The following is a 70,976-nucleotide window of genomic DNA, read 5'->3' on the forward strand; positions in this document are numbered from 1 at the left end:
GGGAGCCTCTCCCTGCCCTTCGACCCCGAGAAAGTCTTTCCAGTTGGTGCTTTCAGGCTCTAATTCCCCTCGCTGGGGCCCTAGCCTGAGCGGTCTGTCTCACTGTTCACTCCTTCGCTTGCTTTATCTGCATGCGAATGTGTGACCGCAGTCAGCCAGCCGCCCTGCGCCCTCACTGGGTCCACCCGTTGCCACCCCACGCCTGGGATCCACCAACTGTCTCCGCCTCCGCTCCTGGGTTGGTCAGACTGAACAATCTTTCCTGAGCGACCCCCGCTTTGATGCTGGCTCCGCCCCTCTTACCCGTCTGGCTGAATGGTTCGTTGTTGTCGGACTTCCATATAGTTCAATTTTCTGTGTTTTAGCTGTGTTTTTGTTTACTAAAACTTTGTTGTCTTGAAACTTGGTTGTGGGAGAAGGCACACTGTTTCCACCTATGCCTCCATCTTGGCGGAAGTCAGAACCTAAGGTTTGTAACAAAATAATACTGCTCCTTCTTTCAGTAAATACCATGCACTTTAAGGGAAAAAAATCTTTTATTTGTTTGTGATTAAAAAGTAAAGTGCTCATGGTAAAAAAATATGTGTATATGTATATATAAAATATATATTATATAAATCAAATCAATTGTACTCATACTACCCAGAGATAACAGTTAACATTTTGATAATAATCCTTCGAGGCTTTTCTGTATGCATCTCCACATTTAAGTAAAGTTACAAAAACGGGGCCATAGTTCTCTATTTTATAATCTAAATGTCACAAACAATTTATCAAAAATCTTTTCAAATTAACGTGTATTTATCACCCACTGTTTGCATAGTACCACACTGTGGATGTACTGTTACTTATTACGTAAAATGGTCTTTCTTGTATTGATGATTGCTTTGGGTGTTTTGAAGTTATGATTACTATCATGAATAATACTCTGCTTACACTTGAAAGTGCTTTGGGTTGTTGGGTCAAAGACTATATTATTGTTAACATAAGGTTAAACAGAGATTTTCTCCATCTCAAAAAACAACTAAATTTTAGAAGGTTGATGCTTTTTCAAGTCTTTTTTAAACTGCATAAAGCTTTCAAAAAGGCTCTAACCAGTTATTTAAAAAGTCAAAACTATCACTATTTAAATTATTAAACGTTTAAGAGAAAACAGATTTTTTTATGTCTTTTATGCAAATTTCTTAAATATGCTTAAAGAGAAAAAAGTAACAGTTTAGTACAAACAGTTACGAGCTGACTTCAGAGCCACACTGATTGAATCTGAATTCCAGTTTTAGCTGTGACCTTGGGTAATTTAAGGTGTCACTCGGTTTCCTCATTGCAAAATAGGGAAGCAACATATGTACCTACCTATCTCATAGGTTATCGTGTAGCTTTGTTATTTTTTTTCTTAGCTTTTAAAGATTTTATTTATTTATTTTGGGAGAGGGGAAGGGAGAAAGACAGGGAGAGAAACATCAATGTGTGGTTGCCTCTTGAATGCCCCCTACTGGGGACCTGGCCTGCAACCCAGGCATGTGCCCTGACTGGGAATGGAACCGGGACCCTTTGGTTCGCAGGATTCGGTCGGGCGATCAATCCACTGGAGCCACACCAGCCAGGGACCATGTAGCTTTAATATCCCAGTATGTTGTTTGATTGTGTAACACTTCCCTTTCTATAAGGGGTGTAAGACATACATTTATGTGTTAAATGAAATTGAATGAAAACATTCGTTCTTTTTTCTTTCTGTTGGGATATATTTTTTCTTCAATATCCTAGGGTACCAACCTTAATATAAAACCTACTGGCTGATAATTCAAGCCACATAAATTATGACTTGTCCCATTGTTCCCACGAAGGCAAGCTACATGTCTTAAATAGGTCAAATACTGTTACAATGAAAATTTCTATAATACCATCACCATACCAATGTTCCCTTTATTTTCAAGTAATATCTAATAACATCCTGGTAGTATACAATAGTTGAGAAGTTTTGGCACTAATTTTAAGATGATAAAAATTTATAGTATTTTTCATAGCAAAGTATAATAAAGATTTTATAAATATTCAAAAAGATGTTACTGAAATGATTTTTGAAAATGTTAAGAAAACTGCCATAAAGAAACCAGAATTTAGATGTTTAAATGTGAATTAAAAAGCTAATCTAAAATTTTTCAAGTATTTTTTAAAATTTTAATTGTTGTTCAAGTACAGTTTTCTGCCTTTCCCCCCCACCCCGGCCCACCCTCCTAATCTAAATTCTTATAGCAAGAGTCAGACCTGTTTCCTCTGGTTTCATTAAATGCTGTAATGAACTGAATTATGAAACGAGACGTTCATTTTCCTTTGTGTATTCATGAGATTTTAAAATCACTGACTTTGGTTATACCTTTGATTTATAAGATCAAATCAGTAGTTATAGCAACCTCTCCAAAAGCTCCGAGTTAAAAAAGTAAAACAAGTTTTAAGTAAGAAGACTTCTTTCTTACAGGGAGTCCTACGGTTTTCTATTCTTCATAGAGATATATACACCTCTCCCCAATATTATGCTCTCCCCCCATAAGTTTGCATTATGAGGTCTAAATGTAAGTGAATTTAAATTCCTGGTATCTTAAATATATTCTTGGTAACAGATTATCACAACTCTCTGGGGAAAAAGTCAAGCAACCAGTGCACTGAAAGAGTGATGCTTTGTTCATATTTTGGCCACAGGTTTGCTTTAAGAAACAGCGTGCCATTAGAATGAAAGACTTTATGTCTCCAGGTTGCTGGGGTTCAGAGCTAAGGTGGTGGTCTGAACAAGCATGGGGGACTGGAATTTCCTTGGAGGCATTTTGGAGGAAGTTCAAATCCACTCCACCCTGATCGGAAAGATCTGGCTCACCACCCTGTTGGTATTTCGTATGCTTGTTCTGGGTGTAGCAGCTGAAAATGTCTGGAATGATGCGCAGTCTGGCTTCATCTGTAATACAGAACAACTGGCTGCAGAAGTATATGCTATGACCAGGCTTTTTCTATCTCCCTCATTAGATTCTGCAGGTGATTTTTTTGTGTCGTCACTATCCCTGGTCTACATGGGCCATGCTTTGTACCCACTGAGAGTTCTGGAGAAAGAGAGGCAGATGGAGAAAGTTCAACTGAGAGTAGAACTGGAGGGGGTACAGTTTGAAATGTCTGGGGATCAGAGGAGATAGAAGCCAAGAACTTTGTCAACTGGAGCAAAGGAAACTTAATAAAGCTTCACTCAGAGGAACCTTGCTTTGCACATACATGATACACATTTTTGCTTGGTCTGTAGTTGCAGTTGGGTTCATGATTGGGCAATATCTTTTATATAGATTTCATTTGGCGCCTCTATTTAAATGCCATGGCTATCCATGGCCAAATATAATTGATTGTTTTATCTCAAGGCCAACAGAAAAGATAATATTCCTATTATTTATGCAATTCATAGCCACCATTTCACTTTTCTTAAATGCCTTAGAAATTTTCCACCTAGGCTTTAAAAAGATTAAAAGGGGGCTTTGGGGACAATATAAATTGAAGGATGAGCATAACGAATTCTATTCAAACAGTTCAAAACAAAATCTTGCCAAATATCAGAGCACATCTGCAAACTCACTGAAGCAGCTCTCTTCTGTACCTGATTATAATCTGATAGTGGAAAAGTAAACACACACAACAGTGTATCCTGTTTAAATTCTTTTGCATTTCAGGCAGATCCTAACAATCCAGATGAGATGAGATATGATGAGAAATGCATTTTGGATGAATAGGAAACTGTACCTTCTAATGAGAGGTGCATACTTCGTACTACCTGTAGTCATGTTCAATGCATCAGCTCAGGTAGTAATGAAGATACCCATAAAATACCTGGAAAAGGAATTAATGGAAAAAATTAAGGAAAAAAAAAGAAATTGATGGCACAGACAGTAAAAGAAACCAGTACCGTACAGATCACTGTATTATTCCAGGTGGTGCTATAGATTTAGACAACCACATGGGTCAGTCACCCCAAACAGCTTTCTCTGTGCCAGCTAATTGCATTGGGGAACCAAGGTGACTTCCTGCTACATGGGGTCCCTCTATAGAAGATGAAAATTAGGTGTCACTTCTGTCACCTGCTAAAGGTAGCCTCAAGGGCCAGTTCACAGAAGGCACAATCAGAACCCTTTCTCCTTTACAAGGAGAATTCCAACCACTCGACATTCCAGACACTCCTAATTCTTTGGGAGAGTTGTCCTTGGTATCTGAGTTGACCAGAACCTGCAATAATCCTACGGCTTCTCCTCCCAATCAATTAGTGTTGCTGACAATCTCATTAGTAGGCAGGCTCCCGCAGACCTTTGGTTCGGAACAGATGTTGGCTTTAGACATCCTTCATATTCCATTATCATAGAAGTAGCCTAGGGATAGTAGAGCTCAGACAAAACAGGTTAAGGACAGATCTAAAGACCAGGTCTTAAGATGGGCAAATGCAAATGTTTTAAAAAGGGAAAACAGTTCTCATTCTGAAATTGTGAAGGGGTAGTTTTAAAAACAATAGCATAGAGTTACGGAATCAGGATTACTTTTTCCTGAGCTTTTTTTAGAATTTGTGAAAACTGAGTTGGGGAAACCATATGTTCAGAATTGAGGCTAAATAGATTGGAACCAGGTTTTTCTTTGAAGGGACCACAGTCCTTCAGAGATTGTCCTTGATGGATATAATTCCTTCTTTTAGTTACTGATCTTTTATTTGTGGTTAAATTATGTTTGCCCCCGGGACCCAACTTAGTTTCTTTATAAACTTCAACCTGATGTGTCATGGATATAATCATAATGTTGTTATCCAATAAACAAAAATCTTAAAAAGATTGGTGCCTTTCTTTAGCTTTCTTTAAAAGATTGGTTTATAGCATCGCGATTCAGTGCCTAGACTGGAATTTTGGCTCTACTATTAGCTGGTCATCTAACCTCCTCACTTTGCTAACATTACCTACTTTACAGGTACTGTGTGAAGACTAAAATAAGAAACGTGTTTTATATTGCATAACAGAGAAAGCGCTCAAAAGTGCAAGCTATGATTAACACTTTACCTCTCGCCCTTCACCGGCCCACTTTAAGTAGGCAACAAAACAAGGAAACTCCGAACGTAAAAGCTAGAACCTACACACACGATTCTTAAGACATGCCTCAAGCCATTGGCAATCTAAGGGTCGCCCTGCGTCAGTTGTGGGCACACTTTTAGGAGTGAAAGCCAAAAAGCCAGAGCATACGTAGGTTACGATGGCTTCGAGATCCCAGCTAAGGGAGGTCCGCCCATTAACGGTACCCGGAGAGCCTTCCCACTCTAATAGTCCCCGTGCTCCCGGGCTTCGGAAGCTCCGCCTGCAGGGCGCCACGCCCATCTTCGGTCCCACCTGGACGCCTGGACAAAGTTATAGAAACCCCGCTTCTCCTTAGGTAACCAACTCGCTGCATGGACCGGAAGAGGAAAGAAAGTGCTGTCAGGATAGCCAATGGGCGGGCTTACGCAGACTCCATCGTCCCAGCCCACCATGGGGCATTCAGAGCGTCCTGGTCGCCATGAAAACAGGCCACACCCCTCCGATCCCGGACCGTAGTTCGCAAGTGCGCAGGTGCACGCGCCCTATCGCGCATGTGCAGTGCTGCTCAGAGCCCGCCAGCCCCGGTCCCCGGCGCCAGCTACGCCGCTGCCGCTGTCACTATGGCCCATTACAAAGTGAGGGGGGCGTGCGGTCGGTGGCCAGCCGCTGGTCGGCTCCGGGTGGGAGTTGGGGCACGCCCGCGCGCAGGTTTTGGGGGTCTGAGGTAGCGATGCGGAGGCGGGGTTTGTCGAACTCCCAGCGCCTTCTTCCTGCTCTGGTCCCCGATCTCGGCCACTGACCCGCCGTATCTCCTCAGGCCGCCGACTCGAAGCGCGAGCAGTTTCGGAGGTACTTGGAGAAGTCAGGAGTGCTGGACACACTGACCAAAGGTGAGTATGTGCTAGGAGAGGGTTACTAGTGTCCTCGTGTGCTCCTCAGGGCTGCGCCCCTGACGGTCCGTGACGTGCGAGGGAAAGAGTACAGGTGGGACCTGTCCAAGGTCCAGCGAGGTGGGCCTCGGGGTTCGGCGCTCGCCGGGCTGTGGGCCGCCTTCCGAGCCCGAGTCCGTAGCTAGCTCGCGCTACCGCTCCTTCAGCCGGGAGTGAAACTCTTGCAGCTGTTGCAAAGTCTCTTCAACTTCCGTTGCTTTGCCTCGAGTAGCCGCTGAGGGCATGTTTGCTAAGGATCTTGAAATCCCAATTCCTCCCTCCTTACAGCTTATGCAGAGTCCTCAAAATTCTGTTGAACATTATACCTCGAACAAAGTAGTAAATTTTACAGATATAAAAGTGCGCTATGAAGTAGCTAAGTGAGTTTAATCCCCAAAGTAGGCGATTGGTGCATAGTCAGTTAGGCTGTGGCTTTTCAACCCCCGTTTCATAGTTCACCTCAGTTCCTACACTGCAGATTTCATAATTACAGTAGTATTACAGATTAAGACTGGTTAATGCTCATCAAAATGGTTACATTACTTTCACTTTTTAAACTGGGAGCTGTTACACTGTATTTCTTCCTCTGGGGCTCAAAATCTAAGTGAGGGCACTTAAAGTGGGAGGGTTTCAAGAGATGGATGGAGTACTGTTTATTTAATTTGCTCAGCAGTAATTTGCTCAGGGATGAGGACCTGGGTCCAAACGAGAACAACAGTAAATGTCTGGGAGGCAATTTGGTAACTGTTCCTTGGCCAGGAGCAAAGGTTAGGAGAAAATTCTAAGAGAAGAATAGCTGTGTCTTAGCAGAAAGCATGGCTGTTAATTCCCAAGCATGGGCTGGTCATTTTAATTTGGCTACCTACCTTGGAGGGGCCCAGGTACTAGTTTCTCTGCCTCTTTGCAAATACATTTCAGTAAACATTAAGGGACTACACTGTGAAAGCCTTGTCCTCTTTTGTTGCTGGAAGTGTCACATATTCTGGTGACTCTCTCCCTTCAAAAAATCCCTTCAAAAAAACTCAAGTTCATTTCTTTCCCTTGTTTAACCATTTCATTCAGATCTGTGTTTTAGGTACTGGAAACACAGCAGTGGAAACAAAAATTCCCTACCCTAAGTGAGCTAATATATCCTAGTTGGGGGAGATATAATAAGTACGTAGTGCCGCCAGTGGTACTAGGAATAAAAACATTGCAAAGTAGGGGATAAAGAGGGATGGGTGTGCCAGTTTACGGAGGCTGAGTGATGGGGGGACGCCTCTCTTCAGTAACATTTGAGCTGAGACCTGAATGCTACAATAGCTGATGTTAGGAGTTCCAGGGAGTGTAAAGAGGCCAGAGTGGGTGGATAGAGCAAGTGAGAAAGGCATTAGAATGGTAAAGAGCAGAGAAGCGACTCTTGTGGGAGGTGACTGAAGATGTATAGCCTTGTGACCGTACATGGATTTTTCTTCACAAGAGTTGGTGGCTTCTCTTCCCTTGCTCACATCTACTGGTGTCTAACCCCTCACCCTCCCCACACTTCCAGTTTCTTACATGACATCAGACAACTTAACATGCTGTCTACTGATGTGATCTAATTCAAATGTGATTTTCAATTACAGACATAGGTACTTTACATAGATTGAATTTATAATTTTTATCTAGCTTATTTGCAAGAGGATTTGAAACTGCTTCTAATATTAAAACAGTAAAAGAGAGGATGGCTAAAGGTAAAGATGATAAATCATTTGGAAGAAGAGGCATTTTAGTTATTTTGAGCACTGTATCAATGCCTAAAAATCCTCACTGCTAAGGCAAAAGGGAACATTGGGTATGGAGATTTTCTTGTTTGATTAAAATGAAGTACATTCCATCTATAGAAAAGCACAGAGAACTTGACATTTACATCATGTTGTGTAATTATCAACCTTGTACCACTGACAAATTTAAAAGCTGAAAGAAATGGGATAGGGAAAGAAGAGAAAGAAAGGATATGTATTCATGTCTTGTAAAATTAGTACTCAATAGAGATCAGTGGAAATGAATGGAAGAAACAGAAGTTTGAGTGTGTACTTTAAAGAAAAAGGTAGTAGGAATTAAAGGGTACTGTCACATATTGAAAGGGGGATTGAGGGGAGGGTAGTAATGACATAAATATATCAATTTCTCAAAAAATAGTGTTGTAAGTGTTTAGAGGGATGAAAAGTAACTACCAAAACTCGAAGTAGTTGCCCATTTGAGTTTTTGCATACTCTGTCTTATTTTGATGAGTTACTAAAATTTTAAAAAATAAAAGAGAAGCATGTAAGTTGGTTTACAAAAAAGTTAACTTGGGGACTAGATACACACATTTTTTGTGCGTAACTTTTTTTTTTTTTGACTTTATCAGATTTTTCAAAGGGTTCCGTGAACAAAATGGTTAAATACTGGTGTAGAGAGACTTTTGTCTGAGTAGTAAATCCTAGTACGGATTTGTTCAATAGAAGATGAGCAAGGTAGTACTGCCATGAGCTATTGGATATGACAACACTAAAGTGTTATATTTTAATGTTGATTTGAGCATGTTAATTACTGGTAAAATGTTTGGCTGGTGGGTTATTTAGCATGTTATGTATGAAACTTCATTCTTTAAGAACACTTTGAATTAAAAAATTTTTAGTAATTACCATAGCCATGTCAATTCTTTCGTGCATGTTTCTTAAGTTTATCTACAATGTTTCTATCCATCTATTGCTTTAGGACAGGTCACTATTTTTTTTTTAAGTCTTCACCCAAGAATACATTTATTGATTTCTCCAGTGCGGGGGGAGGGAGAGAAAGAGAGAAAAACATTGATCGGTTGCCTCCTGAATGTGCCCCAAGTGGGGAGGAAACCTGCAACCTAGGTATGTGCCCTGACCAGGAATTGAACCCGCAACCTTTTGGTGTATGGGACAATGCTCCAATTGACTGAGCCACCCGGCCTCGGCCAAGTCTGTCTTTTTCAACAGGATTACCATATCAGCCTCTTAACTGCTTTGTTCTCATCCCATTTGTTGATTTTCCACAGCAGAAAAGAGTGACCCTGTCATCCTCCTGCTTAAAATGTTTCTGTGCCTGTTCTTAGGATCAAAGTCCAACCCAACTTGCAGGTTTAGGTGTTCTTCCAGTGTGTTCCCATAACCTGTTATCCTGATTGTCCCTGATTCTTTTTGTGTCTAGTTCCTTGTTTATCTTTTGCACTAGACTGTAAATTCATTGAGAGCAGGAACCTTGTCTGTCTTAGTCACCATGGTATGGACACTCCTAGCAATGTGCTTGACATGTAATAGGCACTTAATATAGACTGAATTATAGATTAATTTCAGCCATTCAAATTTAAGACATTAATTTTGCTTTTTCTGCTTTTTGATTTGCAGTATTGGTAGCCTTATATGAAGAACCAGAGAAACCTAATAGTGCTTTGGAGTATCCTTTTCATCTTTCAAGTCAGAAAAAGGCCTTATTTTTGGAACTCTTTTATTTTTCCAAATAGACAACAACCTTTAAAATACTTTTGATTATTGAAAAAGTTCCTTTCCTTTGAATTTTTGAGCGATATCTGTGGGTAAATGTGGATGGTGGGGTGGGATGACTCTTTCATTACTTTTATTCAGCTCAAGGAAATTCTTAACTTTGAGATTAGTTTTTTAAAGCATCACTTAGGAGCTGCTACCCCAGAAAATCCAGAAATAGAGCTGCTTCGCCTAGAATTGGCAGAAATGAAAGAAAAATATGAAGCTATTGTAGAAGAAAATAAAAAACTGAAAACAAAGGTAAATTTTAAAAAAGAATTTGTTAACAATAACTTGATCTTTAGTTAATAATTTTACCTATTAGTAATAATTAATAAATTCATGTCGGTGATATGACCAGAACCTCACTAAAATGGATAGCAGGCGAGGGAGAATGGTGCATAACAATCTCAATTAATGCAAGGCCAAACTGTTGCCCTGTCTAGAAAACAACAGATACAGTATAAATAGGACAGTCAGCAAAGTGTGGTCAAGAAGAGGTTCTTGGGAACCTGCATCAACAAAAAGATGAGAATTTTGGTTAATTTCTACTTCTAAAGGTATATCGAGATTTTCTAGAGTCTTAAGCAGTTGATTTAAGTTACTTTGTGAATGACGCCTTTTAAGAATTGGGCAGTGCATATTCTACCTAGTCATGTGGTGACCCTGTACTGTGTTAGCGTACCTCTGCAAATGTATTTGCACTTAATTTTGTCTAGTGCTGAAGTTTTTTCTTTGTTTAAACTGTGAGAATTTTCATAATCTTCAAATTAGTCAACTTTTAAGCCCTTGAGGTTTCACTACATTCTGAATCATGTAGTACATTTTACATTAGGAATTTCTCATAACTTGTTTTATTTTTTCAGTAACATTTCGAGATAAGTGAAACAGGTACACAGGTGAGGAAACTACAGCAGAGTGAAGTCTAAACAGTTTCGCAAATCTGACAGCTAAATGAAACAAGTCTTAGCCTGCTGTTCTTCCCGAGTAGTAACAGTATAAAAGAAAATGCAGTGTCTTAAAAGTTACCAAGATTCCACACTGTACAAATTACCACGTAATTCTTGGGAACTTTTAAAATCAGAAACAACAGCTCTTTATTGACTGGCTAGTTTCATTTATGTCACATAATTTGTTTTTTTCTACTTTGTAGGAGAAAGTTCAGTAAACTTTTGGTGGAGGGGAAGAAACACCCTTATTCTAAATCATAACAACATCTTTGGGAAGATACAGATTATTGCATATCAAATGTTTATCAGTGTAGCCATAAATTGGAATTCAATTTTAGTTTTTTAGTAATATTAAAGGTTTATGTAAAAAGCCTTCATTAGGTTTGATTGTATTAAATCTTAAATCATTGAATAATTTAATGATTTAAGCATATAAAATTACTGATTCAATCATTAAATTGAATATGACAGTTAACTTGTATTGTTACTATTAAGTTTTTTTTACCCAATTTAGAATAAAATTCACTTAAACTCCTCTGTCTTTGCCCTATAGCTTGCTCAGTATGAACCACCTCAGGAGGAGAAGCGTGCTGAATAGGATTCTTCTCAGTTGAAAAGACACTGAAAAATGGTTTTGTAAGACTTGAATAGTTTGTATAGTATATAATCTTTTCTGAACAGATGCTATAGAACTCTTTTAATATGTTAATTTCACCTCTCACACTTTAACTGTTATACACACATATTCTTAGAATCACCAATAAAAACTCAATATAACTTTCTTTGGGTCTTAAAAGCAGGAGAATCCAAAGTGAATCCTGAAAAAAATCTAAACACAGCCATCTACTTCATTTCCGTAAGAGACATTCTCTTTAATAGTCTGACCAGGAATGGTGGTACTGGTTGTATCTGAGCCAAGGGAGGTTAGCTTTTCCTTGGTTCAGTTCAGGATACGAGTACAGGTACAGTCATTCTTTGAAATGAAGATGACACTGTTTGTATTCTGTAGGCAGCTGGAGAGATCTGTATGACATGAGATGCTTTTGCATGGGTTCCCATGAATCTTTTGCTCATTTATATAATGCAGAACAAATAACTCTTCTTTGCCACCACTTTGCCTTAGGTAACCGTGGGTGTGCCACTTTGACACCAGGTTTTCCTTCTATGCAATCATGCCCTGTTTGATAATGCTGCCATGCTCGCTCTGTGCTTCAGTGAGTCCGACTTGCACACTGGCCTTTCTGTGTTGATTTTCGATTTGCTGTAATAGCAGTTACCCTTATTGTAATTTATATAACTTTAAACAGGATCACACTGTTCCCCTGCCTTAGTTGTTCAGCTGAGCACAGAACAGAGGCAATGTAAAACTCTGGGTTCACGCACAAGCTGGGATGAGAAGGGGAATGAGCCATATATATCACGGAAAATTATAGTCTTTGGGTATAATTATATAGTGCTTTTTTCTCTCAAATTATTTTTCTAGCCGTGAATTCATTTTATCTTCATTACCCCTGTGAAGTAGGTAAGGCAAGTACAGCGGGAGGCTGGGTGCTGAATTTTTAGGTCAAAGACTATACTAATACAAACTATTTACTACCTGTAGAGCCTTGGGCACATCACTTAAATGCTCTGAGATTCCCTTTCTTCATCTGTTCAATGAGAATAACAATATCTGTGCTGCCTACCTCACAGGGTTGTTGTGAGGGTCAAATGGAATGTATGTGAAAGATTTGTAAATGGTAAAGCACTATATTCTTGTTTGTTAGTCCTTTTTCCTTTCTTTTGGAAGGCTTATAGACAGATATTTTATTTTCTCGATCATTTATTTTCCTTGCTGATTGACTGACATTATTAAGTAGTAGTCCTATTTCATGTATCCTGTCCTGATTGTTACAGAACCTGTCTTTATTTTTCAGTCAAAAGACACACAAAAAATAATCCATTGAAAGTTGGTTTAACTAGCAAGTTTCAGTACCTGCTAGAAACTAACTAAGCCAATTATAAGGGTGTTTTAATCAGTCACATTGGCAGGAATATGGCAGTGGTCTGTGCCTTTTCTAGCTACAAGTTTGTTTTTTAAGGAGGGCCAGATATTGCTGGAAGAATATTCACTTCAATTGATTTATCTTTTACCAGCCTGAGCACCATTTACATGGACAGCAGTGCGCTAAATGCTGGGTATTACAAAAATGAACTTGAATTAGTTATAAGACATGTACATAAGCAATTAGAGTGTGGGCTAGGATGTGCTAAGAATCATAAAACATGGCCCCATAGGGTTTTGGAAGAGAGGAAGACTTGGCTTCTTTAAGCTGTTGGTATGATAGTCCTTTGTGAATACAGACTAGTAGAATTTTTTTTCTGGCAGCTCACGACAGTGAGCTTTTTTTGCTCTTTTTCTCTTGGGACTAGTATTAATATTTATGTTGATCAGGTGGCTGTCCCTTGTATCATTCCTTTGGAAAGAATGGCAACCTGTGGGCTGGGTAATCACATTTTTTGGTGGTACTTATCTGTTAAACTGCTCTACCAGTCAGTGCTAGTTAAGAATTCAGGATCAGCCCTGGCTGGTGTAGCTCAGTGGATTGAGCGTGGGCCTGCAAACCAGAAGATTGCGGTTCAATTCCCAGTCAGGTCACATGCCTGGGTTGCAGGCCAGGTACCAACAAGGGACACACGAGGAGGCAACCATACATTGATATTTCTCTCCCTCTCTCCTTCCCTTCCCCTCTAAAGATAAATAAATTTAAAATTAAAAAAAAAAAAGAATTCAGGATCAGCCTGGCCTCTGGAGGTCCTCTTCAACATTTCTATCAATGACTTGGATTAAGATAGTATACAAGAAGAGGCTCAATGGAGTAGAAAAAAGATCCCATCCATTCAGTTCCAGTTATGCTTCTGCTAACTTAACTTAAAAACATACATTTCATATCTTGCTAACCTCACAAGGTTGTTGTAAGGATCAAATTAAAGGATGACAAATACCTTGCAAATTATAAAGGACTACATATGGGTTTGATGGTAGTAATGCCAAATCTATAAGTGCCACAGAGTTGGAAGGGCAGGTTGGTAGACTATATTGAAACAAGCTTGAAAATGCTTAACAACGTGGAATACTCAAACTTCTGGGCCAAACAAGAATGCTGAAATACAAAGTTTTGTGGTTTTTTTTTTTTAAGATTTTATTTATTTTTAGAGAGGGGAAGGGAGGGAGAAAGAAGAGAAACATCAATGTGTGGTTGCCACTTGAGCATCCCCTATTGGAGACCTGGCCTGCAACCCAGGCATGCACCCTGACTGGGAATTGAACTGGTGACCCTTGGTTTGCAGTCTGGCACTCTATCCACTAAGCCACACCAGCCAGGGCCATAAGTTTTATATTAAGGTTAAAAGGTGCAGTTATACAAACTTAGGCACTAGGATTGTTGACAAAGTACTAGTTCCAGTGATTATCATGGGGGTCCACTTGTACTTTATGAATATTTTCTTAAAAATCCACTCTGGAAGGCATTAATAGAAACACTGTCCAGGTGCTAAGCAGTCACACTAAAGGCTGTATTGGTCAGTTTTGCATTTTAGGTGCCAGACATGTGATGGATGTTGACAAGCTCAAATGCATATAAAGGAGAGTGACCAATAGAAGGCATTTGAAAACACAAGGCCATGTGTCTAATATGTAGCCATTAGCTACATCTGGCATTTAAATTAAAATAAAATTCGAAATTCACTTCACTATAGTCACACGAGTAACATTTCAAGTGCTCAATACACATGGGCTACTATCGTGACCAGCACATATGTAGGACAATTCTATCAGAATGTCCTCCTGGACTTCACCATTGAAGGAATGGTTGAAGGAACTGAGTATGTTTAGTGTGGAACAGAAAAGATTTAGTGGATAATGAAGGCTACAATCTAGGGCTGTCATGACAGAAGACTACTCCTGTGTTGCTCCACTGTAAGGTCCAGGGAGTATGATTTTTGGCCTGAATAAGAATTTTAAAGTTTTACCACAGTGGGATTGACTCCCTTTCGAGTGAGCTGCTTTGTCCTGGAACTACTGAAGTGCATGCTTTGTCTATCAGATGCTGTATAGTGGATCTTCTTTAAGTGAGGGACTGGACTAGAGCGCTAAGGACGTGCCTTACTTTTTAACTTCCACATTCAGACATAACCAAGTCTCAGACCTGCATGAACATGCTTTCCCTTTATAATCAAGAAGCTAGTTTCCTTGGAAGACCAGTACCACCCCCCACTCCTACTTTAAGAGGAATATCCTCTTTTGTCGAATTTCCAATTCTAAAACCTATCAAGGGTGAAAATTCCTCGAGCTTTCCTTGTCACATTTGGTGACAAGGATTTCTTTTGATTTGCTTTCATTATTCTTTCGGTCAATGTGGGGGATGCAATGTCCTATGCGGGGAGCGGGGGCATGGAATTACTGGAGTAGACTTTGACTAGGTGGGAAGAGGAAAAATTGAGTCATGTTGAGTTCGAAGTGGTAGCAGTATCCACTGTCAGTGACTTGCTGAAGTTCATTCTAACTACTGGAAAGAACTGTATCACATTCACAACTGTCTCAATTGAGGTTTTGCCCCGACCCTGTCTCCTCGTCCATACCTTTGCATTTCTCAACCATACCTATCCATCCGACCACAGTCCAGCTCCTTGTAGACATTTCATACCCCCTCAACTCCCAACAACCATTATTATCTGTATCTTTGTCCCACTGGTACCCATGCTACTTACAAACGACTGGAGAATAGGCATGGTCCGAGTCGGTTCTAGTTTTGTGCCCCAGCACTTCGCAGACATCAATTAAGTGTTGGTTTGGGCGAGTACAATTGTATTGAAAAAACAGTCAGCTCTTCCAAACACCCCAGGGCATCTCACGTTGCTTTAGTCTCTAATTTCGAGGAAGTCAGAAGGCTGGTGAAGAACAATGAACGTGGTTGGGCAGGACAGAGGTGCAGGCTAGGGCGGAGAGCACAGGACTCCCTTGCCGGGCCACCCTCCTCGTGACTCCTCCTCCCCCTCCTGGTTTCCGAGTCAGGTGATTCCGAGCACGTGACGCACACCACCTACCCTGCTGTCCCCGACTGGCAGCTGGCTCAGCCAATGAACGGGTGGGCCTCTGAGCAGAGCCAATGAGAGCTGGGCTCTGGGGGTGAGTGGGCCGCATGTTGGTGGAGGCTGCCGGGGGCGGCGGCGGTGGTAAATTGGGGAGGCGGCCTGGCCTGGCCTGGCCTGTCCTGGCTGGGCACTGGTGGCGGCGGCTCTAGCACCATGTCTCTGCAGTACGGGGCGGAGGAGACGCCCCTTGCCAGCAGTTACAACGCGACAGATTCGTTCCCGAAAGACTTCGGCTACGGCGTGGAGGAGGAGGAAGAGGAGACTGCAGCCGCGGGTGGCGGGGTTGGGGCGGGGGCCGGAGGAGGCTGTGGCCCGGGGGGCGCTGACAGTTCCAAGCCGAGGATTTTGCTCATGGGTCTTCGGCGCAGCGGCAAGTCCTCCATCCAGAAGGTGAGTGGGGCCATGCCTAGCTCCTCCGCCGCTCCCTGGGGGGCCGGGTGGGGGAGGCCCCCCTAGGAGGGCGGTGGCTGGAGTTGGCCTGCAGGGCTCTCCCACCACACTTTCTCTTCTCCTCTGGAGACCAGAGCCAAGGCGCGACCCGCTCGAGGACTCCGACCTCTTGAGTCCACGCCCAAGTCAGCTGAGGCGGAGTGGGTCCCCGAAGGCGAAACTGGCTGGCGGGAGGCAGGTGCCTGTGGCACCACCGGGGACCTCCACCTTCTGGGACCCAGCCTCTGTGCCTTACACGAAACTGATGTACTCCTCAGTTTTGAGCTGGAGAACTTAATGGACTCATCCCCCTGCTAAGTTTTTGTGTGTTCCACTCACTTCAGGTAACCTGAGTCTGCAGGGCTTCCCAGGTGAGCCCCAGGGAAGAGGGTTAGGAGTTGTGACAAAGTCACTGACGATTTTAATGCTTGCCCTTGTCACTAATACGGAGAGTATTGGGGGCTATTGTTCCACTTATTTTAGTACTTGCGACTTGGCGATTGTAGTTGCTGTTGACACTACCGGTGTGTGGTTACAGAAATCTTCTGAGACCTTAAGAATATTTGTAGACTTACGTCGTCAATCCATTTGCTTTCACTTGGGGTTTGTCAGGACCAAATGGAGGGCTATGCACTTTTTTGTAAGGGGTAAATAGAGGCAAGGTTGACCTGGTCGTAAAATGCCAGATAGTAACTGCTCTTTGGCTCTTCTCAGTTGCAAAGGTATATCCAAAATATACTTATATAATATTTCGTAGACAATATGTATTTTAAAGACTTTATTTGTTTTTAGGCAGAGGGAAGGGAGGGAGAAAGAGGGAGAGAAACAATGTGTGGTTGCCTCTTGCGCGCCCCTCACCGGGGACCTGCCCCGCAGCCCAGGCATGTGCCCTGACTGGGAATCGAACCAGTGACCCTTCAATTTGCAGGTCGGCACTCAACCTGTAGACAGTATTTTTGAAAAGTAGTCATTGTTTTCAATTTATGGAATTGCTTGCTTTTCTCCTCTAGAACAAAATTTGGGTAGGTTTATGGTAGGCTTTTAGCAAACCACCCTTAATTATTTTATTATTACTATAGCTGATCGAACTTTGGGAGTGTCTGCTCATTTTCTCTTCTAGAAAGTAACAGAAGTAAATTAGTTTTGTGCTAGAGTTCTATGGAATGTGATTATTGTGATTTTTAACAGTTGCATTTACCATTTCTTTTCTCATGGGGTTTCCCTGTCAATTCCTAACCCTCCTGTACCCCACATATATCATATTTCACTTGATAAAATTATGCCTTTGTTTTATTTCTTCCCCAAGACTGCAAACTCAGTGAAGGCAGGGTTCAGTCAGTTTAATTTCTGACCCTTCTTTGGAACCTAATGTAGGCATCCAATAAGTTTTCAGTGAACGAAACTTCTCTAGTTTTAGCTATAAGTTAAATAATCTTAATTATTAGTTAAGTAATCTTAATTATAATCTTACAGCAGATTTTTGCAAAATTAATACAATTCAATAGAAAAAATTGAGATGATATAGTGCTACTGCTTATATTGAACATGGTGCAGAGGAAATAGAAAAGTTTAAGCTTCATAATGGGCTGAGTGGAAAGTAATTTGGTGTCTTTAAAAAAAAAAGATTTTACTTACTTATTTTTTAGAGATATGGGATGGGAGGGAGAGAAACTTTGTGTTGCTTCTCAACACACCCCAACTGGGAACCGAAGCTGCAACCCAGGCATGTGCCCTGACCATGAATTGAACCAGCAGCCTTTTCCTTTGCTCTGACACCCAACCCACTGAGCCATCCCAGTCAGGGCATTGTGTTCTATTTTGTCCGAAGTAAAAGGATGGTGATTACCAGTAGATACACCATTTACTTTTTACCTCTTTCAAAATTATTGCTATGGGAGCAGGTTCTTCAGGTTAATTCAGGGGAGAGTTTTCAACTTTTGATACAAAGTTGAACAGTCATAAAATTGTCTTTCTTTTAACAGGTGGTGTTTCATAAAATGTCACCCAACGAGACTCTCTTTTTGGAAAGTACCAACAAGATTTATAAAGATGACATTTCCAATAGCTCCTTTGTGAATTTCCAAATATGGGATTTTCCAGGGCAGATGGACTTTTTTGACCCAACTTTTGACTACGAGATGATCTTCAGGGGAACAGGAGCATTGATATATGTCATTGATGCACAGGTAGTTAGGAGTAACTTTATTTCAATTCTCTGATGGCAAAAGATGTAGAAACAAAGCACAGTTGTTTATCTCCTTTGTCATGTGCTGCTTACAGCTTATTTCTTTGCTAACTGATTCCCTAGCAGTATATGAGATGCAGCTGGGGAATTGCTTTGGGAGCAAGCGTGCCGTTGTGCGAGTGCAGAATAGCAGATGATTAGGAGAGAGGATTTACGTCCTCAAGTTCTAGTTAATGAGCAGCTTCCCACTTTTATTTGTTAATGGTAGATACTGTTCTACTTCATCATTCCAATAATGATGTCACTGAAAAGATGTCCTCAGTGCCCATAATATAAGGAGGACGTGACAGGCTATAAATAGACGTCAGTAAATATTAAAGTGAATAGTTTCTTTAATTGTGCAGATTGAGTTTAGCCCAGCAAGCATTTATTTGGTGCCTAGCAAATGGCAGACCCTCAGATAAACGGGACATGTCTCTATCCTGAAGAAGCTTACTTTTTATAAGCGTCATTATATAGGGGTGCTTTCAGAGTGACAGGCCCTGTAATGGGTGCTTTCACATATCCGATCTAATTTTTTTTACAATGCCGCGAGTTAGGTGCTGTATTTCCAGTTTTATGGATGAGTGGACTGAGACCACAGAGTTTGAGCAGGTCCGCTTCAAGCCGCACAACTAATAAGTGGCAGAGCTGGGATTACTTAAAAAATCCTGTGGATGAAGTGGGGGTTGCAGCAGCTCACACTTGATGTTCGTTCTTCACTGGAAAACCCGGAACTGTCTGGGGCTCATTCCAGGCTGGGACAGAGCCAAAATTCGAAGCATCTTGATTCAGATTTTTTCGTATTTCAGTAGTTTATATCTCATTTATTTCATGAGAAGTCCATTTTTGAACAATAAAATCATTTTTGACCCAAAGAAATGCTTTTCTCAATTACTAAGCCCAAAGACATTCCGTAAGCAATAAAGTGTTGAAAAAACAGTGATTTTTCCTTTTTGTTCAACATCGCTTGAATTTACACCATTCCAGTCATGTATCCATGTAGAACACAGCCCTCGGTTTGCTTTGTGCTTCTGGAGTTACATTCAAGTAGTAGCGGGAACTTGGTTATTGGTCTAAGTTTATATGACGTTTTGTACTGTTTTTTGTCTTGTTCAGAGTTCATATTACAGCTCTTCATTTCTGATTTTACATTGTCTCTTTCCTTTCAATGAATAATACTTGCATTACAATTCCAAAGGGGCATAAAATTTTATTTTTCTCCAGAATCGTATGGTGTATCATACAGTTTAAAATTACGAATAAATGTGTTAATTATTTCAAAAAATTCTGTTGAGAAGAAATGTTCATTTCCTTTTTCCTTTCCTTATATTATCAGTATCAAAAATTATAAGCAGTAACTTGGTAATTGCAATTTTTAATCTTGAGGGAGTCAAGATCAATTTAGTGGTATAAGTGAATGTATTTGAATGTTTGCATATTTATGAATAATTAGGATAATATATTTTCTGTGGTTGAGGAAGGAGGTATTTTGAGGCTTTCTTAACTCTTGACTTCTATCAGATTTCGTTTTTTAAAACTGTTTTGTTCTTTTTTTTTTTTTTTTTAAACTGTTTTGTTCTGACTTACAGGATGACTACATGGAGGCTTTAACAAGACTTCACATTACTGTTTCTAAAGCCTACAAAGTTAACCCAGACATGAATTTTGAGGTTTTTATTCACAAAGTTGATGGTCTATCTGATGATCACAAAATAGAAACACAGAGGGACATTCACCAAAGGGCCAATGATGACCTTGCAGATGCTGGGCTAGAAAAACTCCACCTTAGGTAACAACGTGTGTGTTCGGTGTGGGGGTCCTGGACAAGGTGTAAATGCAGTCCTGTCTCTGTCATTGCAGACACGTAACTTTCTGTTACCGGCATACTCATCACAAACCTATGCATTTCTTGACCTCTTTGTTGAATTCAAGCAGTTTGGGGAACCTGATGTTATTGAGAAGTTCTCTTTTTTTCATCTTCCTAGAGGTCGAAGTCATGTGAAGTGTGTTTTTGTGTGTTTTTTAAAGATTTTATTTATTTATCTTTAGAGGGGAAGGGAAGGAGAGAGGGAAAGAAGTATCAGTGTATGGTTGCCTCTCGTGTGTCTCCTGATGGGAACTGGCCTGCAACCCAGGCATGTGCCCTGACTGGGAATCAAACTGCGATCCTTTGCTTCGCAGGCCCACACTCAATCCACTGAGCTTCACCAGCCAGGGCAAGTGTTTTTTAAAAAAATATATTTTATTGATTATGCCATTACAGTTGTCCCATTTCCCCCCCTTCATTCCCCTCCACCCTGCACACCCCCTCCCACCCACCTTCCCCCCACTTTAGTTCATGTCCATGTGTCATAAGTTCTTTAGCTTCTGCATTTCCCAGCTTCTGCCCTCCCCCTATTTTCTCCTCACCGTCTATGCTACTTATTCTCTGTACCTTCTCCCCTGCCTCTCCTTCTCCCACTCCCCTGTTGCTAACCTCCATGTGAAGTGTTTCTGTTGGCGCTTTTCCGAATTCATTCCAAGAGACTGGAGTCAGGCCATTTCCTCATGGCTTAACACTGTTTTGGGACTCCCCTTTTTTTTGGTCTCATCAGTTTTTTTCCCCCTTTAACCTCAGTTTGAGGGCTGTTACATTTGCTGTAGATCTTTGTAGTTTGAGTTGTCACAGTATTTTTTTAAATCCTCATCCAAAGGTATTTTTTATTATTGATTTTAGAGATAGTGGACGGGAGTGGGGAGGGAGGAGAGAGAGAGAGAGAGAGAGAGAGAATTGATTGGCTGCCTCCAGTACACGCCCCAACAGGGGTCAAACCCTTGACCTTTCAGTGTGTGGAATGATGCTCCAGCCATCCGAACCACTTGGCCAGGGCAGTAGGAAGAGCCTTTTAAAGAGGGTATGCTTTCAAGTCTGGACTCTAATATGTCTTATTTATGTTTTTCAAAACACTTTTATGCTATTTTGAAACTCAAGTTAGGGTCAGGTGAGTTTATCCTATAAATCCGTAGGGCTGCTATTAAGTTTGAAGAACTGATTCATAATTAAATACCATTAAATTGTTATTGTGTGTATTTTTGGTGTTACAGTTAGAAATGAGCAAGAAAATGTTCTTTTGGTGATATAAACAGCTGATGATAGAACGAACTTAAAGGGGAAGCAGGGGAGAGACAAGTGTAGCTATTTCCTTATCCCTGGCCTGTTACATTGACTTCCTTCTAGGTTGAAGCCAACCCCCATCCTTGCCTGAAATATCTGGCAAGGTATATCTAGCTTCAGACTCAATGGTCTTTCAGTTCTAGGAACTCATACAGAAAAGTCTCATTGATTTCTAGTTTACCTAGAGTAAAATTTTTTTTAAGATTTTATTTATTTATTTTTAGAGAGGAAGGGAAGGAGAGAGGGAGAGAAATATCAATGTATGGTTACCTCTCATGTGTCCCCTACTGGGAACTGGCCTGCAACCCAGGCATGTACCCTGACTGGGAATCGAACCTCGATCGTGTGGCTCGCAGCCCTGCGCTCAATCCACTGAGCTACATCAGCCAGGGCTACCTAGAGTAAAATTTTAAAATATGCATTAAACAAAAACAGCAATACAGTATTAAACAAAAACAGCAATACAGTATTTATAAGAGAAAGTGAAAGTGCCTCCCATGAAATTCCTCAATCATATTTTTGGGAATCCACTACTAACTAATAATGGACTTTAGGCCCTGACTGGGCCTGTGTTCCCCAGTGCCCATGGGAACCCCTCTGACTCTCTGTCCCTCTCCAGGGTGCCCAGTGCAGTGGTACACTCTGTCCGTTCCCCAGTTCTTTGTAGAGCCCCGTGCCTTGTTAACCTCCGAATTCTGCATCAAGCTTTCAATAGTTACTAAGAGCCTATGGATGAGGCTCCATTTGATTTCTGGTTTCCAGAAACTCAGTGCTAAAATGCCCCGTTCTCCCAGTTCCTATCCACCTCCAAGCCTCACTGTCCCTGCAGGGCCTTCTCACATTGTTAACCTTTTTGCCTAAGGAAACAGTAAAATATTCCTTTGTCCTTAGTGCCTTTGGTGAGTCATCTTGGTCTCACCTATTTCCTCACTCTCCTGTCTAGAGTAGAGCCTCATCTTGGATAAGGTTGAATTCTTAGGTCAGCCCTTTGAAAGTACTGTGTCTTTAAATTACCTGAAAAATGTGATACATGATACATTCTCAAATACATGTGTAGATATTCTCCACTCTACATCCTTTTAGTCCACCAGATTCCTGTCCCATTTTTTAAAAGATTTTATTTATTTATTTTTAGAGAGAGGGGAAGGGGGGGGAGCGAAACATCAATGTTTGGTCGCCTCTCGTGTGCCCCCTACTGGGGACCTGGCCCACAACCCAGGCATGTGCCCTGACTGGGAATCAAACCAGCGATCCTTTGATTCACAGGCTGCCACTCAACCACTGAGCCACACCAGCCAGGGTACCTGTCCCATTCTTTATAGGACCCCAGCTCCCATCCTTCTTAATCAGTTATTTTCGTACATTCTAAGTACCAGTTATATTTATTTATTCATATATTTACGAGCACTGTTCAGGGCAGTGGGATTGCATCTACAGGCAAGATGGACAAAGTCTCTTTTTGTGGAGCTTACATTCTAATGAATGAGAGCTCAAAAGCACTTATAAATAAATGTATAGTGTAATTTTAAGTTCTTGCCAGTGGTATGAAGAAAAAGAAAAGAGATAGAAAGCAGTGGGCACAGAGGTACTATTTTAAGCAGGGGATGGGTCAGGAGAGAACTTTCTGAGGTGGTGACATTTAAGTAGAGACCAGATTTTATATACTTAACTTACTAAGTGTCACATGTCCTTTCTAAGCTTTTTCTCTCTCTTTTAAAGTACTTTTAAATTTAATTTTAATTTTTAATCCTTACCTGAGGATATGTTTATTGATTTGAGAGCGAGAAACATGGATCAATTGGCCTCTCGTACACACACCTACCAGGGATCAAACCCATGACCTAGGTATGTGCCCTGACCAGGGATTGAACCCACAACCTTTTGGTGTACAAGACACTGCTCCAACCAACTGAACCACCTGATCAGAGCTCCTTCTCTTGATTTTTGTCAGTTATGGGCTTAAGAAACCAGGGTTTTTTAATCAAATTGCAAGGATTTAGGTGAATATTCAAGTTTCTGCTTCTGAAAATACTTTCCTGATTATTACCTCAATTGCTTGACGTATAAGTGCAATAAAAGGGCTGGAGAGCTGAAGTGTCCCCAGGTGGGGACACTTCAATTTGTCATATTGAACTCTGGGAATAGTAGACAAGATAAGGCTTTATTTGAACTTACTGAAATCAATGTTAAGAAACTTAAAATTTTGTGTATTATGATAATTGTCACTGAACTTGAGACTTTTCAAATTAATCAAACTGTTATGTTTTTCAGCTTTTATTTGACTAGTATCTATGATCATTCAATATTTGAAGCCTTTAGTAAGGTGGTACAGAAACTCATTCCACAACTGCCAACCTTGGAAAACCTATTAAATATTTTTATATCAGTAAGTGAGCTATTTAATTCACTATAGTTTTTGGTTTCATTTCCATTGAATATGTTTGTATTATCATATTCTCCAAAGAAAATGGTTTGAATTTGTCTGAATCCAGTTTAAAGACTAATGACACACTTGATCTATAAAATAAATAACATTACAAATGGCTTGTTATTTTCTGAATTCTTTCCTTAGTGCTGACCCATTTTGTCTGAAAATGAATTGATGAAAAATGTTCTCACGCGTTCTTAGCTTAAACATATCTTCATGATACATGTTCCTGAAAGAAGGTAGCACCTGGAAAAGACTGAATTTGGGGAGTTGGGCTTAGTTCGTTGTCTGCCGTGACAGAGGTCACATTGAAAAATTGACCTTTTCACTTCCTGGCTAACTAATCTAAGTATCATATTTTACATTCATGTATTTTGAGGATTCAGCTTAATAAAAAAATATTCCTCCAGTAAGTTTCGCGTTCAGCCATTAATGCTTTCTAAACATTACTTTGAAGGACTTGGTGTGTAGTGACCTCCAATTCTTTTGGGCTTTTGTGTTACGCTTTCTGATGGTCATGTAAAGCCCTTCCGATGGCAAGGTCATTCAGATCAGACTGATTATTGTAACAAGAAAGGGGTGGTGAAGATGGAGCATGGCTTGATTTTTGGAGGATTTTTTTTGTTAATTTTTTATGGTGTTTAGAAAATAAGTGAAGAGGAGGAAGAAAACACAAATTTGACTGACTGATGCAATTACGTCAGTAAGTCATAGTAGAGAAATAATTTCACTTTTATTTGTTGGATAATGGAAGTGCCTCTCAACCCAGTACTATTTGGTAATTTTGGTATTGGGTTGTACCACTAAAAATGTCTTTGATATTCATCAATAATTCAAGATCTTTGATAAGTTGCAAATTGTGATTCTTTAAAAAAAAAAAAAGCCAAACTGAACACTTCTGTTTTGTTTTTTCCAAGAATTCAGGTATTGAAAAAGCTTTTCTCTTCGATGTTGTCAGCAAAATCTACATCGCAACAGATAGTTCTCCTGTGGATATGCAATCTTACGAACTTTGTTGTGACATGATTGATGTTGTAATTGATGTGTCTTGTATATATGGGTAAGTTATGTGCATATTTCTCCAAGATCTCAGGTGGAAAGCTACCCGTTTGATTTGTCAGGGGGATTCATTTCCGAGGCCTCTAGTAATTATTGCCTGAGGTGGACTTGTTCCGACCATAGTGCCTCAGTCTGGCGTGTGATTCTCTGTAGGTAGGCTGCTGGGTCTCTCTCCCTCAAGATGGGTAAGGACAGTTGAAGAAGTGTCACTAGAGCCAGACTTTCCTAGAGCAATTAATGGAGCCATTATTTGGCAGTGGGGCTGGTGGGGAGGGTTGTACTGCATCTTCTCACTGAGGGACTTAGCTAGATCAAGAGACTAGATTAATTTATTTAAAGCATTCTGAATGACATAGTGCGTACTGGTTCCTAATTTAACCTCAGGCTTTGCGAAATGAGGGATCCCTAAGGAAGTTGGAATTTTGGATGTCAGAAGGACTATACGTCTAAAAATTTGACCCGTATATTTGAGTTTCCAAAGTAAATCTCTAAACGAGATTAAACTCTTCTATAAACTCTTCCTTTATAGAAATTCACCAAACTCCATACAGAAATTTACAAAAGCCAACAAAGATATGATTTTGTACATTATCCCAGAGGATGAGTGAAAACTTTGGAGAATTACTGGTATTTGAAAAGCCAATAACTCTGTTGCCTCTGATAGCCCTGATTCCCCTAATGTAGCAATTTTCACCCGGTGTGCTGCAGGAGTTTTTAAAACATGCAACACCTGACTGACCTCTTCTCCCTTAGATTGTCAAATTAAAAAATTGACAATAGTCAATACAATAGCTATTTGGTGTGAATGAGTCAAATTTATACCTATTTTTTTTGTCAGATCAACAAAAAATGTTTTCTGGCATGCTGCAAAATTTTAGTCATTTTGTGCATGCTGTGAGATGAGAAAGGTTGAAGGTCACTGCCGTGTTGTTAATGTCGGCACTGTCTGCTGCTCCGACGTTGCCCTCGCTTTCTGAACCTGCGCCCGTTATCCATTGTTCTTCTCTGCTCACCCCAGTGGAAGCTGCTCCTGCGTTTCTCTGTCCCTGCACTTCACCTCGGTGTTTTTGCGTAATTTGTCAGTGTCTTTCTTTAACTGCCTCTGAGTAGCATTTGTCTCACCTGTTCTCTACATACCGATTCCATTACTCTTTCTCACTTTTGTGATTACGTGGCCTCCTCTGTTTGGATTTTTTCCATAATGAAAATGATATGTCTGTTTATAATATTCAGTAGAGGTTCATGTTTTCATTCCTAATTTAAAAAATGAATGAGTAGAACATTTGTTTTTTTTTAAACAAATCAAAATTTTGTGATCCGATTTTTTCTGTAATTAAAGTGAAAAGGAGATAAAAAGTTTACTTTCAGTATAAGGTACATTGTAAAATACATTATAAAGTCACTTATGAAAGAAAAATATCCATTATCTCATTCTTAACACAATCAGTATGTGCACTTTGGTGTACTTTATTATAGTGTAATTGCTTCCTGACTGTTGATTAACATTTTTCGAATGGGGACTTCATGTATCGATTCTAGAATGAATGACAGTTCTAGTTTAATGAATGGAAGTTTGCAGACCCTGTAAGGCCGGCTTACTTCCGGGCATTGGGATTCCACAGCGTCTTTGAGAGACTACTTACTTTGCAGGTGTGAATGCCTGGGGTGCTGCATCGGGGTCTGGGAACCCTGTGCACCTGGAGAAGAACATCTGTGCCAATATTTTTAAGCCTGTATTCTCCTTTTTCAAAATATTTGGGAAACTGGGTAGAAAAACTTGTCATTTTGCAAATGAAATGCGACAAAGTACCTAGTCAAGAACCCAGGAATGACCGACACTTTCTTTTGAAACAGGTTAAAGGAAGATGGCAGTGGCAGTGCCTATGACAAAGAATCGATGGCAATTATCAAGCTGAATAATACGACTGTCCTCTATTTGAAGGAAGTGACAAAATTTTTGGCACTGGTCTGCATTCTTAGGGAAGAAAGTTTTGAACGAAAAGGTAATGGCATTTTAAAGCGCCGTCTTTATGTTAAGTTCTCTTGTCATAATTTTGTCATAATTTAGGTTCTTGAAAATGAGAAAATAATAATGCAGTCTTGGACCAGCGGTTTTCAACCACAGTGCTGCAAGAATTTTTAGAATATGCAATAACTGACTATTTAGTCAGGAGCACTGACCTCTTTTTCCTTAGATTGCCAACTAAAAACATGGTTCAGTGTGAGTGAATTAAAATGATAACCTGTTTTTTGTTGGTATTAGACTGGCAAAAACCAATTTTTTGGTGTGCTGGAGAATTTTAGTGTATGATTTATGTGCGCCATGAGATGAAGAAGGTTGAAAATTGCTGTTAGAGGATTAAAAGCTCAAACTATTTTTGTCTCTTCCCTTCCATATATAGTCATACTTCTTCCTTCTTTGTATCTTCTCTTTTCAATCAAGTTTTTAATTCAGCCTCTGTTATTTCAGATCTTTTCATTACCCAGCTTCCTGCCATTTGGCTTCCAGCCGAACCAGTTACTGAGGTCATTCTTTCGGAGGGTACAGTTTACCTCCTTGCTGCATTCTGTAGCCTCTTCAGCCTTCTGAAGAATATTACTCTGTCATTCTCTCTTTACTCGAAGCCTTATTCTCCCTTTGCTTTCCTAAAGCTGGACCTGGTGGGTTGTTTTATGTATTTGTTTCTCTGACCGCCCATCTCCTGTTTCTTTTGACTGTTTTCTTTTTCTTGGTTCTGAGAGTTCTTCAGAGGCAGGTGTTTCTGCTCGTTTCTCCAGGTCAGCTCTCCAGCCCGTGGCTTCCGTTAATCTTCTCTGTGTGGTTGACTGAAAAATTCACACCTGCAGCTCTGATTTGGGGTTCCTGTTCCATTTAAACGTCCGATTATCTTGCCATGGTATCGCCATGGTGTTGAACACCTTCCCCTTTGTTTCATGGCCATCCTGGCCGCCCTGCTCTGTTAGTTACGACATTTGTTTGGTGTCCAGGGTTCCTTTTTCCATAGATAATTGTGTGGTGGTATTGCTGGAAGGACTCTTGAAGGTAAGAGGGCATTCAGCGTCCTCCTTTTTTTGTTCTTTTTCTGTATTGCTCCCATTGAATTTTCACCAGATCTTACCCCTTGTTACCTGGAACTGTTTCTCGGATTTCCTTTTTATTTCCCCTGTCAGCGACTGCAGTATCACGGTCCCTCCAGACTGGTGGTACTACAGCAGCTGCTTCCCTGAGGTTGTAAATTCAGCAGGTACAGGGGTGGGCAGAAAGCAGGTTTGCAGCTGTGAGTGTGTGAAGCACAGAGCTTATTGTGTTATTATTTATTAATTGTATTATTTTCATGTGAACACGTATAAACTTCCTTTGCTCACCCCTGTGTATGTATCATCTTCTATTTCAAAAGAACCCTAGATTTCCGAAAATCACTTACATTGTGTTAACTCCCAGTGGGTCTACAGAATCTGTTAGTCACTGCAACAAGCCCCTGTCCTTCTGCCTGAAATTTTAAGGAATATTGAATGATCAATATTATTTCATTTATTTCATTAATGTTACCCTGTCCACTCCGACTCCAGAGGTGACCAGTGTTAACAGTTTGGGCATTTGCCTTGTTTGTTTTCAGTGTTGGGTGTGTGTTTATGTAATGCATCTTGGTGATTTAGTTCCGTCGCCAGTGTGTTCTAGTAGATGACTTCACTTGACATTCAGGAGGACTGATCTTCTCTTTCACTCCTGCAGGTTTAATAGACTACAACTTCCATTGTTTCCGGAAAGCTATTCATGAGGTATTTGAGGTGGGTGTGACTTCTCACAGGGGCTGTGGTCACCAGACCAGCGTCCCCAGCCTGAAAGCATTGGCACACAACGGCACACCGCGAAACGCCATCTAGCCTGGATTCCAGTGGTCGGGGCTCTGTGTCAGCTTGCTCTTCACTCCAGGGTCTGATGCCGTGGGACACAGGACCTGGGAGTTGCTGCCTGTGGGAATCTGGTGCCTGTCCCACTAGAGATGAGGGGCGGAGTTTCTCATTTGGATGAAAACCCCTTCAGTCAGTGATGGACAACTGAAACTACTATTTCTTCTTTTTCAAAAATGGCAAAAAAAAAAAAAAAGAATTCTAGAAACCACAGAACTCAAGTATGTGTTTCTCCTTTTTGGGGTCCTACTTTAAGTAGTTGGGATATTTTGGACTGGAGATAACTCCACTTACCCATCCTTACCAGGGAATGTTGCCATCAATTACCAGTTGAAAATAATAGAACTGAGTTTTGTTTTTTTATACGCTTCATTTAGGTTTTCAGTGTAGTAGTCTCTAAAAATGCTGCCTTGCTTAAGTTCTAACACTGCCTCAGATTTCAGTTTTGGGCGTTGCATACCTAAGACCTTTTAAATGCATTTGCTTGCTCACTCAGAAGACTCATGGTCTGACTGTAGCAAAAGACATTCCTGTATTTGTTACTGAAGAAATGAGAACAGGTTATGCTGCATCAGGTCAAGGGCAAAGTCCAACAGTGGAAGTATTGAGGAAAAAAATTTAAAACAGAAGAAGATTTGTGCACCTGTGATTTGGGTGCCAAGTACTGGACTCCTCCTCCTGCATAAGATAAGTGATCACGATCAGTGTAGCGAAGGGAATTTAAGGTGTTCTCCTCATAGTCTCCTCTTTTTGGGGGAGGAACTCATCATGTCATTTTTCTTTAAATCTGATACCAGCAGCTACATACCTTTTATTTTAAGCTGTCTAGATTCTTTAAGTACTGCTCTTTTGTTGACCATGAATGACCCTAAGGCACTGGTGGACTGTCCTCCGGGAGTTGGGGCCCTGTGGCACCACACAGGTGTTGTTCAGCGCCCTTCATCTCCAGTCTCCTGACACCAAGTGTCAACCGTGGCACCTCCTTCGCCTGGCACGTCAGTTCGTAATCGTTTCTTTTCATCATTGGTTGATACCCTTTCTATTGACTTAAACTTACACTTTATTTTTACTCCACGTGCCCAGTAGTCACATATTCCAAAGCCACTGGACCACTTGAGTACATAAGTGCCGCTGTTTAATGAGATATGTATATTCAGGTCTGTAAACCCGACGGTGTGACATGGAGCTTCCTGCAGGTGACTGACTGCTGAGGACTTACATGGACCATGGTGATATCCGAAAGAAAAGTGCTTTTATATTTATAGATTATTTCATTGAACTATATAAAATGGGTATCAATAAATGTATTTACACCAAAGTCAGTTTTTTTCTTTGCCAGAGATACGAGGGGTGGTGTGGTAGAACACAGGACTGCCCACACTCGTGCTACCACCCGCTTCCTTCCTCCTGCTGCCTCTTACGGGTGACGTGCCTGTTTCAGGACTGGGATCTGTCATGATGCAGGAATTTCATGCCTGGTATCCAGACAGCTGTCCTGGGCCATTTCGGCTTAGGGTAGGGGGTCTGCAGCCAGGTGAAATGGCCTTTTGGTTGTGGTGTTTCATGTTAACAGATCTCACGGTTGGGAGTGTGCAGGGCCTGGCGTAATGGATGTGTTATATCCCAGCTAGGGAGGAGATGAAGTAAATAGAACACCATATAAAAAAATTGTACCAGCTTGTGATGCATTTCTTTTGGTCCCTAAGATACTCATTGACCCTTAAATATCAGTTAAATCAGTGTTTGTTTATACAGATGCTTATATAGTTAGGTTGGGACTAAACTGATTGGAGTGAAGTATACATTAGCTTATGAAAGGGTGGGAAACTGAAAGATCTTTTACGATTGGGCTACTTTGGAAGTTCATTTTTAAAACTGAAATAGAAATCACAGAAACAGAATTGGAAGAAAAGCTTAAAATACTATCAAATCCTGTATCCTTTTTCAAATCATGGAAACTTATATCCAGACGATTAAACAGCCTCTTCTGGGGTTATAGATGGTATTACCATATAATTTAAGCTCCAGACCAGGATACTGTTGAGAGAGATGCCAGCCCTGTAGGTGTGAACTGCACTGTCCTGGGTAAACCAAGGGTGGCCAGCCTTGTCATAGGTCTAGTTGGTGGCCCGGTGGGGCCTGTGCGCCAGGTCTGGCAGCCAGTGCTGCCTGCCTTTACCTTGAGCTTCAGGCTCCCATTGGTTAAGTGGAGGTAATGCCTCTAGATGACTGTAACGGGGCATGTAGGTGCCCGAGAAATATTTCTAACCACTACTGTGGTAAATTACAAGTTCGGAGTAAGGAGAAGTGGTGAAAATGATAGAAATAAAATGAATGAGGAAAGGAGACAACTCAGGAAAAGGGAAATGGAAGAATCATTAAATTACTAAGAAGGATTTGCCTGGTATGTTTTCCATCCCAATGGATGTTTATCTTTACCAGGCTACCTCAGAGAGACCTGGGCAGATGGTGAAATAAAACCTTCGAAATCTGCAGCAAGGTGTTTCCAACTTTGACACACCACTCTCTCTCCCATTCACACCCATTCATGTGTTTGTGCGCACACACAATGCACATAAACGTACAGACGTGTATGTATAATGTCCATGAGTCTTGCTAATTTATTTCCAAATTTTGAGTTCTGTGCTTATGCAGAGAAACAAGTGATTTCAAAGATAAAATTCTGATCGTTACAAACTTGGTAGTTGGGGAAAGCAGTGTGTGATTTGTGGACTTTCAGTTTTTTGTCCTGTTTTGTTTTGCTAATGCTCTTTCAATTTTACCCCAGAGAGGTTGGTAAATTACATCATTGCTTTCCATCCAAGCTCGTAAAGTAACAAACACTTCCCACCCCCAGAGAGCCCAAGAGAGCATAAGTTTTTTCAGGGAACGCAGGCAGCAAGCAGTTGGGCACAGCTGGAGTGTTTCTGTTGCTAGTACCTTCCCTGAAGTGCTCCCACGGGGTTGGGAGGCTGAGCATAAGGAGGGACCAGTGGTTTTAGTGGTTTATGTGTATGACCTTCTGTAATCTCCACAACAGCTTGCAAGGTAGGTGCACATTGCTATTTTGCAGCTGCAGAAACAGTCCAAGAGAAACTCAATGGTGAGTGGTGCTATTAGAATTGGAATCTGTGCAGTTTGGTTGTAGAACCTAAGTCCTTCAACTGCAACTTGACCTTTTTTCCCTAGTAGGGAGGGAGGGTTTGCTCATGAGCTGATTGCAGAAAATGAGTTTAGTAGTTAAATTTGGGAAACACATTCTGTACTCTCTTCTTGGAAAGTCACTATGTGCAGTCAAATACTGAAGGCATTGCGGTATTTGAGAAGACCTGCAATGGACACGTCTACCGTGGTCTGTATCCCATGTTCCTGAGTTTATTTGAACCTTTATATAGTGCCTATTCAAGCAGCATGTAATAAAGTACACTGAAGGGCACTCTACTAAAAAGTTTTCTGTGGAATAAAAATGGTTTTTACTCCATTTTTCACATGTCTACACAATCTTCAATGAACTGGTTGTAAAGCTTGTAGATTTTCACAATTGAGCTTAGTAGCTCATGCTGTTCCTTCAGCCTGGAATTTGCTTCCCTTGGGCTGTAGAAATTATTACCCTACTAAGCTCAGCTTAAATGCCACATTCTTCACAAAAGGCTACTGCAGTGCCCGCTGAACCTTGCCATGGGTGGGCCTGTTCTTTCCTGAGACCTGTTCTGTAGGCGGCGATGGGGGAATCCTGGTTTGCCACTCTGTAGCGTTTCCTCAGTATTTCATATATTGAAGAAAATCCGTGTTCATTGAAGTCGTTTCTCCCTGCAGCTCAATGGGAAGGCAGGCAGGAGTGCTTGGGCGGTGCTTCCCCTGGGTTTAGCCATGGTGTCCAATTCCTTAGTATTTAACCTCTAGGTGGTGGTGTTGTATCACTTAAACATGGCTTCTAGCTTTCTGGCTCACACTGGCTCTGTTCCTCAAAGTTGAAATTGCCTTTATCACTCAAGTGTACACCTGACTTCAAGATCCAAAGAATTGCTGGCATTATTTTCCCTGAAATAATATTCATTGCTGATTTGGGACATTTTATTGGAACTGGAGCAGTGCGTGATATTCCCTTATTGTATCTGTTAACATCTTTTAAACAAAGTTGGATAGAACGAAGGTCGCAAAATCATTTGCTTTATGAATTATGGGCTACAAGTGGGCTTTAAGAAGACCACTCTATCCACGTTCGTGTAAGCCAGCGAACTACTTGCTGCATACACCATCTGTTGTAGATAGACGTATGTGCTCTTAAATGCTCCCAACGAAAGAAATGCCACATGTTTGAATAAAAATACCTGCTTTTATCACTGTCCTTTGCCTCAAATAAGGTTTGTTGTAATCGTTTTGCACACAGGAGTTAAAATATTGCAAAGGAAAGGCTGCAGCCCGCTGTCCTACCATGGACACTTGCTTTTGTTTCTTTAAAAACTGAACCATATCATCGCTCCACAATGCCTAGCTGTGACTTTGTTCTGCAAAGGCAGATATTAATGTAAAAAGAATTAGATACATCAGTGCATCTTCCAGACCATTTAAAATATGATTGAGAAATTTGCAAAAGGACAGTTACAATGAGGAATTGAGAAGGAAAGCAGCTGGTGCCCCGTCTCCCCAATTTCAGAGTGCCTGTTACTGCCAGTGTGTTGGCTGCGACTTCTCCTTGAAGGTCCCTACACTTATTTTCACGTGAAGTTCTTAGTTTATTAGTCCTCTCACGAAAAATCTGCACCCCCCCCCCCCCCCCACCAGACAGTCACTGAGGAGGCTTTACTCCCGTTGCCCAGTCCCCAGCGTCACTTTCTGCCGGTGCCAGCGCTGGCCTGTGCAGGCCCCTGACTTTCTCATTCCGCTCCTGTGTTCCACCCTCTGTTCTCCCGAGCGCTTCTCGTGCAGAGTGTCTGGCAAGTCTGTGGGCTGGTTTTTCGTGGTGAGATCCAAGGAACCACACGTGACAACAAAGCCCATTGTCCTGCCACCACCAAATTTCTGTCTCAGGTACTGTTGCCTTCCCACGGTGAAGGACGCCAGTGACCTCTTGTTTCCGCTGAAGTAGTCTGTTGTTCATGAACTTCCTGGTCCAGATAGTTACTGTGTGGTTCAGGGTGGTGGCCAGTCTTCAAGCAGCCAGGGAGGAAAAGAGAAGAACCTTACGCTTTCAAAAGCATCTCTTGGATTGTGGTGATTGGAGGTCCTACTGCACCACGATCCTGTCTGTTACGCCCTAGAATGGAGGGGCTGTCATGTCCATGAAGGGGAAGAACTGTGTGACCATCGCTGCCAACAGGCGCTTAGGGATCCAGGCCCAGACGGTGACCACGGATTTCCAGAAGATCTTTCCCATGGGTGATTGGTCTGGCTGGGCTAGCCACCGATATCCAGACTGTTGCCCAGCAAGTTCTGTCGGCTGAAGGAAGGTGGGCAGGTCAAGCCTTCTCACCCTCATGAGCGTGGTGGACCACCTCTTGTATGAGAAGCTGTTTGGCCCCTACTACCCCAAGCCAGTCATTGCTAGGTTGGACCAGAAGCCCTTTATACCCTTTTTTTGCTCTGCAGACCCATTGGCTGCCCTGTGGTGACTCTGTGGTCAGTGGCACCTGCGCTGAACAAGTACGTGGTATGTGTGAATCCCTCTGGGAGCCCAGTGTGGATCCAGAACACCTGTTTGAAACTGTCTCACAAGCCATGCCGAATGCTGTGGACCGTGACGCAGTGTCAGGCGTGGGAGCCATTGCCCATGTCATTGAGAAGGACAAATCACCAGGACACCGAAGGTCCGAATGGACTAACCCTTCTGTTCCCAGAGACCACTTTTAAAAAAAAGTTTTTCTTAAAAAAAATTCTTTTGAGCTAAAGTGATCAGATATCAGCAAATTAATTTGATGTAAGATAATATAACCTGCAGAACAGACAGAAGCTTGGGCTATAAAAATGGAATTTAATCTGCAATATTTTATTGTTTTAAAAGACACTAACACACTCATTTTGGTAAATTCTAAATATTCCTTCTTTTATTTCCATGTCCTCTGGTCTCTATTCAAATAGACACGCAAACTTGGTGTCGCAGGTAGTGAGTCAGCTGAGAAGGGAATGTGAATGGATTTGAGCAGGTTGGACCTGTCTTGTTCTGAAAAGCAGTGCTGGAACTCTCTGTACAGGGGCTTTGTCCCAGAAAACACACTGGCTTTACAGCTCTGGGAGACAGCCTAGGAAGTGGGCTTGTGGCCCTACTGACCACTTCCCTAATACTTGTCTTGACTTTGGAAATAGAGCTATTGGCCATTTTCAGGCTCAGAGATTGCCTTTTTGCTGCACTGTAGCCCTTCCTGGTTGGACTGAAGGTTCCCTGGGCTCTGTTTCCTCACTGCATGACTCCTGTGGCAGTCTATTGATAGACATAGGATAATTGAGAAAGACAGGCTACTCGGCAAAAAGGAACTCATCTGGGTATCATGGGTCACTGGATATCAGTGGAAATGCTCTCCAGACGACTGCAGTGGTGAGGCTGGATGGAGGGAAACAGGCTGAGCTGAAGACTAAGCCTGCACACTGAGCGGACAGGGGAAGATCTTTGGGAAGGCCATGGTCAGTCGATGGAAGGAGGATAGCTGGACCAGAAGTCAGGATGACCCTTCTAGTGAGAGGAAGACCAGGTGTCCTGTGAAATGTGGAACAGAGACCTGAAGAATGACAACAAATAAGAGACCCTGATTTTTCCTGGGAGTGACTTTGAAAGACCTCCAAACTGGAGATCTGGGTCACTTTATATTTCTGTAGGTTCTGATCTCTTCTCCCGATGTATTTTTAAATCCCTAGATTGTTTAGTTTTGATTTCTTTCTAATCCAAGATAATGGTTATAGAAGTGCTTGTTTAACTGGTATTTTTTATTTTATTTTACCCCATCCAGGCCAGACCTTACCACATTTTTTTCTCAGTTCTTACAGGAGTCTTAGCTTATCTCTTAGCTTCTTTTTATGTTCAAAATCTGGACCATCCTATAATATAATAGTAGTATTTTGTTACAGTAATGATTAGTATCATTAGTGTGATGACATTTGAGTGCTTACAACTTGGCCAGCCATGTGCTAAGAGCTCCACTTGTGCCTTCTCATATAATCCACCCAATGTCATGAGGCTGGGTCTATTATTATGGTCCATTTTACAGATGAGAAAACGGAGGCACAGAGAGGCTAGGGAAGTTGCAAGAGCATATTGCTAATCGTTAGCAGAGCCTGCACTTGAAGCCCCGCATGTCTCGGGCCAGAGCAAAGCTCTGCCTTCTAGTAGCAGAGCTCCTTAGAAACAGTCCACATAAGGGGGGAGGATAATGGCTACATGGCGACTCTGGATAGCTTGCCCCAGAGCTCTTCAAAAGTAGCTATAGATACCCATTGTGGCAGAGGCAGGATACCTGTTCACCAAACACGTTTCTTCTTCTTGGGCACAGGAATCACATTTTCAGACTCCTTTGCAATTAGGGTTGGTGTTGTGATTGAGTTCTGGCCAATAGAAGGTGAGTGGCAGTGATGTATACCACTTGCAGGCCTAGCCTCTAAAATACTCTTAGGCAGGATCCTCCATCGTGACCCTTTCCCCTCCCCCCAGATTGCTATCTGTGTGCACAGCAACACTCTTGCCAATGCAGAGCCTTGACGTGGAAGGAACCTGGATTCCTTGATCACACTGTGGAAGGCTCCTCTGCTGAACAGAAACACACTGGACAGTTACACAAGTGGTGAATAAATGTCTCTGTTGTGAGGACTTCCAGATCATGGGGCTTTGTTATAGCAGCTGGTATTATCCTAACTTAACACCTACATGTTGTATGGGTCATGATTCTTGGCTAGGAGCTCAGGTAGGTAGGGAGTGAAAAAGGGTATAACTTCTGGAAAGAAGTGAACTGGAAAGACCCAGTTTTTGTGGCTAGTTACAAAATGCTAAAAATATTTTAACAAAGAGAGTATGACTACAGAATTTGAAGTCTGGGGTTTGCTGGATACTCTTCAGGGCCAACTTCTAATGCAAGGAGTTCACTGTATAGCCCTAGGAGTCAATGGATGGGCTACAGGGGTTCTGAGAGCTCCTGAATTTATGTGCAAAATTACACGTACCGATTGGTCAGAGGAGTCTGGCTTTTCCTTGATTTCCCCAAGGGGTCTGTACTCAAAAAAGGTGAAGAACCAGTGGTGAATCTGAACATGAACCACTCAGGAAGCATATTTAGAACAGAAAAGAAAAACTTGGTTTGGCTGACTGTTCTGGATTTCACATTTTTTATATGGTTTCCAAACTTCCCCCTTGTATGTGTAAAAACTATAAAAGGAGAGCTTTTCTTGAAACCAATACATTAGCATATGGTACAAGTGTCAATGAGCCAGTAAAATAGCCTGAGTGAGGGAAACCATGAATATAAAATGTACTTTTCTCGTGGTCAAGTAGCACATTCGGCCAATAGTCTTAGGAATGAAATTCAGCCTGGATTGTGTTTTACCACCTGGCTTCCTCTTCCCCGTGTGTCCAAGTGTCCTCATCCTTCAAGTCTCTTGGTGCTCTCTCCTAACGAGCCTTCCCTGCTCCTGCCTCCCTCTTCTTGATCTCCCTTCTCCGTGAGGTTCCTGGCCCGCATTCTGGCCCCTCTTAGCTCCTCTTTTAATGATTCTACATGTATTATGAAATCCTGCAAGGGCCAGCGCTAGGCTTAGGCGGGTTCTAGGCACTTTGCACTCACCAGGGGTGCTCAGAATGGGCCTGGCCCCCTGCTGCACCCCTAATACCTGCTGTGCTGTGCTGGGGATAAGGGGGGAATGTAAATGGCAGGACTGGGAGATACCACTTCTGACTGTGAAAGACTTCTCGGGAACAGGGAGGTCTGGGCTGACCAATATTTACGGGCTGCCTGCTGTGCTGGTGTCCAAGCTGGATGTTTATTCATCATTGAACAAATATTTGTTGGGTACCTAGCTGGGTGCAGAGCTCTGTTCTAGGTACTGGGGATCTATCGATGAGTATGACAGCAAATTTCTTGCCAGTAGAGTAATGACTGGATTTCATTCTGACAAAAGTTGGGATGCAAATGGAGGAAAACGGAGGCCCAGGGGAGTGAGGCGGTGTTCCCTAAATTACACAGCTGGTCAGTGACTGTCCATCTTCAGACTCCAAGTCCCAGGAGCTTGTCAACACGCTAAGAGGGTAGGGAGGAGAGATACAAAAGATATTAGAAGCAGTTTAACAAAGAGTTCTGTTTATCGCCCCTTTTAAATCATAAGAATGGGAAGCTTTAAGTCAAAACTACTATACATGAAACAGGAGAAACCCTTAGGAAAAATGTTTGCTAGTGTATACTAGAAAAAGCTAATATTCTTAGTACAACATCACAAACTGGGAAGAAACACATTCCAAAATGAAATGAGGAAAAGATACCAGTATGTGACACTCACATGCACAGTGGAAGAGGCCCCCCACATGAGAAACCATGAAACCTCGTAAGTAACAGGAAAATGCACGTTAAAGTGATGATGGGCTTTCCTTTCTCTATCAAACAGGCATTTTTTCCCCCAAAGGGTGATGTTCATGTTGATGAGAGTTCAAGAACAGAATCTTCACATGTGCTTTTGCAATCAATTTTAGGATTTTTTAAACTGATTGATTTGTACCTCTTTAACAGATTTGAAAAGTCTCTTTTTTATACACCTTTGACAGTGATTTCCAATTTTTCTACTATGAATGTGTGCTGTTTTTATAATTAACAAGGTACATATGGGTATTTTAAAGAATCCTATTCAATGGAAGGAAAGATGCAGAGGAGATGTCTACTGGTTTTTAATATGCAATAGAGCGTGGTCCCAGAATCCGAATAGGGGACTGTATTCATTGTCTGTGGCTCCTGTTGTGTCAAATTGCTCTCCTGTGCCTCCCACCCCGGCCTGCCTGTGGTTCTCTTCCTTGCAGCTCCTGGTCGGAGCCTGGTCATCAAGTCCTCTGGTTCGCAAAGCATGGCGTGTGCCTTCGTACCAGTGGTTCTCAACCCTAGCTGTACTCTGGAGCCACTTGGGGTGGTTTTAAACAATAGTGGTACCTGGTCCATCCCAAACCCATTAGATAAGCCTGTACCCATGTGACTTAGTGTCAGTTAGTGTTGCTGAGAGCCGCTGGGTCTAACCACGTCTAGCTCTTCACCCAGGCCTGGGTCAGGTGACATAACACAGGCCTGCCGAATGGACTTCAGTAGGTTTGGTCTCCCAGCTCCTCAAGCAGAAAGAATTCTGATTCTCCTGCTCCTTTTTTTCTTTTCCTTTCCGATGTGTCAGAGAGAGGCACACAGGAGGTATCAGTTGGGTATTTGTTAGTACACCATTCTTTTTCCTTCCGAAACCCTGGGTTGTGTTAGCTCAAAGTATCTACAGTTAGTCCCAGCTTTATTGTAACAATTTCAAAGCTAGATGAATTTGGATTCACTTGGTTAACAAAAGAAATATGTTGCATGAAACTATTAGACTGAAGCAGTAGTTAGCTACCCTGGGATAGTTACTGCATTGGTCCATCTCTGGCACTTAGTGTGTGTCTAATATAGATGGATGGATAGATGGATGAATGCATAAACATGAATGGATGAATGACAAGATTGAAACCAGGGTGGTACTGTGTCTCTATACGTGCCTCCAATAAGGCTCTCTAGTTCCTTCTACCCACGATACCATTTACCATGAAGTTTTTATTTCAGACTTCAGTTGAATATCACTGTTTTGGTGATGTTTTACCCCCAAACAACTTTGCAAGCTCTAAATAATCTTCAAAGTAAACCAATGTATGGGCTAGGACGTGTTTAAGAACATTTACTCCAGAACTTGAGCACCTGTAGACGGGCATTCTCTCAAATACCGGCGCTGGCTGTCCTACCAAGTCCTCCCTTCCTCTCTCTGCTGACGAAAGACCCCAACCCCAGGTACGAGCCTCACCAAACCCCTCTCGCCTCTGCCCCGTCGGCAGGCCGCTACTGTGAAAGCAAATGTCACCGCCGCAGCCATAATTTAAGACGTCCTTTTAAAAAATTCCAATTTCATCATTTCACAGAAGAATAGATCAATATTTCTACAGTTAAGAGTTTAGTTAAAAACCCTGCTGTGCAATGAAATAATGCATCTGCTATTGGCGTCGAGCGACTGGGATGTTAATTCCCTGGTTTTGTGTCAGTTAAGGGCAAATTAGCCTTCCAGCACCAGTCATGACTCATTATGTCATTATGTGGAAGGCACTTACTGTACCTCCACTACTATGCAATTTAGATCCAATAAAAATTGTGACAGCGTTTTTATCCACTTCATTAAGCTACTAATTTCTTGTAAAAAAATGTACATTAATCTTTTTATAGCTTCATGCAGAGTGGCATATTTTTAGACTCTAACATTGATTAGGTCCTGGTTAAGAATAATTTTCACAGTACTTTTAAGAAATGTAAATAAAGTTACAATAATTTAATTTTTCAACATAGTTATGACAGTATTGATCTTAAAATGAACGTGTTGGCTGAATTAAATGTGTAGCCCAAATGAAACACAGACTGAATATTTAAACATGCAACAAATTACAAAGCATGGCTTAACAATACCCTGTGCACAGAATGAAGAGAGGGAGCGTGAACCTCCCTGGAAAACATTAATTGCTCGGATTTTAAAAGATGGAAATGGGGATTTTTTTTGACATCTGACTTTTCTTCCCCAAATGTTTAAAAAATACGGTAAAAAAATTATGTTCCTCCTTTGATTTTTCATTTCTTGTGAAGTGTTAATGACTCCTCTGCCTGAATGCATTGGGGAGAAGCAGAAAAAGTTCTCTGTGCCTTGGTGGATGTATTAGTGGGGGGAGTCAGAGAAAACGTGCCTCAGGTTTTCAGAGGGGACTGCAGGCAGCCGAGGGCCGGGTTCAGCGTCTGGGTACCTGGTGCCGGGAGCCGATCCTGTCTATTCACTCCAGGCACCCATCCTGCCCTGGGCTCTTTTTGAACTGGGCTGACCAAGCCGTGCGTCAAGTCCTCGTGGGCCAGAAAGGGGAGCTCTCAATGCTGGCTGACATTCGATGGATTTCCCATTAGATCCTGAACTGCCTCGCTGGACTGAGCTGCATTCTGACTTTGCAGTGAAGTCTTCTTTCCCAGTCCAGGGAAACCCATCCATCCTGGCCTCCAGACCTACCCCATTCTATCCCCTGATGAGTGTCTGTCACACCAGCCCCAAGAGGCATGTGGAGAGTGAGACGGGGTGCGGAACGACTGGACTTTATCCCGGGAGACATGTGGAGTGTGAATAGTACTGCAGTGGAGCCAAAGACTTAGGATTCTCCCAGAAAATAGATGTGTCTCTCCAATTCTGTCCCTGTATTCTGTAAGAAGGCTTGGTTCTGGGTGGTTAGAAAGGGCTGTTACAGCCCTGGCTGGTGTGGCGCAATGGGCTGAGTACCGGCCTACGGGCTGAAAGGTCACTGGTTCCATTCCCAGTCAGTGCACACGCCTGGGTTGTGGGCCAAGTCCCCAGTTGGAAGTGTGCGAGAGGCAACCGATCGATGTATCTTTCACATGTCAGATATTTTTCTCCCTCCTTTCCCCTCCTTAAAAATAAATAAAATCTTAAAAAGCAGAAGAAAGAAAGAAAGAAAGAAAGAAAGAAAGAAAGAAAGAAAGAAAGAAAGAAAAAGAAAGAAGGAGCTCTTATAGGACTGAAGACCTCCCTCTCAAATAGAAATTCATCCCTGGGACATCCTTGGTGGGTTGTGTGTGCATGCTTCCAATGCTGGGAGACTCACTTCTTTTTGTTTTGTTTTTCTGAATTTATTGAGACCTGTATCTCTCCTGAAAGGATTTAGAGTGGGGGTGGAGAAGGGCTTCCTGCCTTACAACATCTTCTTCATTTTCATTGAGACAGTACCAGTCAGAACAGTTCTTACCAGGCAGTCACACCTCAGTATGAAAGATGCTGTGGCTGCTGCTAAGAGCAATGATGTGCCTGTCACGATTGTCGAGGTCCCTGGTTCTGGGAATATTATTGTCCCCAAGTAGGTTTGTGTGGGGCCAAAGTCCTGTCTTTAGTCTGTGGCCCAAGCAGCTTCCCTCTGGCCCTTGGTTGCTCTCTAGAGAGCCCACAGTGGCTAGAAATGGTCGTTCTGCTTTTTGGCTGCCCCAGGCCCTGCGCTCAATACCCTCCCTGCCCCCCCCCCCGCCTCCCGCCCCACCGTACTTCCCTAAAGCTGCTTCTCTTTGCAGTGGCTGCTGCTTCCCCACTGGTTACTGCTGCTCCTTGCTGTTCCTAACAGCAAAGCTCCTGTGGTCTCTCTCGTCATCTGTGCAGTGCTTTACCCATTAGGAAGGGCAGTCAGTGTCAGTCCTCATAAGAACATCACCACCACTCTGGGTATCTACACGGGCAGACACACCGAGATCCAGAGAGGCAAAGAGGCTCACCCAAGGCCACACGGCTCTGCAGCCGCGGAGCCGGGATGCGAACGCTGGCCTTCCAACTCTAAACCCTGTGCTCAGCGCATCCGGGCTTACCAAATGCTTTTGGAGGCAGCACAGGATAGCAGTCAAGGGGCTGGCCGGTGCAGCTGGGTAGATTTGGGCTCAAAATCCATCTCTCCCACCTCCTAGTTTGCTTAGTTTGGAGAAGCTCCGGTAGCTTCCCCAACTTTTCCCAACCTCTACTTCACCTTGTATAAAATGGGGAGAAGTAACTTCTTCACCTTGCAAGGCTGTGGTAAGATTTAAGTGAGAGAAGATTTCAAGCATTCAGCCTTGCTCTTGGTACGTATTAAACTCAGTAAGTGGGAAAATAAATAAATAAACTCAGTAAATGGTAGCCTTCCTCCTCATCATCACTACTACTTCAGTCAGATCTCATCATAACCACAATAGCCCTATACAGCAGGTATTCGTTGATTCATTTGCTGATATTTATAGTCATAATCGCTAAAGTTGACAGAGGGAAGGATGAGCCTCAGCATGGTGCTAGGTTGTCCTCAAAGTCTGCTCTTGCATTTATTTATTTTTAGTGAGAGGGGAAGAGATGGAGAAAGAGAGGGAGAGGAACATTGATTGTTTGCCTCTAGCATATGCCCTGACCATGGACCCAATCCGCATCCCAGGCGTGTGCCCTGACCAGGAATCAAACTGGTGACCTTTTTGCTTTGCAGGGTAACACTCAACCAGTGGAGCCACCCTGGTCAGGGCTGCTGTTGTATTTCTTTCTGCCTGTACCCGGCATCGTGTTGTCAAGCCCAGACCTCCAAGACTCCTGCCTTCTTCCTTCCTTTCACATGCCCCGGTTCAGAGATGCTGAGTCTCCTGGCTGGGTGACCTCCGGTTCTCAGGAGGCCCCTGGGTGACACGGATGCAGTGGCTGGGGGAGCAGGATGCAGCCCAGAGGAGGAGCTGAGCTGTGCTCCAGGCACCCAGACTCTCTCTCCAGGAAGAACTCGTGTTCCGGGGTCATGTAATTACTCCCCACAGAAGGCTCTTTCAACTTAAGTATAGGGTTCTGCGTGTGATGCTGTCTGCAAGGCAACCCAGAGGACTGGCGGGAGGTTAAGTTCTGTTTCTCTTCAAAACAATGATTCCTTTGAGGTTTATATAAATACTCAATCAGTTTCCTATTATGACAATGTGAAGGAGCAGTTGGTTGCATCTTCATAATTAAGACTTGAAGAAAAGTCAATGACAGTGAATACATTAGACTTGGCTGTTTTTTGCCCTCCCTGCCCTTCTTCTGCTGTGTACCTTAGTGCCCTCCAGGGACCAGGCGGCTGGCCTGGCCTCTCCTGCCCAAGCGTCAGGCTGAGAGGGGCGGGCTGTGAAGTCTCAGAGTAGGAGGGGTTTAGGTTCGCAGACTCCTTTGCCAGATGGCATTTGGTACAAATATCGATGTTGATGGCGTTTGGATGATGCCGCTGTCTGTGGCAGGCGCTTTATTACTGTTATGAACGGCGCAGTTCTGGAGGGAGCCATTCCACTTAGTTACCTCTGTGTGCGAGTTGCAAGTGTTTAACACATAATTATCAGGAGATGATGTTCTGGGGGATTCGGGTTTTTCCTGGGTTCCCGGGCTGGTTTCGCTGTCAGTCCCGGCCGCTGGGCTCAGGCGTCTCCAGTGGGTCAGGGCTGCCGGAGATCATTCCCTTCTGTGCACGATCCTGCCCCCCTAATCATTTCCATTTGTCCACTCTGGGGGTGGGGGGTGCTGCTTTGTCGCAACCTGTCCACACCAGATACATCAAAACCCTACCTTTTATACTTCCTGGGGGAGTTTGAGCTTCTTCCTATTAAAAATGAATAATAAAACCCTCCGCTTTCATCCTAATGGGATTAGTAGGTGTTTAGCTTTTTATAGCTACTGAGATGATGGAAGGAGGCAGAGGAAGCCATCGCAAAATTAAGGAAGAGGTCATCATTAGAAGGCCAGGGATGGAATGATGTCTTTTAAAAGCATTTCTGATCTTCATTCAAAGCACCTCTCTGGAGAGTTTCAGTGAGTAGGGTTTCCTCCATTGGAACTGAAGCTTGGCAACGTGGGGACCGTGTGTGTAGAGCAAGCTTCTCTGAGACTTGTGGAAGCACCAGGCCCTTCTGGGCAAATATGGCGCTTTCGAGATGGATTATCTGGCAAATAGTTAGGCCCGTTTCCTTACATCACGCAAAGGCCCTCGTGAGACATGGATGAACGAATGAGTGGGACCTCAGGTGTTTTCCTGGGTTCTGGAAAATGGTTTCAGAGGCTGGGCTGGCAGTTGCTACCAACCAAATGCTCCTGGGACCTGAGATATGGGGCAACATGGGAAATCAGGAGGCTGAGCTGAACTTCTGGAAAGAGCATAAAAATGGATTGTTGTGTGTGCTCCCAGCGCAGCTCTAAATCTGAATACAAAATAGAGAAGATGCTCTTTCGCTCCTTTTAGACTAATGATTTTGTCCCTTTTCCCTCTCCTCCTCGTTTTATTTCTTCATCTATAACATCTGCAAGAGGGCAGCCAGACTAATAAAACTGTGCTCAGCTCGCCTAATGCCAGCCATTGATCCAAGGGTGGGCCCCGATTAATCAATGGGATTTTAGCGGTGTTCACATCCCCGAGGGACCTCAGGCCCAAAGACAGCCCTTGTCTCAGCAGAGGGGAGGAATCTGAGAACTGATGGAGCTGTGAGTCTCGCTGTGCGCACTCCGGGAGGTTGGGCGGGGCAGGGTGCCCGGCCCCCAGGAACGGTCTTTGTGGCAGTTTTGGACAGCTACCTTGGGTGTTGGATGGCCTTGCTTTGGGGGTGCTCACAGCCTCTGCAGTGTGACATCACTGCGGGATTGATTGGGCTCCCGGGGTGGGTGCTGCAGGAGATGGAAGGGGGTTTCTAGAACAGAGAAAATCTCACCCCACATCCGAGGCACCTTTCACAGAGCCGTGGGCCTGGAGGACCATCTCCTCTAAACTTTCTCCTGGTGCAGTAGAGGACACAGGCCCAGAGAGGGAAGGGCCTTGCCCGAGGTCAGCCAGTGAATCTCTCGTGTGGCTGCAGAACGAGAACTCAAGTCTCCGGGGCCAGTCTCTTCACCCCGCTCTGTCTATAAAGTTGAGTCAGGATTCGACTCTGTTGCAGACACATGAGAGAATCAAAGGGTTGATACAAGCAGCGGTAGAGAATTCAGGCAGGATATAGACACCCAAAGGGAACAATTCCATTTCAAACCATCATATTTTAAAGTAGGCTGCATACTGTATATCCCCTTTCTTCCTTTTTCTTGAATATATTTTCAAGTGTGCTACTACATTTTTAAAAAGTACATAAAACACAAATATGATGTGATAAATAGGTCATAAAGTAGATGCATTTGCAAGCACCAGCCGGGTCAAAAGCCCACTGTGTGCCCCCTTATCTTAAATTTTCCTCCTAGAAGTAATCTGGACTTTCGTGATAAGTATTTCCTTGCCTTTCTTCATAATTTCCCCACAAAAACAGCTTATTGCTACATGCTTTTAAACTCTGTATAAATGGAACTGTCCTGCTCTTTCGCGTCTTCTTTAATTGTGGGATTCATTAGTGTTGTTACCTTAGCTGAAGTTTATTCATTTTCGTTGCTGGTATTTGTTTACCTGAAAATTATCTTAAAGAAACCCATTGAACCTGCCCCTGTGAAATAAAGTGTGATCTAAACGGGATTCACCCTAAGGGGTGGGTGTTGGGACAAGGGTGATTTTTGAACTTTAGTTCTGGCTGTCCTGACCAAGTATCAATTTCCTTCTATTTAGCTTTAGGGACCTGATCATTTCATAAATTCCCTCAAAACATACAGTAATTTAAGTGGAACAGGGTTGTATGGAGGTCTAGGTCTCCATGTGTCAGGGCAGGGAAAAGGAATCCCAGAATTCCTTGCTTTGCCAATGTGGCACCTGATGTAGACTGTGCGCCCCCTGGGGGCAGGAGCTGTTTTCTCTCTTGTATCTCCAAGGCCCAGTACAGTTAGTCCACAGCAGGAGAGATAGTAAAGGTCATCAGCTTGCATTTCCTCAACAATAGGGTCTTCAGTGACCAGCAGCCGAGGAACTATTTCCTTGGTGGGCTGGCAGAGGCCCCCAGATAAAAAAAAAAAAAAAAGCTTTGTGGTGGAGGCAAGACCTCTGATCATTCTTAGTACATTTGTATCTTATATTCAAAAGAAACTTAGAAAGGTCAGTGTTAGCCAGAGACTCACCATTTCTCAAGAAATTACATAGAGGAAAGTGTGGGAAGAGAATCTCTTATTAAAAACAAACAAAGCCTGCAATGAGCTTTTGCAGGGAGCTACTGGAGAGCTGGGTGGGGCTGTTTCAGGTCTCCTGGTCCATGGTGTAGGGTGTGTGGCCGCTGAAGCTTCTCCAGGCGGCTCTGAGCCAGGGTCTGTGAGCCAGCCTCCTGCTTAGTGGAGAGAGGAAGCTAAAAGGGAACCCATCTCTGCAGCTCCCATGGGTTAAGCTGGCTGGGCAGCAGTCTGATGGGTTCTCTGTGTTCTTCACCTGCTGGTGCTCAGGGACTTTTCCTTACCCAGCCGGGTCGGGCATCAGGACAGTCACGACGATACCTAAAGATGTACATGCAAATTGTTTTAGCATTTTAAAAAAGCTCACCCTTTAAGAAATACCTTAGAATGTTTAGGACAATCAAAGCTTATTTCAGGATCAAACCTTCCCACCTCTCCAGGGCCCCTGGGGCTTCCAGAACTTTCATGGAATTTATCCTAGAAGTTAGAAATCTGTACTGTACTTTTGTTTGGAAACACTCGCTATAATTTGCATATATTTATTTGTTAGATTGTTCATTAATCAACTTTCCCCAGATGTGGATCCCACCTCTGTTTTGTTGGCCAGTATTCAGCTAACGGATTAGTATAGTAGGTACTTGGTAGTGAGTAAATATTTGCTGAATGAATGAGGGGGATTGCTGAGGGGCCTGACTCAGTTGTGGAGTGAAGGAGAATAACCTCTGAACCCTATGCATGTCTCGGAAGGGCAGTTCTGAGCTCTCCACCAGAACCACAGCCTGTAAGCTCTACCGAGCCCTAGGAGGTGAGAAGGAAGACCCGCCTTCCTGGAAAGCCTGGCTTGGAATTGTCTTCAAAAGCTGCGACACAGCCCCCAGAGTTTGAGCACAAATAAATCATTAGCATTTTATTTACAATTCTGGATTTACAATTCCTAGAAAAGGATCCCGCTGTTCAGTGCACGTTCCTGCTTTGCTGGCTTTCCGAGGAGCCTCCTTCTTTTCCCGTCTTTGGGGGAATGGGGAAAGGAGGTTTGATTCAAAGAGGGCCCGGAACTTGTCTAAGGTCACATAGCTCGTGCTGAAGTTTGCAGGCGAATCCTTGGCCTCGGCGCCCAGACGAGCTGCCGCAGATCCCGCAGCCCTTTCCACCCTGGCCCGGCTCTGGTTACCCTCGGCACCTGCCTGGCGTGCCCGCTAGATGGCAGCCTTGGTCTCCACCGCGCTCCGTGGGCGCTGTGGTCAAGTTCAGGAGGGTGTGGCGGAGGATTCTCGGGCTGCTCCGTTGGAGGCACTGCTATTGGCACCCAAGCCCGGGTTTACAAGGTCCAAGTGAGCAAAGGAGGTGGGTTGGTGGAAGCAGTTCAGGCTCCCCTGCCTGAAATGAAATGGGGGCTTGCTTCGGACTCTCCAACTGGGTGTCCGAGGGCATGGCGGCTTCCTGAGTGCTCTACCGGGTAGCACTTTCAGACCTGGGTGAGCCGCGGTGCAGGCACAGGGCAACAAGGGGTGGCATGGGATGGGTCGACGAGGTCATACGAGGTGAAATCTGTGGAAGGAAGACACCCGACTTATCCTGATCTGGCCCCCTTTGGAGGTGACCTACAGTTAAGCCTTCTTCCTTACCTCTCCCCCAGACTTAGGCATTCTGAGCCTGGCTCTAGCTGCGTGGGGACTTGGCTCAGTCACTGCCGGCCTCCCAGACACAGTGATGCGCCCTTGACCCAAGACCCATAATGGCAGGTGGTGTTACCTCTGCCTATGCTCAGGGCCACGCCCTTAGGGAAGGAGTGATTGGGACTGGCGCATCTCTGAGCTGGCACACCTCGGGGCCTGGGTCCAGCCACTGGAGAGAGATGTGGGTGGTGGTGGGGCCAACCCTGCCTTTCCCAAAGTAGAGAGGAGGTGGGACCCAGGGGGCTGGGGTCAGCCCTCTTGTCTCTGTATTGTATCATAGAAATTGTGGACCCAAAGGGGCCACATACTAAGCCTGACAAGCTCAGGGGAGGCCCACATGGTGCCCTTGCAAACTCATACCGAAGGAAACCACAGGAGATGGTCTGAAATTAAAGCTTTCTGACTACAAGTGAGTCATCAGGTAGTCACGCCCTTGGCCTGGTGTCTTCCCTGACCAAGGTCAATCTTCACTTTAACTGAGCCTGTCTACTGTCTTTTTGCATCTATGTAACATACTTTGGGTGTCAGGGTAGTTTTCCTTTTTTCAGGCCCCTCAGGGCACAATCACTGCACCAGAGCAGAAGACCACAGAACCCTTCATTGTTTCTGTTCCCGTGTTAATTGTTCACTGTTAACTACCCTGTACCCACCCGTGTGAAAGAACTCTGTGTCTAGTCCTTTCCTCTTTTAGCCAACCCCAGGGACTTCCCCCACTTTGCTGTCTCCCTTCTCCCTAATCTATCACCCGTGGATGTTGTGCAATCCCCTTCCGACTCCTCCTTTGATTCTAATGTACAAAATAAGGTGCACAAACTGCCATTCTCTGGAGCATTTTCTCCATCCGTTGAGATGTTGCTTCCCTGCAATTGTCGTCGGTGATTGGTCGGCTCCAAGGAACTCATAAACATTCTCTGCAGGTTCGGACGCTTCTTCTGTGGACAGAATTCATGGACTCATTTTATTGGCCCCTTTCTTTTGGCCCCAAGTCTTGGAGTCTGTGCTGAGAGCTGCTTCCTGGGCAGGTGAGGTCTACAAACACTCCCTCGCTTCCCTTCTCCAGTCAACATCCTCCTCAGGGGGGTGCTTCTCCGCTTTCCAGGAGGCAGGGGTCTCAGTCAGAATTTGGCTTGGCCTAGTGGCCATCCTGATGCGCTGGCCAGGGATGGACCTGAGCTGCTCGGGGATGGACTAGGGGCCCCGTCGTGGCACACGGAGCGGGAGGCACTGGAGCTCAGAGCAGGGAGGCTTTGGGGAGGCCACTCTCGGGCACCCAGGTCTCCCACTCCAGGACTCTTGCTGCTGCTGCTGTGAGTCCTGCTCAAAAGATTTTTCTAGTTGAGAGCTGACAGTCCTTGCAAAGTCTGCACTTGGCAATAATTTTGGGAATTATCTGAGGCTTTGTCCAAGAATGCATGGACCAGTAGGCCCTGGGAGTGGGGTCCCACATTGAAGGGGTGGTGTTTCCTCTCACTGGTGGGTCTCCAGGCCTTGCCTTCCCCAGCTGGGACCCTGCAGGCCTGTGGATCAGTGGGTGTGACACCCACTGATCCCGTAAGTTAGCAATCCCTGGGAAAGGGACCCTCCAGGTGGTGTAGGGTGCTGTGAGTAATTGGTACCCACCACCTACCTCACTGTTAAGATCACAATTTTCATGACAGAGATGCTCTCTAATGGAGCCTGTCAACTTGCCTTAGGCAGAAAGGGCTTTGACACACCCTGCGAATGTGGGATCCTAGGTGCTGTAGATGCAGAAGGCAGTAGAACGCAATTTTTCGAAGGGGACTTGAACCCGGCATCTATCAGGCCTGCCATCCAATTACCTGGTAATTAGTCCATACAACCATGCAGACAAAGAGGGGAGTTGAGTGTCTCCAGGGGCCCTGGGCACGCCCTTGGCGGAAAGGGCCTCTCCGAACCCGCTGGGTGAGGCCCCCTTTGACCGCCTGCAAGGGCCTGGAGCAGCTGGCTGTCTTTATTGGCAGCCGGAGAGGCTGTTTGGGGGAAATGGAAAAACTTGTCGGCGGCATCAGTCTTGCAAAGGGTGTAGCCAAGCAGTTTGCAGTGCGTTCTGTTCCTCGCTCTGCCGCCGCCGCCTCAGCAACTCAGAGCCGGCCGGGGAGGGGAGAAGAGGAGGAGGTGACCGAGTTCACGTCCCCACCGCTGCCTCTCCTGAAGTGATGGATGGCTGTCTACTCAGGCGGGGGAACGCCTGCACAGCTCCCTCTGCAGGGAGCGGCGCTCAGCCTCCCACGCTCGGCGCTGCGGCTTCGTTAGACTCCCTTCCCCCAAACGCTCAGGGACCATGGGCTCTGGGTCAGTTAACCTGGCCGATTATTTTGCGTTAACTAGGCCATCCTGTTTTTTGGTTTCATCCTGATCTGTGGCAGTCTTGCACAAACGTCCATCTCCTCCTCCGGGTTCCACTGGCCCAACCTTTTACAACCAACCCACATGGGTCCTCCTTCCTCAGATGCCTGAGGTTCAGGAGGGGCCAGGACTCACCTCCTGTTTCTCTGGGTGGCACTTTGCGCTTGGGTTAGGGAACAACTACCTCTCTGAAGGTAGATCAGAAAGCGTGGCTCATCTCTTCTTTAAAAGACAGTGCATTTAAAAATTCCATTAATTGCGGCCTCTACTTAACCAGGTAATTACAAGAATTAGATTCTATTTTGACTTTCTTCTCTCCCTACCCCAAAATGTCCTTAGTAAGTCTACGGTAGCTGGGAATTCTGAAATACACACTTGGGGCGGACTTGAGGCTTGGGGAGGGGGCACTCCTCCTACCAGAGCACCCTTTGTTTTGCGGTTTGCCTCATGTCCGGGGACCCTTGGGTCTAGTTCATGATGCAGAACCCAGTCCCAGATGTGGCTTCAGGGTAGGATGTGTGGCTGCTACTACAGAGGGGCACTTAAAAACTGTCTCACCAACAGTAACAGTGAAGAGAAAAATACTGTACTGCAGGCCACGGTTTGGGGGCACCTACTATGTGCCAGGTGCTGTGCACTTTATCTCCATCATCTTATTTCATCTTCAGAGCAGACCGATGAAATAGGTGCTATTGCTCTTCCTATCTGGAGGAAGTTGGGGCTCAGAGAGGTTAACGAACTTGTTAAAGATGACGCTGCTGGAAAGGGGCGAGGTGGAACCCCACCTGCGTTCTGATTGGAAGGCCCCAGACTCCCTCGCTCCCCTCTGTTGGTTCGCAAACTTGCAGTGAGCTTGCTGCCAAGCACGTGTGCGTGTTGGGAAATAGCCTTTAAAATTATTTTACAGTTTGCAATGAATGGATGTTGGTTTTGCCGCCTTTCTCCTCCCCACCCCCTGGTTTTCCAAAACAGAGCAGAAAGCAAAACAAAACAAAAACCAGTTCTCACTTTCAATAGGTCAGCCAGGTCAGAGGAAGAAGAAACTGCTGAGTTTCATTGCTGGCTTCTATAAGAGAGAAGTTGCCTTAGAATTACTGTACCGGTATTTGCCTTTAAAAAATCCATTAATTTAACTAATACTTAATTCACTTACTGTGAAGTTACCTGGAATGTCTTCCTTTGGTCACTCTTCCCGGAGCAACCCAGAGTCTAGCCGGAGGAGGACGAATCTGTCCCCCTCGGTGTCCCCCATACTGGCCTCTCGCCTCCTGAGAATGAGAAACCTCCACGCAGGCTGCTCAGCTGAGTTGGCTGTGAGTCGGCCCAGAGCCCTGGAGAGAGGGAGAAACTTTCACGTTTCAAAACTGCCCTGGGCCAATTTAATAAACTGCTGCCACCTCCATCCTCTTCACATTTTTGAATTCTCAAAAACTGACTCCCATCTAAGACACATACAAGAGTGGAAGGATTTTGGAATGTTAATAATGCAGAATTTTACGGCGCAGCAAGGTGAAGTCTCAAGGGGTAACGGTTAACATCTGCTTTCTCTTTTCCCAAGATAACAATGCGGAAACCTGTGCTCTGCACGCACGCACACTAAACCAGCATTATGAGAGCTGAGTTTCTCTCCCTCTCAGCAAAGAGGTAAATTGTCCCCAGAACTGGCACTAGGAACAATAAAATAAGCAGAAAAGTTGGATGTAGCAAGAGTGACAGTGATAAAAAAACACCCCCAAACCCCCAAACCAAAGCCAATCTCTCAGGGGGCACTTTCTGGGCTATGAACAAGACCCTTTCTTCCGTCGGGTCTGGAAGATGGCAACAAGCTCTCTGCTTCCTCCCAGCGGGGCAATTCTTAGCAATCAGCATCGAAGATGTGGTCCTGACACGTCCCCTGGGAAGCGGCAGGATGCTTGGTATCAGAAGGAGACACATGGAAGGAGCTCAGTGTCTAGTTCCAGACAAAAGCCCTGGAACACTGGGTGGGAGGGGACTCACTTATGCTTGTCCTGTATGAGGGTTTCTGCGCTGCTGCCGGAAACCCTATCTGCCCTCCATGGCAAAGGGCAGTGACTCCCCGTGAGCTCTGGAAACAGAGGCACTAGGGTCCCAGGCCCAGCTCTGCCTGAGCTCCTGGGGCTCAGTCTTTTCATCTGTAGAGTGAAGGTGAGGATACCAGCCTTGTGGGATGTGTGTGGGTTGCTTAGCACAGAGTCTGGCCCTGTATGTGGTAACTATTTTTAAAAAAAACACACATTGCTTTAGTCCACACTTGTTTTCTAAGACCCGTTTTACACACTTTGAGCTGCTCATTTCAGGGAATAAAATGTTCTTTGACTTGGAAGCCCGTGACCCAGAATATCATTTCTGGTCTGGCCTTGCCCTGTATGTTCACTTGAATAGGTCTAGGGAAATGATCCAGATTCAAACCTAGGAACAGTGCAGACGTCCTTTTAAAGGGAATCTCTTGTTTAGTTTTATTGGTAAAAAAAAATGACCCAGAAGCTACTATTAAAAATGAAAGGCGTCGACCTTGTGCTTGTAGCTACCTAGGGGTTTTTATCACAGGGTTTTCGGGCTGGAAGAAATGCTTCTATCGGTTGCAGCCGCATCTTGCAGTCCAGAGAGATGTGAAGAGACGGCCAGGCCTCGCTGTACAGATGCCTTTCTAGCTGAACATTGGAAGCCCTGAACTGGTGCACCGGCTTCTCTCTTTCACTTGCATAATGCAATTTAAATCCCTTGTTAATTTCCAGGTCGAGTTTCATTCATGAGGATAATCTTTAATTGATGTTAAATATAGGGATCAAGTTAAGTGCATTATTTCTTTTTTACAAAGTGCTAATTGTTCATGTTCTCATAAATTATTTTCTCTTCTCATGTAGCAGGTTTTATGAAAGAACTTTTCAGCCAGTGCTTTTAACCTCATTGTATGAATATTATCCTGTAATCAGCAGGTCGTTCAGATCCTTCCTGGGCTGATGATTTCTATGTCACCCTTCAGAGCGGAAAAAAGAAGGAAAATGAGCTCATTTTGAGTGTATGTGTGTACATATGAGTGACTCACAGACATCAAAAAAATGTATACCCAAACATGTCAAACTCTAAGTGCATCTTCCAGCTGCTCTGTTCCTACTGAGACCCTTGAGGGGTTCAGCCTAAAGCTACGATTTTTTAAAAAAAGGTCTAAACAAGTTATTAATTTCATATTTTAGTGTTAATTATGGTAAAATATACATCACATAAAATCTACCACTTAACTGCTTCTGAGTGTGCGGTTCAGCGGGGCACTCATGCGGTTGTGCCCCCAGCCTCCACAATGCTTTCCACCCTGAAAACTGAGACTCCGCAGCCGTGACACAGCAGCTCCGCGTTCCCCACTCCCCCAGCCCCTGGAAACGGCCATCCACCTTCTGTTTCCATGACTTCGACTACTCCAGGTACCCGCTGTAAGTGGAATTATATAGTGTTGGGGTTTTTTTTGGGGGGGGGATTTTATTTATTTATTTTTAGAGAGGGGGAAGGGAGGGAGAAAGAGAGGGAGAGAAACTTCCATGTCTGGTTGCCTCTCTCGGGTCCCCTACGGGGACCTGGCCCCCAACCCAGGCATATGCCCTGACTGGGAATTGAACTGGCGACCCTTTGGTTCACAGGCCAGCACTAAATCCACTGGCAGGAGTATTTGTTTTTTTGTTACTAGCTTATTTCACTTAGCATAATGTCCTTAGTGTTCATCTATCCATATGTCAGAATTTCCTTTTTAAGGCTGAATAATGTTCTGTTTTAGGTAGGTCCCACATTTTGTTTATCTATTTATCTGTTGATGGACACTTGGGCTGCTTTCAGATTTTGGCTGTTGTAACACTGCTATGAACTTAGGTATACAGTCTGAAACTACTTTTTGATTGTCTCATTAATTCTGAAAATGTGTAGCCATGTTCAGAAAGGACCCCGTGCTGAGCTTCTGTAAGGGGATGAGAAAGAAGCTAAGTCTGCCCTCAGAAGCTTGCATACAAGGAAAGACAAGACAATGGTAATACCCACTGTTTATGGAGCTATTACATGCATCCTATTATTTAATCTTCATTATGATCCTCTGAGGGAGATGCTGTGTTATTCCCATTTTATACTTGAGGGAAGTGAAATTCAGAACCATCAAGTCATTTACCCAAGATTATCCCAGTCAGGGGACCTGGGATTTGAACCTAGATCGATTTGACTCAAAACTGTGCTGTTAACTCAAACAATATTGTACCTCTTGCAACGGCATAAAACTCCATTAAAAGAAGGCGAGGGAGCCGTGTCCCTTGGGAGAGTCACAGACATTGTGCTAGGAAAGCTCCGAGGGGCTGGGAGTGCTTCCTCTTGGGATCAGAGCAGACTTCCTGGAGGAAGCTTGTTTGTGCTCCAGCTGGGAGGACTAGGGGGACTTGGGTGGGCAGAGCTGGGCAGGAGGAGGTTTTACAGGAAGGGCATCGTGAATGAAGACCCAGAAGTGAGTAGGCACGAAGAGTCCAGGGCAAGGCAAGGGCTTTGGGTGGAGTAGGAGGGGACTTCCTGGGAGACGAGGCTGCCGAGTCACTCCTGGAATAAGGCAAGCCATCTGAGCCGGAAGGGCTGAGAGATGGGGGACTCTCATGGCACAGGTAAGGAAGTCACGTTTCCAGGAGGAAAACAAAACTCAGGTCTCTGGGCTGCAGGCCGGTACTCTTTGCACAGCCGTTTGGAAAAGGATACGGGGTCTGCTTATGGGGGCTAGGGGAAGCTGCTGAAGATGTCTGAGCAGAGGTGTGGCATGGTGTGGACCACCTCGGCATGTTGACCTTGTATCTGAGCCCCAGAACCGCAGGTTCAGTGTTAGGACTACTGTGGGTTTTCCAAAGATGGCTCAGGAAGATACTGTCTCCTAAGTAGTGGCCTAGTCAGGGCCATGGGCACTTGGGCTGCAGGTCCTGCTTGATCTAGAACAACAGAGAAACCAGAAAAGGTCTGAAGGCCGATGTCAGGTGTCGAGTGTCTGATTTTCGGATTTTGGCAGCTCTGCGTAAGTCAGAAACGCTTGTTGCTTAGGAATGAAGAAGTCAGTTCTTTCTATTCTTTCATTCATCCCACAAATGATGGTTTGTTAAGGGCTCAGTATGGTGGGCACTCCCCAAATGGTGTCAGCACATGGGGAGAATGGAAGCACTGCACAGGCTGGGCTTGGCCTCCTGCAACTCCTGCACAAGGCCCGGCCCTGTACCATCTCCTAAGGCTTTTGGTGTGTGCTCGTGGCAGCATCTATTTTTGACATGTGAGTGCATTTTGCTTCCTCACTCCTCCCATTTCCCAATCCCTATGCTCCAAGCCAACAGCCTGGCCCTTCCAAGAAACCCCCTTCCAAGGGTTTCTTGCACGGGGCAAAGCAGGTGATTGAAGAGAGGGCTCTTGTTCTGCAGAAGTCAAAGTTCCTTGAATAAATGATGCTGGGTGTCTTAGAGTAGGGCGTGGCTTGCAAAGCATTGAGAGAGAGAGGATAGAGTCTTCATGAACCCGGAATGGAAGAAGGTAGTGGGTCCCTCCAAAGAAACCACAGGGACCCATTTCCAGTAGAGATAATATGACCTTAGAAGGCAGACTGGTTGGCATAGAGGTAGCACAGCTGTTAGGCCAAAGGGGCTGTGAGGCTGGGCCTTCTGGACATGTCCTTGGGATGGGCATGTCCTCAGGAACAAGTGGGACAGATGACTGCTGGTGACCAGAGGGCCTTTCTGAGGCTTGGTGCTGTCCAACACAGCACCAAGTATTGCCCAGCATCCCTGGGCAACCCTGGGACAGGGAAGAGCCCCAGTAACGACCAATTCAGTTTCTGATGGTTTTAGAGGACTGGATCTTCAGAGCTGGACTTAAGCTTACTTAATGAAAATAAAAATGTTACGTGGACACTTGAGTTTGAAGATTGTAGTCAATACCTGCCACATTCCATTTTAGCCACATAGCCCTGGAATGGAAGTCAGGCAAGCACTGAGGGCTGCTTGGTAGGTGCTCAGGAGGGTGCATGCAAGCTCACACAGCCAGGAGGGGCCACGGCGATGCTGTCTGTGGAGCCTGTGATGTTTCAGTGTAGGGGTTTGCTGAGCTCAGAGATGTGTTCCAGCGACCAGGGGGATGTGAGTGGGTGGTACAGTGGGGAGGGCTGGCAGGTCAGAGCAGAGGCTAGCTGTGGCTGAAACACCCCTTGAAGAGTGTCATCCTTTCACCTTTTCATTTAGGCACTTGTTCACCACAAGTGTGGAGAGAGCACTTACTAGCGTGGGGACAGACAGCGCTGGGCTCTCAGCAATGAATGGGATGGCATTCTCCCATGAGGCTCAGAGTTCCCAACCCAGTGTGAGAAGCCCAAGGACAGAGGCTGCTCTGGGCACTAAATTGGCGGGGGTGGGAGCAGGCAATGGGAGGTTGGAGGGGTGGTTTTTGGAGGCAGTGACGTCTGAGCTGCATCTTGAGGGACAGGTATTAGTTGGGTGGGTGAGAGAACGATGGGAGTTCCAGACAGAGGGAGGAGCGTGTGTGGAGGTAAGAGAAGATGGTGTATGGAGGGATGTGGTGGGACTCAGAGGGGGGTCCGTGCACGGGAGAGTGGGAGTCCAGATCTGTGCAGGTGTGTGTCAGTGAGAGAGACAAGCTGGCTGCCCGCTGTCCTTGGGAGAAAGCCCCAGTTCCTTACCAGGACCCACCGCCTGGCCCTTGGAAATTGTCTTCTACCCATTGCATGCCTCTCGCCTCCTCACAGTCTGTTCTCCAGCCCTTCTGACTTCCTCCAGTTTCCCCATCTTAACTCCTCTCTTGCTGTCAAATCTTTGATTCACAGATGCTGTTCCCTTTGCCTAGAAGTCACTTATCCTTGCTGCCCAACCTACCTTTTAGAATGATTTTTACTGCATCAAATTTTAATGCATAGACCCTGTCTCTCTCTCTTGTTTTTTAAAGATTTTATTTATTTACATTGTAGGGAGAGGGGAAGGGAGGGAGAAAGAGAGGGGGAAAAAACATGAATGTGTCAGAGATACATTGATTGATTGCCTCTCGCACACCCCCAACTGGGGAACCTGGCCTGCAACCCAGGCATGTGTCCCAAACCAGCAAACTTTTGGTTTGCAGGCCAGCACTCAATGCACTGAGCCACACTAGTCAGGGAACCCCTTCTCTTATCAAAAATAGTTTTATTTAGATATAATTCACATTCTTTAACATTCACTCTTTTAAGTGTAGAATTTAGTGATTTTGTATATTCACGAAGTTGTGACACTATCATGAATGTTAAGGGTGAATGGCACCAGATGTAACTGGCAAAGTTAGCCCTTGGTCCTTGAGTTTTGTCGAGAAAGAGTCCAGAGCCAAGAACTCTAATAATAAGAGAAAATTTATTTAGAATGTCACAGAGGTAGAAGAATTGAGCCAGCTGGGCTGTGTGGTTTCAGTAAAATGACTTACAGAGGCAAAAGAAGGGCCCTTGGAACTTAGGAGAAAGAAAGCGAGGGTACATGCCTTGAGGGAAGAAAAAAGGAAGGAAAGGCACTAGGGAGGGGGAGAGAGCGGGCGAGTGAGCACACCGGGCTGGCTCCTTTGCCTTAAGGGATTTTATCTGGTTTCCAAAGGTGAGGATTTGGGGGGAGGTCCCAGGGGAGAATCTCAACAGAATAGTCATCAGCTTTCCAGATGTGTCCTTTTCAGGCTCGTGGTCTCTGCTGATTGGTTGGTGCTAGCGTAGGGGGTTCCTCAGTCAACGCAGCTGGTCCTGATGTCAGTGATGGCGTCACTTTGTCTGGTTTTGCTGCTTTTCTGGCCCTGGAGCTGAAACACAACTGAAGCCTAAATGTTATCTCTGTTTGACCACAACTCTGTCTCCGTGGTCAACAGACCAAAGGTTTTGTTCTGAAGATTACTTTACGTGAAGCAGAATCTCATTGTTCTGGGGCATAGTTCTTGAGGGAGTGGTCGTGCAAGGGCTTGTGTGGGAGTCGTATGAGGTTTTTCTCCGCCCCCCTTGACCTCTTCTAAGGGGGGTCCACCACGTGACTAGTGACATGCTAGGGGAGGAGAGGTCACTCTGGGGGCGAGATCCCACCTTACAATTCCCGTTTTCTCAGTTCCAGAACATTTCCATCACCCCGGAATGAAACTTTGTACCTGTTAGCAGTTATTCTCTATCACCTGCTCCGGTCTCCACCTGAGCGTGCTCCCCCACACACCTCCCAACTCCTGGTAACCACCAATCTACTTTTTGTCTTTATACAATACATTTGCCAAATTCCTAACATTTCCTATAAATGGAATCAGGCAACGTGTAGCCTTTTATCACTCGTTTCTTTCACTTACCATAATGTCTTCAAGTTCTTCTATATTGTAGCATGGCTCAGTATTTCCTTCTTCTTTATATGGCTGAATAATATTCTGTTGCATGGAGATCCCATATTTTACTTATTCATTCATCAATGGATAGACATTTGGCTACAAGATTTTGTGTGGACATCTGTTTTCAGTTCTCCTGGGTATGTATCTAGGAGTAGAATTGCCGAGTCACACAATAGCTCTACATTGAGTTGTTTTCTCATGGCTGGACCATTCTGCGTTCCCAGCAGCAGTGCGAAGGCCCCAGCTCCTCCACATCCTGCTGTTTGTTTGGCTACAGACAACCTAGTGGGTGTGAAGCAGCATCTTGTTGTGGTTTTGATTTGCATTTTCCTAAAGACTAACAATGTTGATCATCTTTTCATCTCTGTGATGGCTATCTGCATATCTCTATTAGAGAAATATATATTAAAAGTCTTTCCCCATTTTAAAATTTCAGGTATTTGGCTTTTTATTATTGAGTTGTAAGAGTTCTTTATATATTCTAGATACAAGTCCCTTACTAGGTAGATGATTTACAAATGGTTTCTCCTATTCTGGGAATTGTCTTTTCACTTATTCTTTTGAGCCCCAAAGCTTGAATTTTTGATATAGTTCAACTTATTTTGGGGTGTGTGTGTGTGTGTGTGTGAATACTTTTGGTGTCATATCTAAGAAACTAGTGCCTGAGGCCACAAAGATGTACTCTTACGTTTTCTTCTAAGAGTTCTATAGTTTTAGCTCTTGTGTTCAGGACTATGATCCACTTTCAGCTACTTTTTGTGTATGATGGTGGTTGTACCAGCTCCCTTTGTTGAACGGACTAGACTTCCCCCATTTAATTATCTTGGCCCCTGTGTCAAAAATCAACTGACCATACATGAACAGGTTTATTGCTGGTCCCTCAATTCTACCCCATAGATCTATTATGTCCAACCCTACACCAGCATCATACTGTGGTCTTGAGTACTGTAGGTTTGCCAACTCCCACCCCTCCCCATCCAGGCAGCTGCCATTGCTCACCACAAACTAGGCACAGGAACGGTGGAAAGAGGCAGCCACTGGCTTTGACAGATGCTGGGGCAGCAGATGGGTGCACACATACACCTGAACATCAGGGCTTCTTAGCTTCTTCCTAGAAGTCGCCACCCCCAGTGCCCTCCTTGGAGTTCATTGGTTCCCGAGTCCTTTCTGGGGGAGGAAACCTCAGTTGCATACACAATGCACGCTGCAGTCCACCTCCGAGACAAACACTTCTGCTCTCTGCTGCTTCCCCCCAGCAGTGCAGGAGCTTCGCAGCTCTCAGGACTTCTACCTCTTCACCTCTCTTCGCCCCGTGCACTTTGACAGAATTAATATGCACCTCTCAGGATTGTTAAAGAATAAATTAGATAATGTGTCAAGCACGTAAGGTAAGTGCTTCAGAAGCATTTACTCCTATGAGATAGGCACTCAGCTTCATTTATAAAGGTGGGGAAACTGAGGCACACGTGGAAGTGGCTGCAGACCAGGGCTCCCTATCGTGCTGTGGCAGAGCCAGGCCTCAAGCCGGTCTGGCTCCAGAGCCTGTGCTCCTTACCCGCTCCCGCCAGAGTTGCAGGGATTGAGGGCGGGGATCTTCCCTGTTAAAGACGCCACTCAGGGCTAATTCTGGGCCGAGGTCTGCCCCTGGCCCTGCCCCTGGCCCTGCCCCTTTCCCTGGATTTTCGTCCCAAAGCAGGTCTGGATGGACAGGGGGCGAGGCAGGGGCTCCCCAAAGACATCCCGGCCTCTGAAACGTAGGTGGCTGTGTTCTGTCTCGGTGGCCCCACTGCTCAGGACGCGGCTCGGGCTGTGCGGAGTTTTCGGGCTGGAAAAAGAACACAAAAGAATAAACAGGAAGGCCTCTACAATGCTAATGCGGCGTCCGCGCGGCTGGTGGCTGCTCCGCCCCGGGCCGCGGTCTCGGCGCCGCGCTTCATTATTGCCGCCGGGAGCCGGCGGACCGGAGCAGCGGGGCGCGGGCTGCACGCGGCGCGGCTGATGGCGGCGCTGATGGCGCGGCGGGCGCGGGGCCCCGCGGGGCTGCGGCTCCGGGGCCGGCGTCCCCTCGGCGGGAGCGGAAGGGAGGTCTGCCCTGCCCAGAACCGGGAGTGGGCGCCCTGTCCCCACGGCGGGGCCGGGGCAGAGGACTGCACCTGATTCCTGATTCCCATTGTCTAATTGAAAAGTATTTATTTCTTTAAAAAGAATCAATGCTGGTCCTGAAAAGCTCAAACAATACAGAGATGCATAAAGTAAGACACGGAAGTCCCTCAAATTTTTTCTTCCCATACCTCCTCTCCAGACATAACCACCATTTATAGATTGACACGTAGCATTCCAGACTTTTTAATACTTAAAGAAATTTGCCTTAAAAAAATCAAAATAGAAACATAACAGTTTCCCTCCGACGACTGTTACATATTCTGGTCTTGCTTGCTTTTTTCATGTAAGAATGAATGTGCCTGGAGATCTTGCCACTTTATCAGGCCTTGCCCTATCTAATTCTTTCCAAAAGCTGAGTAATATTACAGTATCAGGGGCCAATAATTAATTTAATGTTTTTCCTGCTACTACTAATTAAATGCTTGCTACCTGCCAGGCTTTTAACTAAACACCTTATCTGTATCCTGTCATTTAATCATCATAACAGAGGCAGGGCGAGTATAAGAAATCCCTTTTTAAGAAATGAAGAACCAGGTGTGGAGAGGTGAAGGAACTTGCCTCAGGTCGCAGAGCTAGTAGGCGGCAGAGGCGGGCCGCAGACCCAGCGGGTCCTGCCGTGGAAGACTTGCTCTGCTCCCAAAGCTCGGAGGCGTTCAGCTAGATGTGTCATCTGGGTCACCGAATACTGGCTGGGGGCTTTTTCCTTTCAGCTAGTTCCTTGGCCCACAAACAAGCTCTGCGTTGTGTTTCTATGAGGCTCTGCTAATTTCATCCTGATGATTCTAGCACAATGATTTTGATGTAGGGATTAAAAATTGCAATTGTGTTATATTTACTTGGTAAAAAAGAAGTACTAACGGGTCTGAAAAGAAAAGTGGTTCTTCCATTTCAGATTTTCAGTTTCCTCTTCAGAGGAAACCCCTGTTAGCAGTTTCCTATGCATCTATCTAGACATTTTCAATGCATATACTTTTCCGTATAAGTGGTAGCATACTCCACAGGCTTCCGCACCTTGCTTTTTCCTGTTAACATTATATTTTGAGATCATTTTGTATTGGCATATACGAGCATAGACTGATCTCATTCTTCTTGTTGTCATTTTTAAAATTCAATCTTGTTTTTGGAATAGGTAATACATCCAAAGGATTCAAACATCAAAATAGGAGAAACAAGAATCCATTGAGAAGTCTGATTCCAGTCCTTGACTCCCCTTATGGGTTTCCCCTGCTCGTCTTTGGCATCTGCTTTTATTAGTGTATCTTCCAAGTTCTTTTTATACAACATTCACTGAACTTACGTATTTAACTGTCCTGTTGACAAATGGGTAGGTTTTTTAGTTGTTGCTTTTTTTTTGTGATCACACAAAAAAGCTACAGTGAAATTCTTGTATATACTTTGCGCACATGTGTGTGCGTAGGAAAAATTCTTAGAAGTAAAATTTCTGGGTCAAAGGACACATAGGTTGAAAAGGTGGAACTTACTGCCAGTCTGTCCTTCAAAGAAGTTGCACCCATTTATATTCCTGTTGACGCTACGTGAGCCTGCATCTCCACATCTTCATCTGCACTACGTATCACATTTTAAAGTTTTTGCCAATATGACAGATGAGAAATAATAATTCATTGTTTTAAAGATGTGGGGGGAGGAAGAAACATTCCTCTACTCTCAAGGTTCTTTTGGCTGGTCTGATAATTAAATAGGCTTGAGGCAGATTAGTAGGAAGAAAATGACAGAATTTTATTTTAAAAGATTTTATTTATTTATTTACTCTTTAGAGGCAGGGGAAGGGAGGGAGAAAGAGAGGGAGAGCACCATTGATGTGAGAGAGAAACATAGATTGGTTGCTGAAAGGTTTTCTTAGGCTCCGCCAAGGAAGAAATGCCAATCAGCCACAAAGTTAGGCAATATAGAGCTTTATGGGGGTTTGCGCACCCGGACCAGGTTCTCCAGTCTGCAAAGTGGGGCCGAAGAAGGAGCGCTCAAGCTGGGAATGTGGCCGGGTTTTATTTTGGTTGGCTCTCTTCGTGGGAGCCCGAGCTCTCCTCCAGCTCAGGTTGCTATGCGGATATCCGTTTTGGCAAAGCCCGCCCTTTCGGCTCCCTGGTTTGACATCAGCCATCTTTTCCAGGTTGTAGTTCAGCCGCCATTTTGTCCTGCCATGCCCATCCTGACAGTTGCCTCTTGCATATTCCCTGGCAGAACCAAACCCACAACCTAGGTAGGTGCCCAGGAATCCAACCAGTGACCTTTCCCTTTGCAGGGTGACGTCCAACCAACTGAGTCATACCCATCGGGGTGAAAATGACCAATGCATGGGAACTCTGCATACAGGAGAGGTTGAGAGACAGAAAGGGAAAATGAGGTACAGGTGACTTTATGAGCTAGGTGTGATGGAAAATACCTTGGGGCTTTAGAAGGTCGTTGCAGGGAGAGCACAGGTTCAGTAATCAGGAGTTTGCCCTGCCATACAGATAGGTTATCTCTGATAAACCCTTACCATGGCCAAGACCCCTAATTCTAACTCCTCTAGATAGTTCAGGGAGAGGCAGCGTTTCTCTCGACCCCACAGGGTCTCAGAGTCTTCAGCTGAAAACAATCTGCTCACCCTTGAGGCCATCTTGGGGTGGCTTGTTCTAAATAAACCCTTAGTTGATGACTAAGGCTGAACATCTATCTTTTAAAATGTTTACGCATCATCTGTATTCTTTTTTTGTTTGTCACCATCTTTCTATTGGGTTGTTTGATAATTTCTTATCGATTTTTGAAAGTTCTTACATAACATGGAAATGAGCCTTTTCCCCGTTTGCCATTTTTTTAAAATTTTGTTTTTGTTTTATTAGGCAGAAATTTTTACATTTGTGTGGAGTTAAATTTGATAACATAAAAATAGTTCATGGGCCATGTATCTTACTTAGACCTTTAAAATATTTTCAAAAATTTCAAAAATATTTTTCATGTTTTCTTTTGTATTTTTCTGGTTTTATTTTTAAATATTTAAATCTTCTATCCAGACTATGTTTTAGTGTCAGAAGTGAGTGAGGACTTAGTGTGTCTCCCCAAAATGGCCAGCAAGTTGTCTCAACATTATTTATTAAATAATTAAAAATTTCCTCATTGTTTTAAAATGCCACTGTAATTATAGCCCAAATTCTGATATATGTTTGTGTCTAGTTCTAGACCTTCCATTCATTCCATTGATTAGTTTGTCTATTCATGTTTCAGGACTAAATTGTTTTAATTATTGATGCCTTGTAGCATGTTTTAACGTGTAGTAGGCCTAGTACCAACAGCCATTATTTTTTTCCCCATAATTTTTCTGGCTATATTTACATGTTTATTTTTACATATGAACAAGATTTACTTGTTTTGTCCCAAGAAATACCCTGTTGGCACTGTAATTGGGATTATATTACATTCACAGCATATTTAGGGAGAATCACTATCTTTAGTGAGTCTTTCGCTCACAATCTCACTGTCATTTCCTGTGACTCCGAGGCAGTACACGGTCACCAAGCATTTAATTTGTCCCCCTGTATTTCGCTGCTGCTTGCCGACGGCAGGGCTGTATACCACATTCTGGTCAGTGAAACGTGAGCAAAGGTGGCACGTGGCAGTTCGGGCTGAAGGGGGTCGGGGGAAGCCCCCCCCCTCCGGCGCTTCTCTACTTCCGCTTCCTTTGCTTTGACAGCCCTGGAAGCAGGAGGCATCACAGGATCGAAGCAAGCCCGTTGCGGAGCCACAGGGTCGGGACAGCTGTCTTGGACACTCGCTCAGATTCAGAGCTGACTTCAGGTGAGAGAAATAAAAATTGTGATAAGCCACTGAGATTTTGGTGCCGGTTGTTTCTGCAACAACATTTAGCATAAATTGCCTGGTATGCCTACCCTCAGGAGAGTTTTAAAATTTTGCTCTTACAGATCCTGCACTGTTCTTATTAGCCTTATTTCTTTTTTGTTGCTATTATAAATGGGATTTTCTTTCCTTTTTATATAATTTTTAGTGGCTTATGATATAGAAAAGCTATCATTTTTATAACAATATTGTATCTGTAATTATTCATCTTACTGAAACTCTTACATTTTCTTCTTTTTTAAAAGATTTTACTTATTTATTTTAGAGATGGGGAAGGGAAGGAGAAAGAGAGTGAGAGAAACATCAATATGTGGTTGCTTTTCGAGTGCCCTCTACTGGGGATCTGGTCTGCAACCCAGGCATGTGCCTTGACTGGGAATCGAACCCTGGCCCCTTTGGTTCACAGGTCCATGCTTACTCTACTGTGCCACACCAGCTGGGGAGGAAACACTTCCATTTTCTAACAGATATTTTTCAGTCAATTCTCTTGGGTTTACCCTTTTTTTTCTTACTTATTTGCTACTATGGAGGTTCAAAATGAAGTGCTCTGGGGTCAGGTGTATTTTCTGTATTTGAAATACAATTAAAATAACATTTTTTTAAAAAATCAAGAGTTTGCCCACACCCCGAAGCTGGAATCCCAGCTTCCCCTGGAACTCCAGGTGGCTGGACAGCACCGAGCTGGTACCCCTGCTGCAGAAAGGGCGTGGGGCTCACAGGCCCTGCCCCAGGGCGGATGGGGCCCCTTAGCCAGTCCCTGCTTTTCAGACCTAATTTTCTCCACTTATTAACACTACCTTCATGCCCGGAAGGCGTTTGATAGACGGTGCCCTTGATTTATTTCAGACTTTAATGGCAGTGCTTCTAGGATTTTACTGTTAAGTACAAAGCTGGTTCTTTCCTCTAACATTTTATTATGAAAAATGTCAAACATATAGAAAAGTTGAAAGAATTGTACAGTGAACACTCATATACACAACATCTAGTTGTTACACTTAATATTTTACTATACTTGTTTTATTATTTTATTTATCTATCCATCTACCCTTCCCTTTACCCATCCATCAATCTACCTTATTTTTTCAATGCATTTTAAAGTAAATTGAAGATATTGGTACACTTTACCTTAAAAAATTTCAGCATGCATATTCTTAACCAGAGTTTGGTATTTGCTTTTTATTCCTTTTTTCTTTAGAGGTAGAATTTACATAAAATTCAATAGGCAGAATTTAACTCTACCATTCTATGAATTTTAACAAATTCATATAACTTGTGTAACTCAAACTTTTATTAGTAAAAAAAATTACTATCATTCTGGAAAATTCTATTGTATTCTTCCCAAGTTCAGTTTCTAGCCCCCATCTCAGGCAACCACAATTTTAATTTTTCCCACCAGAGACACACTTGACGGATTTCGGAACTTCGTGTAAAAGGAATGATGCTCTTGTGGAAGGATTCTTTCCCAAAGCATAATGTTTTATAGACTCATCCATGTTGCTACAGGTATCAGCCGTTCCTTTTCATGGCTGAGTATTGTTTCATTCTTAGGGACTGAATGTTTGTGCCCTCCCCCCACCCCATTCATATACTGAAGCCCTAAACCCCAGTGTGATAGTATTTGGAGATGAGATCTTGGGGAGGCCGTTAGGGTTAGCTGGGGTCATGGGAGTGGAGCCCTGGTCTGATGGGATTAGTGCCCTTACAAGAAAAGACACCAGGGAATTTGTTCTCTCTCTCCTCCATGTGAGGACACAGTGAGAAGGTGGCCTTTCTCAACATAATACAAGAGCCCTCACTAGAACCTGTCCAGGCTGGCGCTTTCATCTTGGACTTCCAAGTCTCTAGCACTGTGAGGAAACAAACAAACACGAGCCCCCAAATTTCAGCTACCCAGGCTATGGTATTTTGTTATGCCAGCCTGAGTATTCGAAGATGTTCATTATACAGATATACTATAGTTTGTTTAACTATTATCTAGCTAATGGACACTGGGATTCTTTCCAGTTCTTGGCTAATATGAATAAAGGTGTTATGAACATTTGCATACAGGTATTTTAGGGGCATTTGCTTTTATTTATTTTGGTAAAATATGTAGGAGCTGCAGGTTGGTGTACAGTAAGCCCTCACTTAACACCATTGATAGCTTCTTGGACTTTAAGCAAAAACGATGTATAACAGAACCCCATCTCATCAACGTTATGACAGAATGACATTGAACAAAATGATATTATTTGAGGACCTGCCATGTATTTAATTTGATAAGAAAGTATTAGACCTTTTCCCAAAGTGTTTTGCCTGTCCACCAATAATGAACGAGAGTTCTGGTTGCTCCGTGTCCTCATCAAGACTTGTGTTGTCTGGATTTTGTTTTGCTATTTAAACTGTATAGCTCATGTTAACAAATATCCATCTACTCTCATTTTATTGAGTTTTATTTTTTCTGTTTTTAAAATCTGGAATGAACGTTGACATTCGTAAATTCTTTTCCAGCATCTGTAAAATGATCATCTGGTCCTTATTCTTTGATTTGTAGTCATAGTGAGTTATAGTAATAGATTTTCCTAAAACTGAACCAGCCTTGCATTCCTGGGATGAACTCCATTGAGTTACGTATGTTAGTCATCTATTGTGTGGCTGGATTCTGCTTTGTAATAATATATTTAGGTTATTATTCAGTATTCATATATGAGACAAGACAGTTCATTCGGGTTTTTCTTTTGTAAAGTTTTAATGTTATAGTGGCTTTGGAAGTGGCTTTGGATTTGGAAGCTTTGTAGTATCCTCTGCTCTGATCCAGTGATTTTGGACTTATGGTTTCTGCATGAATTTTTGAGCTTGTTGGTTGTTTGGTGGCCTCCTGAAGGTCACCAGCAGACCTGTGTGGCCTGCTGCATGAACACCGTACTTAAAATCACAGTGTATTGAGGCAGTGCAGCCGGTGGTTCAGAGCATGGGCTTTGAAACCTTGTGGGGTCAAATTCTAGGTCGGGCACTTGATAGCAGCACGGGGCAACTGAGGCTCAGAGAGGCCTGGGCCGTGCACTGACTGGGTCAGAGCATGGCATAAAGAAGCCTTTTGATTTTTCATCTGTAAAACAGGGACAGTAATAGGATCTGCCTCCCAGGTAGTCAGGAGTTGCAGTGACAGGTAAAGATATTAGCACCGAACCGTAAGCAAGTGGGAGACATTACCTCAAAGCTGGTTCCGACCCCTCAGTAAACTTGGATCAAACTGTTGCAGCTCTCTGCCAATCCAGAAAATCTGTGTCCTTTCCCTGGTGACAGCGTTTTTGGTGTTTGCTTTTTTTTTTTTTTGGCACAGTGTAAGAATGTGAGAAAAGCCAACCCAAGCTCTCCTGGAAGTTCAGCTGGGTTGGCGATAGGAGCATCTTCCAGACAGGTCTAGCCTACTGCACTCATACCCATGGAGACTGGGCACGAGGAGCGATGCGTTCTCTATTGCCAATTCCCTTCACCTGCTCCTGCTTTCTGTAAGAAGCGAAATTGGTAAGTACTTTGGAGCAGGCTAGCTTCCTGACTGCTGTATTTTCTGTTCCCCCTCTTGTTTTGAATGATTCTTTCTAACTATAATTTTAAGAAATACCTCTAAGGCTTCTTCCCTCTTATCATTCTACTTCTGAGGTGGAAGCCTTTCTGGCTCTCCCCAGTGGAAGGGCAAGAAAGGACAGGGGTGCTAATGGGGGCAGGGATTGCTTCAGAAGGGAGTGAACCCCTTTCCATCCAGGTGTTTGAGTGGAGGTTAGATGGCCACTAGGTGTGAAAGGGGCAGGAGGTGTCCAGGCCTCAGACGGTGGGAGTGAACCTGGGGAGTGAGGTGGGGAAGACTGGACTATAAATAACTCTTGGGGAGAGTTTGAGGGTGGTCAGACCTACCCTGGCCAGTGTGGTTCAGTCAGTTGTGTGTTGTCCCACAAAACGAAAGTCCCTGGTTTGATTCCCGTAAGGGGCACATGCCTGGGTTGCAGGTTTGGTCTCCAGATGGGGCACATTCCAGAGGCAACCAGTCAATGTTTCTCTCCCTTTCTTTCTCCCTCCCTTCCTCTTTCTTTAAAAATAAATAAATAGCCCTGGCTGGTGTAGCTCAGTGGATTGAGCGCGGGCCTGTGAACCAGACAATCGTGGTTAGATTCCCAGTCAGGGCACATGCCTGGGTTGCAGGCAAGTTCCCCCGCAGGGGCCAGTTCCCAGCAGGGGATGCACGAGAAGCAACCATACATTGATGTTTCTCTCCCTCTCTCCTTCCCTTCCCCTCTAAAGATAAATAAATACAATATTTTAAAAAATAAATAAAAAATATTTTTAAAAAAGGTGGACAGATCTGAGTACAAGTTCCCACCTCTGCAACCCAATACTGTAATTTCGGGCAGCCAACGGCTTTTCAGAGCCTCAATTTCCCCATCTATGAAATGGGCCCAACAACAACTACCTGATAGAAAGTGATGAAGAGCAAATGGGATAATGGGGATCAAATGCTGTTTCTTTTCACTCAGATTTTTACGAATCAGGGAGGCTTCTCCCTAATGTTCAGTAAGATGAGCATCTGCCCCTCTGCTGCTCATCCCCATTTTCCCACAAAGCAGAGGGTTTAGAGGTGTCACATTAGAGGATTTGGGTTGTAGGGGGGCTGTGTCTACATGATCAGGCACAGACGTCGCCCTGAGTGGGTACTGTTGTGTTTTGGGGTGGTGGTGGTTATATTTGGCCCATTGGCTACTTTCCCCAAATTTTGTGAGTTAGTTATGTGGGCATCACTGGCACATCCAATTTGGCAAAATGGCCTTCCTTGGGCTAGAAATGCAGTCGCCTGGTGACTTCCTGTGGGCCTGAGGAGAGTCAGGTTGGAGCATTCACGCCATTGAATATTTTTTCAGTATTCATGCTGAAAAAAAAAAGTTGAATATCGGCCTAAACCATTACATCTTTAAGTGTTCAGCTAACAATTTGTGATGTATAAATTTCCAAGAGAGAAGAGATTTGGAGCTGAACACACATGCCTGTCTTGAGGTTTGATGGTTAAATATTATATTCTAGAACTACAAGATGTAATAATAAAAAATTTGGGAAAATTTCCCTATAATGGCAGATGGAGATTAAAATGCATTTGGGGACATTTCCAACATACATGAACATAATGGATGAAAGCAAGTCCTCGATGAGCTAACCTGTGGAAGCCAAGCTCTGCCCTCACACCTCCAACTGAGGAGGAGGCGTTCAAAAGACCCATGGGCCCTTAGTTAGACGGTAAGGGGCCAGGGGCCAGCGTAAGTTGGGGGTAAGAGTTAAACAGCTGCCCAGTTCGGTGAGACAAGCGGTCCTGGAACAAAAATAGTTTTGGTTTGGAGCGTCAAAGTATAAAAGATGCCAGTGCCATTGAAGCTCTAACCACTACGAGTGTAGATGTAGATGATGCCCCTTCTGTACTGGGGGTAAACACGGGCTCAGAAACCCAAAGATTTCCACAGGTTTCCCGAGGAGTCACGTGTGTTTGGGACAATAACACACATCTCCTTGTCCTGGTCTTCCACGCAGATCATCCCCATTTGGATCTAAACACCCTGTTGTTTAGGCTGGGCTGCCTCAAACACCACCAGGCTTACAGATTCTCCATCTGCAGGGGCTAATTAGCAAGTGGAGTAGAGAAACCTTCGAATGCTAGCCAAAGGCTGTATCCCATGAGCTGTGAGTGAGGGAGACGTAGCCCCAAACACTGCAGTCGGTCCTCCTAGGAGGCCAAGAGCGATGACTCCAGGTGCCTAATCCCCTCCTCTGTAGCAAAAACAATGCAAAAACATGGGTTCCTGGCAGAGGACGTCCCTGGGGTGAGGAGTGCCCACTGTTACTTATCAGCCGTGGCATCCTCAGTAAGCTGAGACGGATGGGGGACGGGGTGGTGGTG

The 70,976-nt window shown here is 44.0% G+C and overlaps 3 protein-coding genes and 1 pseudogene across 3 annotated transcripts; all 4 read left to right on the top strand.

The window, feature by feature from the left end:
- Positions 1-2,734: 2,734 nt before the first annotated feature.
- GJA9 (gap junction protein alpha 9) lies at positions 2,735-4,637 on the top strand. The gene is given in 6 exon segments (XM_037032637.1): positions 2,735-2,961; positions 2,964-3,018; positions 3,020-3,176; positions 3,178-3,676; positions 3,679-3,876; positions 3,879-4,637. Coding segments are annotated over 6 exon segments (1,587 nt in total). The 5' UTR covers positions 2,735-2,789; the 3' UTR covers positions 4,385-4,637.
- A 967-nt stretch (positions 4,638-5,604) lies between these two features.
- On the top strand, positions 5,605-12,229 carry MYCBP (MYC binding protein). Its single transcript, XM_037032597.1, has 5 exons — positions 5,605-5,710; positions 5,893-5,965; positions 9,385-9,433; positions 9,651-9,780; positions 11,023-12,229. Exons 1-5 carry the CDS (start codon positions 5,627-5,629, stop codon positions 11,065-11,067), a joined length of 381 nt encoding a protein of 126 aa, XP_036888492.1. The 5' UTR covers positions 5,605-5,626; the 3' UTR covers positions 11,068-12,229.
- Positions 12,230-15,644: 3,415 nt separating this feature from the next.
- On the top strand, positions 15,645-30,116 carry RRAGC (Ras related GTP binding C). Its single transcript, XM_037032537.1, has 7 exons — positions 15,645-15,992; positions 18,014-18,217; positions 19,848-20,047; positions 23,684-23,798; positions 24,758-24,900; positions 26,754-26,902; positions 28,633-30,116. The coding sequence occupies exons 1-7, from the start codon at positions 15,756-15,758 to the stop codon at positions 28,782-28,784; spliced, it is 1,200 nt and encodes a 399-aa protein (XP_036888432.1). The 5' UTR covers positions 15,645-15,755; the 3' UTR covers positions 28,785-30,116.
- A 3,794-nt stretch (positions 30,117-33,910) lies between these two features.
- Positions 33,911-34,633, top strand: LOC118977606 (proteasome subunit beta type-3-like; annotated as a pseudogene).
- The last annotated feature ends 36,343 nt before the right edge of the window (positions 34,634-70,976 follow it).

The sequence above is a fragment of the Sturnira hondurensis genome, unplaced genomic scaffold, assembly GCF_014824575.4.
Source record: "Sturnira hondurensis isolate 20B ecotype Veracruz unplaced genomic scaffold, ASM1482457v3 Scaffold0021490, whole genome shotgun sequence".
NCBI lineage: Eukaryota > Metazoa > Chordata > Mammalia > Chiroptera > Phyllostomidae > Sturnira > Sturnira hondurensis.

Bases quoted from the DNA above. Each gene is read 5' to 3' on its own strand.
- MYCBP (XM_037032597.1), top strand. From the start codon at position 5,627: ATGTGCAGTGCTGCTCAGAGCCCGCCAGCCCCGGTCCCCGGCGCCAGC. The intron at 5,711-5,892 runs GTGAGGGGGGCG...GTATCTCCTCAG, and splicing joins TCACTATGGCCCATTACAAA to GCCGCCGACTCGAAGCGCGA. The intron at 9,781-11,022 runs GTAAATTTTAAA...TTTGCCCTATAG, and splicing joins ATAAAAAACTGAAAACAAAG to CTTGCTCAGTATGAACCACC.
- RRAGC (XM_037032537.1), top strand. From the start codon at position 15,756: ATGTCTCTGCAGTACGGGGCGGAGGAGACGCCCCTTGCCAGCAGTTAC. The intron at 20,048-23,683 runs GTAACAACGTGT...TATGTTTTTCAG, and splicing joins CTAGAAAAACTCCACCTTAG to CTTTTATTTGACTAGTATCT. The intron at 24,901-26,753 runs GTAAGTTATGTG...CTTTTGAAACAG, and splicing joins GATGTGTCTTGTATATATGG to GTTAAAGGAAGATGGCAGTG.